General features: G+C 44.9%; 5 protein-coding genes across 8 annotated transcripts; 2 read left to right on the top strand and 3 right to left on the bottom strand.

The window, feature by feature from the left end:
* The first annotated feature begins 17,118 nt into the window (after window positions 1–17,118).
* LOC119294921 (transcription factor bHLH49-like) lies at window positions 17,119–20,880 on the top strand. Of its 4 annotated transcripts, none has more exons than XM_037573216.1 (10): window positions 17,119–17,140; window positions 18,752–18,952; window positions 19,062–19,171; window positions 19,255–19,446; window positions 19,540–19,605; window positions 19,685–19,753; window positions 19,877–19,948; window positions 20,027–20,197; window positions 20,283–20,370; window positions 20,464–20,880. In XM_037573216.1, exons 2-10 carry the CDS (start codon window positions 18,793–18,795, stop codon window positions 20,484–20,486), a joined length of 951 nt encoding a protein of 316 aa, XP_037429113.1. In that variant the 5' UTR covers window positions 17,119–17,140; window positions 18,752–18,792; the 3' UTR covers window positions 20,487–20,880. The 4 variants fall into 4 exon arrangements, with proteins under 4 accessions (XP_037429113.1, XP_037429110.1, XP_037429111.1 ...); XM_037573213.1 differs by lacking the exon at window positions 17,119–17,140 and adding an exon at window positions 17,254–17,629; XM_037573214.1 differs by lacking the exon at window positions 17,119–17,140 and adding an exon at window positions 17,740–17,945.
* A 437-nt stretch (window positions 20,881–21,317) lies between these two features.
* Window positions 21,318–29,746, bottom strand: LOC119294920 (DEAD-box ATP-dependent RNA helicase 16-like). Its single transcript, XM_037573212.1, has 15 exons — window positions 29,369–29,746; window positions 28,831–28,995; window positions 28,427–28,516; window positions 28,183–28,311; window positions 27,539–27,639; window positions 26,631–26,745; window positions 26,181–26,312; window positions 25,622–25,687; window positions 24,597–24,776; window positions 23,915–24,010; window positions 23,653–23,790; window positions 22,652–22,734; window positions 22,158–22,195; window positions 21,838–22,058; window positions 21,318–21,586 (listed from the first exon to the last, which is right to left on the bottom strand). The coding sequence occupies exons 1-15, from the start codon at window positions 29,711–29,713 to the stop codon at window positions 21,509–21,511; spliced, it is 1,977 nt and encodes a 658-aa protein (XP_037429109.1). The 5' UTR covers window positions 29,714–29,746; the 3' UTR covers window positions 21,318–21,508.
* A 218-nt stretch (window positions 29,747–29,964) lies between these two features.
* On the top strand, window positions 29,965–32,467 carry LOC119294919. Its single transcript, XM_037573211.1, has 4 exons — window positions 29,965–30,277; window positions 30,860–31,055; window positions 31,154–31,240; window positions 32,118–32,467. Exons 1-4 carry the CDS (start codon window positions 30,048–30,050, stop codon window positions 32,232–32,234), a joined length of 630 nt encoding a protein of 209 aa, XP_037429108.1. The 5' UTR covers window positions 29,965–30,047; the 3' UTR covers window positions 32,235–32,467.
* A 1,762-nt stretch (window positions 32,468–34,229) lies between these two features.
* Window positions 34,230–38,364, bottom strand: LOC119294918 (pentatricopeptide repeat-containing protein At3g49730-like). Its single transcript, XM_037573210.1, has 3 exons — window positions 36,125–38,364; window positions 34,519–34,715; window positions 34,230–34,345 (listed from the first exon to the last, which is right to left on the bottom strand). The coding sequence occupies exon 1, from the start codon at window positions 38,362–38,364 to the stop codon at window positions 36,568–36,570; it is 1,797 nt and encodes a 598-aa protein (XP_037429107.1). The 3' UTR covers window positions 34,230–34,345; window positions 34,519–34,715; window positions 36,125–36,567.
* Window positions 38,365–38,827: 463 nt separating this feature from the next.
* LOC119294917 lies at window positions 38,828–43,196 on the bottom strand. The gene is made up of 7 exons (XM_037573209.1): window positions 42,811–43,196; window positions 42,150–42,191; window positions 41,450–41,584; window positions 40,955–41,190; window positions 40,153–40,189; window positions 39,393–39,450; window positions 38,828–39,289 (listed from the first exon to the last, which is right to left on the bottom strand). The coding sequence occupies exons 1-7, from the start codon at window positions 42,928–42,930 to the stop codon at window positions 39,210–39,212; spliced, it is 708 nt and encodes a 235-aa protein (XP_037429106.1). The 5' UTR covers window positions 42,931–43,196; the 3' UTR covers window positions 38,828–39,209.
* Window positions 43,197–70,706: the final 27,510 nt, after the last annotated feature.

Raw genomic sequence — 70,706 nt, 5'->3', positions numbered from 1 at the left:
TTGACTGCTGGGACCCACTAGCTACATCTTCGCACGCAAGGAAGTGTGTCCATATTACAGGCAAAAAAAACGATTTGCTCCCTGACTGCTGGGACCCACCAACTACATATTCACACGCAAGGAAGTGCCTGACAGTCGGGAGCCACCTGGTCGAAGCATACATAGCATTGTCATTCTGGTCGCGAACGTGTACGTACATACTGGTCGATGTAGAGGCACACACGTGTCGTAGTAGAGGCGCGCACGTAGCATGTACACATACGTACAACGGCCAGGGTGCAAGAAAGTAAATACGGCCACGTACATACATACGGGCAGGGTCTTGAACGCCTACTCGTGCATACGTACGGTCAGGGCTCGTGTACATGGCTGGGTCGGAACGGAGAAACTGTGTCGTCGTCGTGTTCATGGGGAGGCAACGGAATGTGTCGTGTTCATGGGGAGGCAACGGAATACGTCGTGTTCATCGGGAGCCAACCGGCTTGGACGGAACAGCCAATGGAAACGATGCATGGCGTACCGCAGAATGGACGAAACGGCCTTGTGTTCGACCGGCCATGGTCGAAATGGGATCATGTTCATCGGGAGGGGTCTGGTGTACTGCAAAACGGAGGAAACGGGCTTCTGTTGGACCCCCTACGGTCGAAATGGGGTCCTATTGATTGGGAGGGGTGTGGCGTACCGCAAAACAGAGGAAACGGACTTGTGTTGGAGTGCTACGATTGAAACATTCATCGGGAGGGGTGTGGCATACCGCAAAATGGGACTCCATGGGATACTGTTCATATCCACCGTCGACCTCCTCCAGCCTTCATGGGCTACTATTCATCCACCGTCGACCTCCTCCGGCCTCCATCTGCGACTGTTCATCCACGGGCTCCTGTTCATCCAGCCTCCACCGCTCCTCCATCGGCTACTGTTCAACCAGCCCTCTCCACGGGGTCCTGTTCAACCACCCCTCCATGGGCTCCTGTTCATCCAGCCCTCCACCAACTACTGTTCAACCAGCCCTCCACCGGCTACTGTTCTACCTTCCCTCCATGGGTCCTGTTCATCCAGCCCTCCACGGGGTCCTGTTCATCCACGCCCAACCGGCTCGATCGATCGGGGTCTTGTTCATCCAGCGGCAACACCACGGGGTCCTATTCATCCAACCCCCCACCGGGAACTGTTCATCCAAACCCCCCCAACAACGCTCACTATTCATCAAGGGAAGGAGGCAGCAGGTTTGCTCGGCTTCAGTTAGCAGCAGTAGCGAACGAAGGAATCGCTCGATCGGGTTCAATTAACATCCATCGATCGATTGCTCGGGTTCAGTAACGCATAGCCTGCAGTGCAATTGCTCGGGTTCAATTAGGCGAATGCCTCGCTCGGGTTCAGTTAGAGCCCAACGCCTCGCACCCACACGCGTACGTCTATGAGAGAAACGCGCATCGCTCGGCCCTGGACCACCCACTGTAACCGGGAATTCCCCAAAATTTTCCTCGCCCTCGCTTCTACCACAGTTTTTTTCCGTCATGGACGGCCCAAAGAATGTCATGCAGCTACATCTCCGGCCCGCCCAGGACGAAAAGCCCATTTTATGTCATGATTTTTTGTCATAGAAGTAGGAGCCCACCACATCTATGATGATATCGGGCTTTGTCACAATTATCATCATAGAATTGTCATAAGTATGACAGGAAAAAAATCATTCGGCCCAAAATGTCACAGATGTGTCTTTTTTTGTAGTGTCGAATGTGAATCATATAGTAGATATGATCAACATAGAGATGTTCACCATTGAAAACTACTCCATCTCACGTGATGATCGGACATGGTTTAGTTGATATGGATCACGTGATCATTTAGATGACTAGAGGGATGTCTATCTAAGTGGGAGTTCTTTACTAATATGATTAATTGAACTTTAATTTATCATGAACTTAGTCCTGATAGTATTTGCAAATTATGTTGTAGATCAATAGCTCGAGTTGTAGCTCCCCTATGTTTTTTTTGATATGTTCCTAGAGAAAAAACTAAGTTGAAAGATGATAGTAGCAATGATGTGGACTGGATCCATGATCTGAGGTTTGTCCTCATTGCTGCACAAAAGAATTATGTCCTTGATGCACCGCTAGGTGACAGACCTATTGCGGGAGCAGATGCAGACATTATGAACATTTGGCTAGCTCAATATGATAACTACTTGATAGTTTAGTGCACCATGCTTTACTTCTTAGAACCGGGATTTCAAAATGTTTTCAATGCCACGGAGCATATGAGATGTTCCAAGAGCTGAACATGGTATTTTAAACTCATGCCCACGTCGAGAGGTATGAGACCTATGACAAGTACTTCGCCTAAAAGATGGAGGAGAATAGCTCAGCTAGTGAGCATGTGCTCAGAATGTCTGGGTACTACAATCGCTTGAATCAAGTGGAAGTTAATATTCCATATAAGATAGTGATTGACAGAGTTCTCTAGTCACCATCACCAAGTTACTGGAACTTTTTGATGAACTATAGTATGCAAGGGATGACAAAAAAGATTCCCAAGCTCTTCGTGATGCTGAAATTGACGAAGGTAGAAATCAAGAAAGAGCATCAAGTGTTGATGATTGACAAGACCACTAGTTTCAAGAAAAGGGCAAAGGGAAAGAAAAGGAACTTCAAGTAGAATGGCAAGCAAGTTGTCACTCCTGCGAAAAAGCTCAAAGCTAGACCCAAGCCTGAAACTGAGTGCTTCTACAACAAAGGAAATGGTCACTAGAAGCGGAACTGCCCCAAACATTTGGCGGATAAGAAGGATGGCAAAGTGAACAAAGGTATATTTGATATACATGTTATTGATGTGTACTAGTGCTCGTAGTAGCCCCTGGGTATTTGATACTTGTTCGGTTTCTAAGATTAGTAACTCGAAACAGGAGTTGCAGAATGAATAGAGACTAGTTGAGGGTGAAGTGACGATGTGTGTTGGAAGTGGTTCCAAGATTGATATGATCATCATCGCACACTCCTTTTGGGATTAGTATTGAACCTAAATAAATGTTATTTGGTGTTTGTGTTGAGCATGAATATGATTAGATCATGTTTATTGAAATACGTTTATTCATTTAAGATAGAGAATAATTGTTATTCTATTTACATGAATAAAACCTTCTATGGTCATACACCCAATGTTAATGGTTTGTTGAATCTCGATCGTAGTGATACACATATTCATAATATTGATGCCAAAAGATGCAAAGTTGATAATGATAGTGCAACATACTTCTGGTACTGTCGTTTAGGTCATATTGGTGTAAAGTGCATGAAGAAACTCCATGTTGATGGGCTTTTGGAATCACTTGATTATGAATCAGTTGATACTTGCGAACCATGCCTTATGGGCAAGATGAGTAACTCTGTTCTTCGGAACAATGGAACAAGCTAATGACTTATTGGAAATAATACATACCGATGGATGCGGTCCGATGAGTGCTGAGGCTCGTGGCGGGTGTCATTATTTTCTGACCTTCACAGATGATTTAAGCAGATATGGGTATATCTACTTAATGAAACACAAGTCTGAAACATTTGAAAAGTTCAAAGAATTTCAGAGTGAAGTCGAGAATCATTGTAACAAGAAAATAAAGTTTCTACGATCTGATCGTGGAGGTGAATATTTGAGTTACAAGTTTGGCCTTCATTTAAAACAATGTGGGATAGTTTCACAGCTCACGCCACCTGGAACACCACAACATAATGGTGTGTCCGAACGTCGTAACCGCACTTTATTAGATATGGTGCGATATATGATGTCTCTTACCGATTTACCCCTGTCATTTTGGGGTTATGCATTAGAGACAGCTGCATTTGCATTACACAGGGCACCATCAAAATCCTTGGAGACGACACCGTATGAACTGTGGTTTGGCAATAAACCTACATTGTCGTTTCTTAAAGTTTGGGGATGCGATGCTTATGTCAAAAGGCTTCAGCCTGATAAGCTCGAACCCAAATCGGAGAAGTGCGTCTTCATAGGATACCCTAAAGAAACAATTGGGTACACCTTCTACCACAGATCCGAAGGCAAGATCTTTGTTGCCAAGAACGGAATTTTTCTAGAGAAGGAGTTTCTCTCGAAAGAAGTGAGTGCGAGGAAAGTAGAACTTTATGAGGTAATTGTACCTTCTCTCAATATGGAAAGTAGATCATCCAAGAAATCCGTTCCCGTGATGCCTACACCAAATAGAGAGGAAGCTAATGATAATGATCATGAAACTTTAGATGAAGTTGCTATAGAACCTCATAGGTCATCCAGAGCACGATGCGCGCCAGAGTGGTACAGTAATCCTGTTCTGGAATTCATGTTACTAGACCATGACGAACCTACGAACTATGAAGAAGCTATGAGGAGCCCAGATTCTGATAAATGGCTTGAGGTTGTGAAATCTGAGATAGGATCCATGTATAAAGAACAAAGTATGGACTTTGGTTGATTTGCCCGATGATCGGAAATGCATAGAGAATAAGTGGATCTTCAAGAAGAAGACTGACGCTGATGGTAATGTTACTGTCTACAAACCTCGACTTGTCGCGAAAAGGTTTTCGACAAGTTCATGGGGTTGACTACGATGAGACTTGCTCGACCGTAGCGATGCTTAAGTCTGTTCGAATCATGTTAGCAATTGTCGCATTTTATGGAATCTGGCAAATGGATATCAAAACTGCATTCCTTAATGGATTTATTAAAGAAGAGTTGTATATGATACAACCATAAGGTTTTTTCAATCCTAAAGGTGCTAACAAAATGTGCAAGCTCTAGTGATCCATCTATGGACTGGTGCAAGCATCTCGGAGTTGGAATATACACTTTGATGAATTAATCAAAGCATATAGTTTTATACAGACTTGCGGTGAAGCATGTATTTACAAGAAAGTGAGTGGGAGCACTACAACCTTTCTGATAAGTATATGTGAATGACATATTGTTGATCAGAAATGATGTAAAATTTTCTGGAAAGCATAAAGGAGTGTTTGAAAGGAGTTTTTCAAAGAAAGACCTCGATGAAGCTGCTTACATATTGGGCATCAACATCTATAGAGATAGATCAAGACGCTTGATAAGATTTTCAACAAGTACAACCTTGACAAGATTTTGAAGTAGTTCAAAATGTAACAGTCCAAGAAGGAGTTCTTGCGTGTGTTGCAAGATGTAAAGTTGAGTAAGTCTCAAAACCCGACCACAACAGAAAATAGAAAGAGAATGAAAGTCATTCCCTATGCCTCAGCCTTAGGTTCTATAAAGTATGCTATGTTGTGTACTAGACCTATTGTGTACCTTATCATGAGTTTGGCAAGGGTGTACGATGGTGATTCAGGAGTGGATCACTGGACAGCGGTCAAAGTTATCCTTAGTTACCTAAGAGGACTAAGGAAATATTTCTCGGTTATGGAGGTGATAACCAGTTCATCGTAAAGAGTTACGTCGATGCAAGCTTTTACACCGATCCGGATGACTCTGGGTCTCAATCTGGATACATATTGAAAGCGGGAGCAATTAGCTAGAGTAGCTCCATGGAGAGCATTGTAGACATAGAAAACTTGCAAAATATACGGCTCTGAATGTGGCAGATCCGTTGACTAAACTTCTGACACAAGCAAAACATGATCACACCTTAGTACTCTTTGGGTGTTAATCACATAGCGATGTGAACTAGATTATTGACTCTAGTAAACCCTTTGGGTGTTGGTTGCATGGCGATGTGAACTAGGGATGTTAATCACATACATATGTGAACTATTGGTGTTAAATCACATGGAGATGTGAACTAGATTATTGACTCTAGTGCAAGTGGAAGACTGAAGAAAATATGCCCTAGAGGCAATAATAAAGTTGTTATTTTATATTTCCTTATATCATGATAAATTTTTATTATTCATGCTAGAATTGTATTAACCAGAAACTTAGTACATGTGTGAATACATAGACAAAACAAAGTGTCCCTAGTATGCCTCTACTTAACTAGCTCGTTAATCAAAGATGGTTATGTTTCCTGATAGACGTGTGTTGTCATTTGATGAATGGGATCACATCATTAGAGAATGATGTGATGGAAAAGACCCATCCATTAGCTTAGCATAATGATCGTTAAGTTTTATTGCTATTGCTTTCTTCATGACTTATACATGTTCCTCTGACTATGAGATTATGCAACTCCCGTATACCGGAGGAACACCTTGTGTGTTATCAAATGTCACAGCTTAATTGGGTGAATATAAATATGCTCTACAGGTGTCTCCGAAGGTGTTTGTTGGGTTGGCATAGATCGAGATTAGGATTTGTCACTCCGTTATCTAAGAGGTATCTTTGGGCCCTCTCGGTAATGCTCATCACTATAAGCCTTGCAAGCAATGTGACTAATGAGTTAGTTATGGGATGATGCATTACAAAACGAGTAAAGAGACTTGTCGGTAACAAGATTGAACTAGGTATGAAGATACCAACGATCGAATCTCTGGCAAGTAACATACCAATGACAAAGGGAACAATGTATGTTGTTATGCGGTTTCACCAATAAAGATCTTCGTAGAATATGTAGGAACCAATATGAGCATCCAGGTTCCGCTATTGGTTATTGATCGTAGATGTGTCTCGATCATTTCTACATAGTTCTCGGACCCGTAGGGTCCGCACGCTTAACATTCGATGATGATTTGTATTATGAGTTATGTATTATGGTGACCAAGTTTTGTTCGAAGTCCCGGATGAGATCACGGACATGACGAGGAGTCTCGAAATGGTCGAGAGGTAAATATTGATATATTGGAAGGTTATATTCGGACACCAAAATGGTTTCAGGAAGTTTCGGAGTACCGGGAGGTTACCGGAACCCCCCCCCCCTCCCGGGAAAGTAATGGGCCAACATGGGCCTTAGTGGAGAAGAGAGGGCCGACCATAGGAGGTGGCACGCCCCCCCCCCTTGCCAGTCCGAATTGGACAAGGGGTGGGGGCAGCGCCCCCCCCCCTTTCCCTCTCCTACTCCATGTCTCTTCCCCCCTTTGCTACTCCATGAAAAGGGAAAAAGGTGGGGGGCCGAATCCTACAAGGAGTGGAGTCCTAGTAGGACTCCCCCCATGGCGCGTCCCTCCTGGCCGCTGGCCTCCTCCTCTCCTCCTTTATATACGAGGGCGGGGGGCACCCCAAAGGCACATCAATTATTCTCTTAGCCATGTGCGGTGCCCCCCTCCACAGTTTACACCTACGGTCAGAGCGTCGTAGTGCTTAGGCGAAGCCCTGCGCGAATCATATCACCATCACCGTCATCACGCTGTCATGCTGACAAAACTCTCCCTCGACCCTCTGCTGGATCAAGAGTTCGAGGGACATCATCGAGCTGAACATGTGCTGAACTCGGAGGTACCGTATGTTCGATACTTGATCGGTTGAATCGAGAAGACGTTCGACTACATCAACCGCGTTGCTAACACTTCTGCTTTTGGTCTACGAGGGTACGTGGACACACTCTACCCCTCTCGTTGTTATGCATCTCCTAGATAGATCTTGCGTGAGCATAGGAATTGTTTTGAAATTGCATGTTACATTCCCCAACAAAGTAGTATCATCAATTACTTGCGACATATCAGAATGAATAACAAGTGGTGGTGTCGCAAGACTACTTAAAATAGATGGTGAATCAAGTGCGAAGCTAGATGGCAGTTCCTTACCTCCCCTCGTCTTAGAGGGTATGATCTTGGTTCTAGTATCTTCCAGATTCTTTCATAGTGTAAAATCCCAAATGAACTCAATAAATAGAGCTATGCTCCCCAGAACAGTGCCAGAAAAAGGTCGTGATAACCCACAAGTATAGGGGATTGCGACAGTCTTCGAGGGTAGTATTTCACCCACATTTGTTGATTCGACGCAAGGGGAGACAAAGAGTATTTATGAGCCTTAACAGTTGAGTTGTTAATTGAACCACACCTGGAAAATTATCACTCTGCAGCAAAGTGTTTAGTAGCATGGTAGTTCGATAGTTTTGATAGTAGTAGTAATAGTAGCAACAGTAACATGAACAATAACAGTACTAGATTGTGATGATTGTAACATCAGTAGCCGTAGTAAATTAGCAAAGATCAATATGAGAAAAGCATAGGCATTGGATAAGTGATGGATTTCCATGTTGGATGGCATTCATCATAGAACAGTCACAACCTAGAGCGATACACACTAGCTCCAATTCATCAATATAACGTAGGCATGTATTCTGTATATAGTCATACATGCTTATAATAAGAACTTGCATGACATCTTTTGTCCTACCCTCCCATGGCCGCAGGGTCCATAATGAAACTAAGGGATATAAGGCCTCCTTAATAGAGATCTGGAACAAAGCATTAACATATGGTGAATACATGAACTCCTCAAATTACAGTCATCCCCGAGAGTATCCCAATTATTTTCACTTTGGGTCTGCGGGTCAGAACAATAACAAGTGCATATAACTAGCAGATAGCATCAAGAACTCAAATATATTCATAAAAACATAGAGGGTTCAGATCTGAAATCATGGCACTCAGGCCCTAGTGACAAGCATTAAGCATAGCAACGTCAATCTCAGAACATAGTGGATACTAGGGATCAATCCCTAACAAATTGACTCGATTATATGACAAATATCATCCAACTCCATCACCGTCTAGCAAGCCTACGGAGGAATTACTCACTCCCGGTAGTGAGCATCATGGAATTTTTGATGGAGGATGGTTGATGATGATGACAACGTTGAATCCCCCTCTCCGGAGCCCCGAACAGATTCCAGATCAGCCCTTCCGATGAAGAACAGGAGGTGGTGGTGGCTCCCTATCGTAAAACGCAATGAAAATTTCTCTCCATTTTTTTTCTCCATGGGACGGTACTTATAGCATTGGAATTAGGGCAAACGAAGGCTCGAGGGAGCCACAAGCTCACAGGGCGTGCCCCCTGAGCTTGTGGCTCCTGGGTGCCCCCCTCTAGTAGTTCTTGCTACCTCTTGAGCTTGCATTTGTTTTTCTCTTGAAGAGGAAAGGGTGATGCAGCAAAGTAGAGTAAGTATTTCCCTCAGTTTGAGAACCAAGGTATCAATCTAGTAGGAGACAATGCACAAGTCACCGAATACCTGCACAAACAATCAAACAAACTTGCACCCAACGCAATAAAGGGGTTGTCAATCCCTTCACGGTTACTTGCAAAAGTGAGATCTGCTAGAGATAGATAAACGGTAAAGTAAATATTTTTGGTATTTTTGGTTTATAGATCGGAAAGTAAAAGATTGCAAAATAGTAGATTGAAAACTTGTATGATGGAGAAGAGAACTTATATGATGGAAAAAGAGACCCGGGGGCCATAGGTATCACTAGTGGCTTCTCTCAAGATTGCAAAAAATATAGTGGATGAACAAATTACTATCGAGCAATTGATAGAAGAGCGCATAATTATGACGATATCTAAGGCAATGATCATGAACATAGGCATCACGTCTGTGTCAAGTACACCGACTACTGCTTGCATCTACTACTATTACTCCACACATTGACTGCTATCCAGCATGCATCTAGAGTATTAAGTTCATAAAGAACGGAGTAATGCATTAAGTAAGATGACATGATGTAGAGGAATTAACTCAAGCAATATGATGAAAACCCCATCTTTTTATCCTCGATGGCAACAATACAATACGTGCCTTGCTGCCCCTACTGTCACTAGGAAAGGACACCGCAAGATTGAACCCAAAGCTAAGCACTTCTCCCATTGCAAGAAAAACCAATCTAGATGGCCAAACTAAACCGATAATTCGAAGACTTGCAAAGATATCAAATCATGCATAAAAGAATTTAGAGAAGATTCAAATAATATTCATAGATAATCTGATCATAAATCCACAATTCATCGGATCTCGGCAAACACGCCGCAAAAGAGTATTACATCGAATAGATCTCCAAGAACATCAAGGAGAACATGGTATTGAGAATCGAAAAGAGAGAAGAAGCCATCTAGCTACTAGCTATGGACCCGTAGTCTGTGGTAAACTACGCATGCTTCATTGGAAGGGTAATTGTGTTGATGTAGAAGCCCTCCATGATCGAATCTCCCTCCAACAGGACACCGGAAAAGGTCCCTAGATGGGATCTCATGGGTACAGAAGGTTGCGGCGGTGGAAAAGTGTTGTCGTGGCTCCCCCTGATGGTTTTGGGGTATAAGAGTATGTATGGGCGAAAGAATTAGGTCAGGAGACCCACGAGTGGCCCACAAGACAGGGGGGCGTGCTCTACACCCCTGGGCGTGCCCTTCACCCTTGTGGCCGCCTCGTGGCTCCTTCGACTTCATCTCCAAGTCTCCTGGTTTGCTTCTGGTCCAAGAAAGATCATCGCGAAAGTTTTATTCCATTTGGACTCCATTTGGTATTCCTTTCCCGCAAAACTTAAAAACAGGCAAAAAAACAGAAACTGGCACTGGGCTCTAGGTTAATAGGCTAGTCCCAAAAATAATATAAAATAGCATATTAATGCATATAAGACATCTAAAAAGGTAATATAATAGCATGGAACAATAAAAAAATTATAGATACGTTGGAGACGTATCAGTTCTCTTCGCCAATATTTTTCATATATTTTGGAAATATTCTCCGTAAATTTTCAGTTGAATCTGAGAACTTTGATTCTATGTAAAAATAACACCATGACAATTCTGCTAAAAACAGCGTCAGTCGTTCCATTCAAATCATGCAAAATAACATCTAAAACAAGAGCAAAAGTGTCTGGAAAAGTAGATACATTTGGGATGTATCAGGATACCATCAGTTGGCGGCTCGCATGGCAGGCAGAAGGCTCAATGTGAAGCCCGATCTAGCTGGTGCGTTGACACTCCAATCAACCGCCTGCCGCCTGACTTCGATGACGACCAGGTCTTCCCCGAGGTCCTGCACCGGTCGCCGACCTCTGCGGAGACAGAAGCCCGTCGACACCGTTGTAAGAACGTGAAGGCATCGAGCCTTTCCCACTCCGGGGAAGACTTTGAGGCATTTGAGTGGGCAATGGCTAAGAAAACGGTGGTCGTTGCAAAAGCACTCTGCCTTGCTTCGTAGCAAGCCAATGCCGGTAGATGTCTTGTTGGGATCCCCTTCTTCTCGTCCTGCTCCAACAACAACAACACCAACTTCAACGACCCCTACATGGTCTTTGCCATGCACTATCGCTGACGTGGAGATGACAAGGGAAAGGGCAAAGCAAACCGATGAATCCTGTCCTCTTTCGTCATTAAATTTGTAATATATCTAGTAGTAGAATCCGGTGACGAACCAGCCGTCTCTTTTGCCGTTTGGCAATGAACTAACCGTCTCTTTTGGTTGTTTGATGCCATGTATGTTAAACTCCTCTAGTTATATGTATGATTTTTTTGCGAGAAAACTTTCGATCTATTCATCTTCAATCATGGTAGTACAACGAACACTATAAATAATAAAAATTACATCCAGATCCGTATATCACCTAGCGACGAAAACACTGAAGCGAACCGAAGGTGTGCCCTCCCTCACTGGAGCCAGGCAAAACTTGTTGTAGTAGACAGTCGGAAAATCTTCGTGCTAAGGCTCCATAGGACCAAAGCAACAAAATAGCAACTGCCATCGATGAAGAGTAGCATAGATCAAAAGGATCCAATCTGAAGACACTTGAACGTAGACGAATGACGACCAGATCCTAGCAAATCCACCAAAGACAGATCCACAGGCGACACATCTCTACACACCCACTGACGATGCTAGACGCACCACCGGAACGGGGGCTAGGCAGGGAGAACCTTATTCCATCTTCTAGGGAGCTGTCGTCGTCTCGCCTTCCTTAGCAGGACACAAACCCTAACAAAAGTTGAAGAAAGATGTAAAAACGGAGCCCTCCCACCGGCAAGGGCTGGGATCTGCTCCACTCCCATGGCCCTAAGGCCACCAGAGGCGAGGCGTACCAGCGCGACACCGACGGGAGGCAGAGAAACCGTAGCTTTGGGAAGGCGGCGGCTGTAGGGAACCACGTGGTGTTACAAAAATACAATTATATATTTGATTTTCGGTTGTACGTGATCAATGTTGCATAAATTTGTATGGATGGGGGAGGGGTGAGAAATGAGAAAGACGGCTACATACAGGGACACAAGAGCATCTTCAGCCACGTACCTCTAATTCGAGTCGTCAAACACCCGGGGACGCGCCCAGTCAGTGATCGGGCATGTCCGTTTTGGGCCCCTATTTGTCCGTCCGCACAATCACACTCCTCATTTTCTTCCTGATATGTCCGATCACGTGCATGTGATTGGTAGAGATGAAGAGAGAGAGATAGATAGATAGAGAGAGAGAGAGAGAGAGAGAAAGAATGAATAAAGAAAGAGAAAATGTGGTTTGGGGTGGGCTGCATCCAACATGGCGGACTGATCGGGCGCGCCTGGGTGCATCCACGAGCCCTCATATCCTTCCCATACTTGAGATGGATATGAGGGTTCGCGGACAACCCGGACGTATAGGGATGATATGAGGGTCCAGTTGGGTGACAATTTTTCTGCTCTCTCCTGTTCAGTCATTAATCGGGCACATCCGTGGGCATATGAGAGATCCTTTGAGGCGCCCAGCTGTAGATGCTCTAAGATGGGCGACCATGTTGTCCAACCAAATTTGCCTAATATCCACGGATTATCGAGGCTAAATTAGGGCATGTACAATATATAGCCCCAGGGTGATGCCTCACATGCCATGTAGGATCGGAAATCAGGTAAAGTAGGTTCAGATAGGGAATTAAGATCCTCTGCAGGAGGTGGGTGCTTGGAGAGAAAAAGTGTGGTCCGGTGTCAAAAGCTGAAAAGGTTGGAGTGAAAAGTAGAGATGCATGTGTACTAGTCTTAATGAGCCCCACTAGTGGTAGCTTGCATTGGGGAGAAAAAATAAACATAGATGCCTCAAACTAGTTTTTGTCATGGGGCATCTGTGTCCATATGCCACCATTGTACATGCCCTTAGAGCAACTCCAACACGGCGACCAATTTCGTCCGCGTACATCCGTCTCGGCCGCGGCGGACAGAAAAGTCGGCCAAACACGCCGACCCAAACGGACGAGCGTCCATTTTTCGTCCACCTGCCGACCCATTCTCGACCCATTTTTTAGCCTCATTTGCGTCGGTGCGGACACGAGACGGACGCATGCCAACTACTCCCCCTGGCTCACCAGTCGGTGGCAGCCTCCACCACTTTCCCCAAAAACCCTCCCGCCTACACGCGCTCCCGCTGCTCGCCATGGACGACGACCTCGATGTCGTTGCTGGCTCGCCTCCCTTGCCTCGTCCGGCATCACGACCGCCCCTCTAGCAAAGGCAAGCCTCGCGCCCCCCGCAAGGCCGCCACCGCTCCCAAGCCGAAGAAGAAGTTGACGCCCGAGCAGCGGGCAGGGAGTCGTTGAAGAGAAAGGGTCGGAGGCACGCGGTGGACGCAAAGGGATGAAGTAGTGGCCGCGGCCGCCATCGTCGCCGCCGCGCAGCAGGAGGACACCAACGCTCGCGTCGCGACGACAACAAGGGAGGCGCTGTTGTACCTAGGGTTAAACCCTGGCCAGCACGGGCTCATCAACGCCGCCGTAGCCGCGGCCAGCAGCGGCTCGTCTGCGTTTCCTCGGATGGTGCTGCCAGAGTCGCCCTACGCATCGACAACTCACCCGATTACCGGCTTCCACGTCTACCCGCAAGCCTCCCGCCTCTCCGGGAAATGCTCACCAGAGGTGAGCATGGTGGCGCCTTCCACGTCCGCGCCTGCGCCCATCAACCTCAACGCCACACCGGTAGCCGGTGGCTCGTCATCCGGTGGGGCGAGGAAACGCCCGCGGGAGATGCCAGCCGACATGCTCCCCTGCGCTCACAACCTGTTCGACAGAATGCCGGCGGCTGGCGACGATTATTTCATGCAGAACATCATCTTCGAGGGTGGTACGGCGGCCGCTAGAGGTGCCACCGCGGCTGGCTACGATCCCGATGAGACACAAAGCCAGGACGGCCGAGGGCCGTTCACGCCATCGACCTTCGAACAAGCTGGCATGCAAGCCGCCTTCATGCAAGATCAGGTCGGCCTGGACCTGGACGGCTTCCCGCTCGACCACGAGTTTCCGTAGGACTACGACCTCAAGGAAGAGGATGAGTTGGACATCGACGAGGAGCCTTTGTTCGAGGACGAGCTCGCCAACCAAACCGCCGGGGTGAAGCCGAAGCGCAAGAGCTGGCGGACGAAGGCATACACGGCGGTCGAGGACAAGCTCCTTTGTGAGTGTTGGAGGGACATTGGGCAAGACCCCAAGACAGGCGCAGAACAAAAGGCATCAACCTTTTGGACTTGTGTCCATCGCGAGTTCCATGAACGCAAGAAGTTTCCGCAGTACCAAATGCAAAGCGCACGCGGGTGGGTGTCCACTTCGAAGCGATGGAAGCTAATCCAACAAGAGTGCAACAAGTTTTTTGCCACTCTTGTGAGCATCAAGGCACGCCCCCATGAGTGGCATCGGCAAGACATGGTATGCAAGCAAGCGCCCCTCTTTGTGTCATTCCGTTTATGCTTGCATGCCCATTTCCATATCCATTTGGCAATATGCTTGCATGCAATTCATTTGCAGGCATTCCAATCTTTGAAGGCATTCAAGGTGCAACACGAAGGCAAGTCCTTCAACCTCTCCCATTGTTGGAGGGTCATCAAAGACGAGGAGAAGTTCAAGCCGCAATTTGCCGCCCTCATGGTGCGTGGGGGGAAGAAAGCCGAGAAGGAGGTTGAGGAGGGAGAGAAGGCACGACCGCAGGGGAAGATCCAACTCCAAGAAGGAGGACAAGCGGGATGCGGCGTCGATCGCCTTGATCGCAACCGTGGATGGCATGAAGACCAAGAAGGACTCAAAGGAGGAGAAGCGCCGGCAAGACAAGGAAAAGCAAATGAATGCATTCATGGAGATCCAAAGGAGAAGGCTTGAGATGGAGACGTAGAAGCAAACGAGGATGCTTGAGATGGAGACGGAGAAGCAAACGAGGATGCTTGACATGGAGGCAGAGAAGCAAGCCAAGATGCTAGAGATCGAGGCCGCCAATGCAAAGTCCAAGACAAAAGAGGTGGCTCTCGCTAGCATGATGACGGGGGGAGGAGATCGTGAAGGTGGATCTCAACATCGTGTCGCAAAGGAAGAGCCAGTGGTTCGAGAAGATGCAGGCCGACATGCTCAAGTTCGACGACGAGTGATCTATGGCGGCGAGCGTCATCCTTTTTTGTATGTCGGCAAGTGTGCTGGCATGGCCACAGCCGTGATGGCGTGGTCGTACTCAACTCCCACCTCTTTTTTGTGCTGGCATGTGTGCCGGCCGCTGGCAAGTACACCAACATGAACTTTGTGGTGTTTCTTAAAGCTAGCATGGCGACGGCATGTCCGCTGACATGATCTATGGCCACAGGCCTTTTTCAAATTTGTGCGCGGACGTGAAATGGGCCGCGGCCGTTGGGCGCACTGTTGACTCAAAAGAAAAACAGGGCGGACGACGAGCGGAAGGCTGACCCAAACGGATAAAAACGTCGTCCGTTTGAGTCTGCGCGTTGGATTTGCTCTTAGACAAGTGTGATACTATTGTAGATGACAAAATGTGTGGTACTATCAAGTAGTAGCATTGTCCACCATGGACATAAAATGGTTTAAGAACAGACGGCGTCGGGTCCACCTAGTACACGAGCGTGATGTCACTAGACCTAGCACAGTAGCACACTTGGTGCGCGTGAAGTAGACTATGACTACTCCTCCTGCTCCCAGATCTTCATCATAAGAAAAGGTTGGATTAGACACACTATTTCAGTTGAATGATCACTTCCTGGGGTCACGTCAAGGACACACTCCCACTCAAAATCCAACGAACACTACACACACATCTCTCTCTCTCTCTGTGCAAGAGCAGCCGAGGAACAGGAACAGCTAATGTTCCTATATTAAAACAGGCAACAACTGGGGCCGAACCATTATCATTAACAGCATGTAACCAACCAACCAACCACACCGACATGTGATACAAGCCCCAGCCGGATTCTCTTATTGGGACGTGCAAATTTGGTAGGCGTCTAGGTTAGGATAATATACTCCAAGAACAAGTCAGTAATTTTTTGTTTGTTTTCTGCTGGTTCTATGAATGAAGAAAGGAAAAAGAAAGATATGGGATATGACACCTAAGCAAGCGGTGGCAGGATGATGGCTCACAGTGCTGGCTTTGACCATATCCCCACAAACCCAGCTGGTAGTACTGCATGCATTTCAGACTGTAGAGAGGACAAGAAGGTGAAAAGATTACAAGATTCCTTGTGTTTTTGCTTACATATTCCACACTTCTTATTTTTCTTTGTAGAGAGAGAGAGAGAGAGAGAGTAGTAGTAGGAGTACAGTGGTGGTGGGGTGGCTGTGGGTGGGCTGGCAGGGGAGAAAAAAGGCCAAGTGTGCAAATAGGTGGCAGTACTGCGTGTCAGTTGGAAAGAGATCTCCCTGCCCTCATTCAAAGCTTGGTGTGCAAGAGAAGTACCTTCCCCTCCCCTCCCTCCCCCACACTTGTAACCAAAGCATTCATAATTTACTACTCTACCAAGTACAAATGCTGCTTGCTTCACCCAACAAATTACTCCCCGAGCCATTTTTAAAAACATATTAATCACCAAGTGTGTAAGAACAAAACCAACTCATGTCTAAACAGAAAATATCACTGCTGCATATGTAAAAATATTTTCTAATAGGCATTTTACCCTTGCTGAGTTGCCGTTTGGTCAAAGAGGAACCTTGTTCCATTTCAAACCTGCAGTTCAGCGCAGCTGGCTCAGCAGCGTCACATAAACCATCAATGAGGAATAACTGTACAGTAGCCAGTAGGTGCACCCCTTGTTCTTTCCTCCTCTCAAAACTTACCCCCACAGTAGTAGTTAGGAGCTGGGGCCCACATGGCATTGAGGGGCGCCCAAGGCCGGGCAGGTGAGATTAGAAGAACAGCGTCCCATTTTTTTACTCCCCTCCCAGCTTTATTTTCTCCTTCCCTCGCTACAGCTGCAGCTAGCTAGCTAATCTTCCTGCACACCAAAGCAGCAGAGGCCAGCAGTAAACTACTCCTCCTGGTACGACCCCCAGTCTCTCTGCGGTTACTTTTCATTAGCTGTTTGCATACGCCAAGGTTTCAGAAACGTTGGAAGGAGGGAGGAGGGAAGGGGGAGGGGGGCAGTTGAAGTGGTTAACAACCCAGCAGCCCTTTGCCAGAGAGAGAACAGAGCAGAGCGAGAAGGAATCATTTCACCTCGGCGGCAGGCAGGCGGGGGTAACAAACACCGCCTATTATTATTAAGCAGCGCAGCCCCCTCTTCTTCCTCCCCTGCCCTTCAAATCTTTCACCCCTCTTACCCCGCGGTCAAATTGCGATCCATCCATAGCTCCGGCGCGGCGCCAAGGAGAAGAAACCGCGAATTTTTTCAAGAAGAGAGAGAGATCATGAGGCCGCTCTCGCGTTCTTGAATCGTTCCAGCAGCATTTCCCTCCCGCTCTCCCGTTCGCAGGCAGGGGGGATTGATTGATGGCCTCCAGGAGGGCTGGTGTGGTGGCGCCGGGTCCAGGTAATTTCCAGCCAGTTTTTTTACCGGCCCGGACATCTTAGTATGTGTTCCTTTCAAGATCTTTACGCCGCCCCATACATGGCATGGCGGAGCGGTCAAAGCTTGTTGCTTTCCTTCCTCCCCGTCTCGGAGGGCTTCAACGCTGCCCTAGTTATTTCCCCGCAGATCCTACTCCAGCTATCCATCTATCTATCTATTGCATTCAAATAGCCTCGCCTCTTCCGTTCGGTTTTTCGACTTGGGAGTTGGGACTCCTTCCTACTTGCGCTTTCCTAGATGATGAAAACTTTGTGGGACGATCAAATCCTCTGAGAAGGTGGGTTCGTCTTGTGGTGTCCTCCTCCTGGGAATGCTGTGATTTTTTACTTTTTGTTCATCGAAGTAGGTAGTTTTAATTAGATGCAAGGTGCTGCTATTTTGATCTTCCTGGATGCTAGTGCCAAGCCACACCCAGCCAAAAAGTACTGTTGGTCAGTTCCTAACTTGTGTGGGAAGTTCTTCATCATGAAACATCTTCTTTTTATCTTTCCAAACTAGTATCTGTTCTTTTAAAGCTTCATATGCTTGGTAATGTTCTCCATGCCTAGTTCTTGAAGATTGGTTAGGCTTTTGCTGTTTCCAATTAGCTTTGGTGTTTTCGAGTCTTTTAGGAGGAGCAGACACCCACATCCTCATGACTTTGCTCCAAAGGGCCCAAGTTAGTGAATGTTGTTTTGCTAATGATGGGGTTATATCCTCTGTGTCTCCTCCTCCTCTCCCTTTGTGCTCTGCTCTGGGTTTAAAGCCCCACTTTCTGGAACCTGGGCTGCGTGCAGCAGATTTGGTTTGTTCCCCAAGGTTGTTCTGCAGCAGGCCTTTGCATGGACGGTGGATCCCTTCTTCCGGCTTTCTTTTGTCCGTTGATTGATAGGGATAGTGCCGGTGGTTCTTCAAGGGACCGGTTGCTTTTCACCTCTGTGTTGAGGATTACCAGTTGAGTTGTTCATTTGATGCAAAAGGGTTTTGCAGACTTTATGAAATTTCACTCTCTGTTCAAGCTGCATTTGTCTTTCTGTGCTCTGTTGGGACACTCTAGTGGTAGTGCTAATGTGCCTTCTCCCCCTTGTCTTCTATCCTCAACAGGGAACTAAGGAGGAGCTCTTGTTGTTTTTAGACTGTTGGACATGTATTCAGGCCAGCAATCTGATCAAGGTCCTGCTGCAAACAGTGGCAAAGAATTCTTGGAGGGGAATTGGGGCTCTGTAGCAATGCATCAAAAGATGGGGTACGACAGCGCGGCGTATGGGTTTCAAGCTTACGGCATGGAGTTAGAAGAAAGACCAGGTATGTACAGATCTTCTGCTGGTTAGTACTAGTTCTTATCATGCAGTTGTCGCGATACTTTTGAAGGTGACAATTCTGTAGTTGATGGAAACGTCGATAATTCTTGCAGGTACATTCTCCCAAAACATCCAGATGAGTGATGAGCATAGTGGTGGCATGAAGAAAAGGAAGGGAACAGATGAGTGCATTGCGTTGCTAAACCCATCAGCCAGTAGCAAGGTGCAAATGAGCTTTCGTTATGCTCTCATCTTCTTGTTCTAATCTAGATGTGGTGACTAACTGTATTGTATTTGTGGGTTTAGAATGTGGGTGATCAACAAACAAAGGTTTCGTCTCAGCCAGAAAGGAATTCGGCGGAGAGGGACAACAGGAAGATCTCGCCCAAAACGCAAAGCAAGGAAGATTCTTCGGATGGTGATGGCACTAGAGAAAATTATGTTCATTTCCGGGCAAAGCGAGGCCAAGCCACTAACAGCCACAGCCTTGCGGAAAGAGTAAGCTTCTGATTAGCACCATCAAGATCCCATTTCAGTTTACTTTATGTTCTTCCTGTTCTCATGCTTGAAGTTGGATGAAACTCTTTGCAGCTGAGGAGGAAAAAGATAAGTGAGAGAATGAAGCTTCTTCAGGATCTTGTTCCAGGGTGTAATAAGGTAACTTTTTTCTTTGTGGAGCAAGAACTTCTCTGCGACCAACTTGTACTCCGCGCCTTACCAATGTTCCTTCTCACAGATTACTGGCAAAGCCGTCATGCTTGATGAGATAATCAATTACGTGCAGTCATTACAACGACAAGTTGAGGTACATCCTGGAATATCATGCTGCTGCTTGTCTATTAGTCCAGATGTTATTGGGTTATTTCCGAGTATTTATGCCGTTTGTTGGAATATCATCATGTGCTCTAATGCCACTTCAAACTTGCAGTTCTTGTCAATGAAACTTGCAACTGTGAACCCTGAGCTTGGCTTTGATATTGAGCAGATTCTATCCAAACAAGTAAATTCACCGTACAACCATCCTAAATATTTTCAAAGATTTCTAGACCCGCCCGCTCAACGCAATTCTTGTTTGTAGGTGATGCTTTCTCAGGACAGGCGCCTTGGTTTCTATGGAGCTGACCCAGGATCAAGCGCCCTCATTGCTCATTTCAACCAAGGAATGATGCATCCAGACATGATGTGCAATGCTTCCAATCCAGCGGGTGCTCTGCACGGAACAATTCACGACATCTCCATGATGAACCAGGTAAATTCAGTCCATTTTTGATACATGCCAATCACATATAGCATCTGAAGCCATAGCAATGGACTTACCTGAACCCCGAATCCAGATGCCTGAGATGTGGGAGACTCTTCAGAACATTCCTCATATGAACTTCAACCCCGCTGTGGCTGCGGACAGCAGCACCAACAATGCTGGTATATGCAATGCCCTCTTTTCAAAATGCCATGCTTCCTAATCATAGTGATTGTATATCAAACTTACAGAAATGTTCCTCTTGTACTCTGCAGGTCCCATGAAGATTGAACAGTGAGTTGCTGGTATGACTCTGGAGTTGTTCTGTGAACCGTAAAGCGCTTGCAGAATCAAGTTTTGTATAGCTGGATGCCTAACCATTAGTTACCGGTTTCCTCCCCTTGCTGCCCGACCCCGTAGCGTATGGTTTATGGTATGGCATCGAAGGATCTCGTGTACAGCTGGGCTCAAGAACTGCTGATTCCACCGTAAATTTCTATTGCGTTAGCTTGTCGAAAGCAGGAACCCTGTGTTATTCATTAAGTACAAGCTTTTGGGATCAATTGTGGATGCCCTAAGCGTACTAAGTAGACTGGCTTATTAGTAGTATTGCCGTAAGTAGTGAAGTGACTTTTGTCAAGAGTTTCAGAGTTTCATGAAATCATGCATTACCAACGAGATATTCAAGAGCAGACTTTTCTGTACATTTTATGGTTCCTCCACTTTAAACTCATTATGCCGTAAGTGAAAGTTTGAGGAACAAAAAGTGCCATCAGTCAAGAGCATTTGTATAATCTCTTGAGCAAGAGCAAGAGATTGATGTTGTTTTCAATGTGTCTACAATATGTTGAAGATTAAAAAAAATATTAAGGGTGAAATCCTTGTGACCTTGTGAGTACCTTTTGAACTTGTGGTGCCTGCGCATGAAGCGTCCATCAGAAAATCACCATACACCTATATGCTACTGACTGATCTCCCACTGGAAAGTGATCTCCTACCTGTTCAGAACTGGTTGCGAAACTAGTGTGGCTTAGCTGTGAGCTGAATTGATGGAGAGAATGATTGATTATAACTCCTTGTTCGGTTTTGTTCTTGAAATACTCCAGGTAATGGTTCATACGTACGAGGATTGAAGAGGAAGTGTGTGATACTAGCAACATCCAAAGAAAATATACCTAGACAAAAGAACATAAACTCCCAAAAAATATTTGACGTACAATGTTGCACATTAAGCTTTGTCTTCGTTCTAGAGATGCTACAAAGTTACAAGGCAATGAGTCTATAAAACCGAGCAAAATTGATAGTGAACTGTTTGCAGCATTAGATTTCTGCCTTCTTCCTCCTCTTTCTTCTATCATCTCCTTCTCTTTCCTTTCCCCTTCGTTTTCGTGATTTGCCCTGCAAGTAACCAAGAAAAATCAGAATACATCAAAGCATAGTGCAGGAGCATATCAATATTAAAGATAGGATCTGGTAAACTATGCAGTTGAGATATCTCGTTATCAATCAACAAATGTAGCAACTGAAAATGAGACTAGTTCAGCAGTAAGGAATGCATGTATGATCGGAACCGTAATGTATCAAGGACATTGCAAGTTGCAGTGGTCTTTCAATCTAAAATGTTTTGGCCATTGAACGGATAAATGTACCTCGGCAGAGAACGTTCTGAGGGGATCGCTACTTTTGCCTGACCCACTCCTGAATCCCATTCTTTTCTTCCTTCGGGGATTATCAAGACCCATAGCAGCCCTCGAAAGTTTGACTGCATTGCTGGCTTCTTTCGTTGTGGGGTCAATTAGGTATTCAGGGACATCCCGAAGGTGAGCAGGAATTGATTTGTTGGTAAGCAACTTATCATGTTTGAGCAAATCTGAAAAGAGTAGAAAGATTAAGCATATCATTCACTTGTAAGATTTAAATACCAACACAGCTCTTCTGAACAAGATTGGGGAAGATTGATATATCTAACCGAGGTCTGTTGGATTCTCTTCAAAATGAGCTTTCAACCTACAAGGAAGCAAAGGCATTGCTGTTTAGAAGGGAATACAGGCAGAATGACTACGGGGATGAAGGTGTTTCTCTTCATGAAATATTAAGAATTGTGAATACTATATATTGATGCCTTATAGTATCATGAACATAGCTGGTGCATGATACTCCCTCCATTCCTAAATATAAGGTGTATTAGTTTTTCCAAAAAGTCAAACCTTGTCTAGGTTTGACTAGTTTATAACAAAATATGTCAAGAACTACAATACTAAAAAGTAAAATATAAAATATATCCATGTCGACTCTAGTGATAATGATATGGAGCAACTAATAATATATTAGGATGTCGTTTTCAGAAAATCTGGAAGGAAGACTGCACTTCTGCATTTCCCTTTCCCTATGTGATTTCATTATCATGTAATGTGCATTTTGCTAATACTTGGCTATTTCCTTGACGGACAAGGACTTTCTTACTTCTCAGAATTGAGGATTTCATTCTTTACGTCTTGACGACGCGCTTCCTGTATATCACGGCTTGTCACACTCCTAGCAACATCCTGCAAAAGGAATATCAATTGACATTAGCTACCAAAATCAGTGTTATTGCACATAGAACACATTTCAGTAACATTATCTGTTGAAAGCGAGTGGCTAAAAGAAGTTAACAGAATGGGACACATGTAAAATTAGCACCAAGAGCAGTTCAGAACAGATAAAACCAAAATGGTTTTAATAATAGCCACACTGTTGTTGCCAAACAGCTTGGCTAACAAAACATATCTAACAGGTAAGAGCCACAGAAGGCATTGCATTACTAAACAAACAGACTTCCTTACCAGGATATGGCCAAGACAGGTAAACTAGAGGTACCTGGGTTATCTTTCATATTTAATGGGATATCAGTACCCTACAAGCCCAGTATCTTTATAGGGCAAGAGAGATTTGTATCTAAATCCAACTAGTTGCAATATAAGGGAAATAAATTGCAACAAATCCATGGCGGCCAGCAGCTGAATAGGAGGATGGGTGATTACCAAATTAACTTTCAGCCTTTCATCACAGTTAATAAATAAATCGAGTAGAGACCAAAGGTCCATGCAACCATGCATAACGAGCGTTTAGCAAACCCTCAGATCGTTGGTTTGCGATTCTCAGCTTCGAGCTTTCCAAATTTCAATGTTCATAATACAAGTAATGATAATACTACATCTTCACAGCAAGAACGTATTACTAAAGAGGTACATTTATGGCTATGAGCTAATGAGCCTGCCAAGGATAAAAAGGGAATTTACACTGTTCCGGTCAATCAGCTGGTTAATTGGTTGTTTTGGCAAACCTTGTGAGAGACTAACTTACCCTAGTCACATACTATTAGCACCACTACTTACATTACTCTAGCACTACAAGGTATAGCAATTAAGAATATATTTGGGAGAAATCAAGTACAGATCATTCAAGATAAATACACTCCGTACCTGAGCCCTATATCGTAGGGACTCGACAGCATTTTTTGTGAGTAATGGGAAAGGTAAAATGCAGTTGGTATCCTTTTTTTCAACATCTTGCAACATGTGTTCAATCTCTTCGAAAACATAATCCTCCTCTGGTGAAACCTGCAAATAGAGTATGAAAAGAAGAGGAAATAAATAACCAAACACACAGGGTCTACTAAGCATGTTAGCAATTTCTGACAATAATATATGTGACTGAACTGAACCATGTAAAAACGGAACTTACAAGTGATATAGATGCACCGGTTTTATTTGCCCTCCCTGTTCGTCCTATTCTGTGAATATACCCAGCAGGATACGGGGGCATGTCAAAATTAACTACCTAAAGAAGGGTTAGAGCAAAAGATCAGTCCTGCAACCTATTACAGAAATTACAAGATTGAACTATATAACAGGAACGACTTTACCGCGAACTTGTAAGAACATACAGAAGATGTCAACTATACTCAACTTCCTCACGTAATCGAATGCATATTGGGAAATTGATTTCTTAAAACATATTCTATTTTTGTTTAGCAGATAAGCCAGAGAAAGGTGAAATATAGCTTCGCAAAGAGAATCATTGGTGAAGCTGACCACAAAAAGCTGAATAAATCCTTATTTCTTTTATTTTAAAGAGAGAACATTTGTTGGTTGTCCCTCGTTACATCAAACTGGGCACTAGTTCCCCCAAAGAAAAAAAATGAGCACTAGTTGCTGGGTGAATTCAAAGTTTACACTGATGCTGCCACCAGGTCCAAAGTAAATATTGGTGCACTTAAAACAAAGCAGATAGTCTGCCCACCAGTTATTTACATATATGTTCAACTAGTCTTACTTGTATTTACAGCATATAAAAACCAATTAGGTAGCGCTAATCATCATGGTTGAATTCGGCAATATGCTTGAGTAGACCAAGATATACTTACTGTGAAAACGTTTTTGAAGTCAATTCCTCTGACGACTCCGAATTCAGCATCTAAAGTTTGTTGCAAATGTTTGCGTGACCCCTTTGAATCTTTTTTGCTTTCCTTGTTGGTTTGCTTCGCCTCCTTTGTTTTATTGTCATCTGTTGCTATCAGGTAATCGAATAGCCTAGCATTGAAAGCCTAAAAGAAAGAAAAAGTTACTTAAATGAGTTCCCATATTTCAGAACCACCTTCTAACTGAAAGCTAGCAATCTAAGCTTATCAGGGAAATCACACGAGTCACGTATCAAAGTTTTACTGACAGCCTTCTGTATCATTTTACTTCGGACAGCATAAAGGCTTAGCAATACATAGAAACAGATATAAACAGCAATGATCTAATTGCACGCCATGTGCCAGCACCTAAAGGTATAATCAGGTTACATCACCCTCATCATGGACAAACACCAACACTAGAGTTTTAAGGGGTGCATATCTAGTTTTCTAGTTGCAGATGCTAAGTAGACACAATACCAAATTCAAAGGGTATATATATATTTTTTTTTTATATAAAACATTTACAAGGCAGTAAGCGAGGGCAGGCCTGGCGCAGTGGTGAAGTCCTCCCACTTGTGCCAAGAGGTCCTGGGTTCGAACCAGCCTCTCTGCATTGCACTTTGCAGGGGCAAGACTAGGTTCCTATAATCCCTCCCCAGACCCCACCTTGTGTGGGAGCTTCTATGCACTGGGTCTGTCCTTTTCCTATTTACAAGGCAGTAAGCACCCTTTATAATTTTCGACACTGTTAGAAATCCTCTGACACGTATGGATAAAATGAAGCCTGCCTCCTCGTAAAAAATGTTGATTAGCAATCTACTGAAACCCAAGAAAGTTAATTAGCTTAACTGGTAAACAATTGGAGGGAAGAAAACTAATATCATTCATTACAAGATAAAACATGGGAACACAAGATAATACAATTTAAGATCAATTATCTACACACACACACACACACACACAAAAGGCAGGCTCTAGAGAAGCACTACCTCAATAATATGTAGGCGAGAATTTTGTGGCAACTCAGCATTCAACACTGCAGATCTTATCGCAAACTGTAAAAGTACAGCATATTCCTCAAATGTTAGTTAATTTATAAACAACCATATATATCTAAAAATAGAAACAGGAATAGAGAAACTAGCAAGGACCAAAGTATTCTATTACGAAAGGAATGAAGTGGGGAGCATGCTCCTGGAAGGAACAGTTGTTAAGAAGAATGCCATAACATCTCTCAAATGGCAATAAAAAAGATTTGACAGAACTTCATACTGCAGATTTGACAGAACTTCTCCTTAGTGATAGATTCATATTCATCTGTTGGTGCTCACATACTCAATGTCCAAACGGTAGCAGTTCAATTACTGTCCCATTAAATATTTTTGGACTAGAATTGATCTAAATTTTCAAGTTTCATTTATGTCCAAATGCCAGATGATAATCCATAACTCTTATCAAATGAAACTATGCAAGAAAAGAGCAGCGCGGATAACAAGTTACAGATCCAAATCATATCACTACTAGAAGCAAATAGCAGTACCAATTTACCTTTTCCAGGAACAATCTTAATCTGAATGCATTGTCAATTGAGTTCACAAATATTAGAACTTTCTTTTGAATAAGCTCTAACTTCAGAAGGGAAAGGATATAAAGCATCTTATCCTTAGCACTGCATGAAATCTGTGGGCAAAAGATTGGGAGTAACTTAATCTATGGTATTGAAACAAAAACATTAAAGCTACAGAAAATCAGCACAAGAACTGTAAATAGACAAAGTCATTATTTAAGAATGGTCCCAAAAAAGGGCTATGGACAGGGAACCATACTAACTTGTACTCTAGTACAAAATTGTACTTAAGTTAGTACAAAGTTGAGACACTTATTTTGGGACAGAGGGAGTATACAATATCCGCTGGAGTCTACTAAAGTGATATTGTACAAACAATGAGATCAACAAGCGTATGGATGTAATGTGAAAGGAAAGCAGAAGATACTTACCCAAAATTGTTGCACATTTCTAGGGACCACGTCATCCTTTGCATGACCAACCTCGGTAAGAGTTAAAACAAAAGGGTTGTGCAGAAGTAGCTTTGTTAGTTTGTCGATATCAGGGCTGCAACAAATAAATTTTGATATTAGACAAATCATACAAACCCCAAACAGAAGTAAAGGTTAACTATATTGAAACTACTTTAGTTTGCAATGTTCTATGTCGCCCACAGGGGACCACCAACTTGGCTGTTGCATGGTTGGCGGTTAAAAAGAGGAGCAAAAATATAACGAAAGATCGTGCTGCAGTTGTTAGAGAATCTTAAGCATTCATAGTAGGTCCTTTTTAAGATTAAAATGAGACGACATTTCCAATTTTGAAACACAAGAGAATGGGAATGGAAGAATTGGTTCAGAATAGAAACTAAAACAAAGAGCATGATTTTGAGGTACATTTGTTGTGTGTTTTACAAGAATGTTGTGCTCACAAGTGTGTTTGTTTATTTGCATTGGATCTGACATGTGAGTAAAAGTATATTTGTTTATTTATACCCCTTGGAAGGTTGCTAGCCCCACATGTGAGTAGAAATGTACTTGTTTATTTGTCATGTCGGTCCCACATGTGAACTCACCACCAACTCCAACCTTTATAAGTAGCAAAGGAAAGATATATTAAGCTACTAGCAAAATCACATCAAGAAATGGAACACCGAAAACCATGTTAAGCAGCAACCATCCAGTAAGAGAATCAGCAAGGTAACTCAGGGAACAGCTAAATATCCAGAAACTGAAGTGCCAGCTCCATTCACTTGATTCAAATGCTAGCGAGATGCTTAGAGCTGTTACTAGTGCAGACTGCGGAATTAAGATGTTTTGAGTAACTGCAGAAAAAAGAAGCAAGAAGAACCAAATTTCACCTTGAAGTTGCAGACATCAGGATGGATTGGCAACTTCTTGGGATATGTGGGACAAGTGCCTTCAAGTCATCTTCGCAGCGATAGGACAGAAGGAGGTCAGCCTGGGAGCTAACCATTAAGAGATTAGTAACTTCTTCAAAAGGACATTTCCCAGGCATTCTGATACATCACGACAGGTGTATGAAATTTGATACACAACACTTTAATGTAACATATATTTGCCAATATAAGCATGTTAAAAGTCATGACAGTAGATATTTGAAACACGCCACTCTAAAACATGGTATAGTTTAAACAGCAACACTGGGTACTGGCATAGAAAATGTTCTCAATTCCGCATTACCATAAATCAAATCCCCATATTTGCAGTGGCACATGACAGTATCATTCAGGCAGCATAGGCACTAATACTGTAAACGACTCAATTAAACAATTTTTAACTTGAAGCTGAAAATTCAACACCACTGAATACCATTTTGCAAAATAATATAGATCCACAACTTCGACAGCTATGTTATGCTTTTGTATATGGGAAGAGAACATAATTTGATATTTCAAACCCATAAGAAACTTGTTCATTCCTTGTTGGGATAAAATCTTTCCAAGACTATACATAAATACTGAAACAGGCAAACAAATTGCACCTCATCAAGAATCATCATTGAAAGTGACTCTTTAATAGATGATCCCTGGACAATGCCCTTTGATATACATGCTGCAACACAAGCTGGGGTTGTCACAAGAATATTAGGGGGCCCAGACAATGCAAGTTTCTGCAGGTAACAAGAAGCACAAGCAAGTTAGCTGTGCCAATAAATATAACCCTACAAAATTGATACTACTTGGAGAAAATAACGGTCGAACTCAAACAAGACAAAAATGTCTCACAATATCCTTATCTGACATGCTCGCGGTCACTTGAACAATCTTCAACTTGGATGTACACAACTCAAGGAGAGATGATGCCTCATTATAAACCTACAGCAAGAAGAAGAAAAAAGCAACAGTGAGATATTTGGCAATGACTAGTCATATCATAATATTTAACATGAGTAGAAGTTTATTTGCGCAATACACTAGTAGGTTGTAATATGAATCATTGAAGTACTAATTAGCAGGTCTAACATTCAAAGAATTGGCAAAAAAATGTCACTACATCCAGCATCAAATAGAAGAACAATATCGTGCATGAATCAGGACGTAATATTAACTAGAGATAAATCAATAAGCGACTCTACAGCAGCTGCCTATACACATACACAATATCTTGCGAAGAAACAGAAGTCGGGTACCTGCTGGCATAACTCGCGAGTTGGCACCAGGATTAAGGCATTTGGTGCAGATTTCCGGATACGCCCTTCTTTGCACAACTTCAACAGCTCTTGCAGCAGCGGGAGAAGGTAGGCAAAGGTCTTTCCAGAACCGGTCTTGGCCTTAGCGACCACATCCTTCCCTTCCTGGAATCACAACATTAGGCCGCCGTTCAGTACCAGGCAAATCAAACAGTTGCATTTTGAACAAAATGACTACCGCAATCATGAGTAGAGCTTCACTAAACCCAACTCTAATTCAGTCCAGTCTGCATTGACAAGTGTCAGAAGGCCGCTGCGCCTAACCCACAAGATTCACCAGAGAAAGCAAGCAGGCTGGCTATCCTAATAGTACTGTAATTGGCTAATTTATCAGGCTAAAACTTGTTCCAATGAGAGCTTACTAAATTTCTGGCTCCTGAGCTTACTAACTTTTAACCAGTTGTTGACTAAACTCCACCAAAACGAGCGACAATGAAAGCTACTGTACTAGTAAAGATGGAAGGCAGAAATCGCGCACCAGGATGAGCGGGATGGCCTCTCGCTGGATCGGGGTGGTCTTGGTCAAGCCCTTCTTCCTCAGGGCCCTCTTGAGCTGCTCGTCCAGCCCCAGCTCATCAAACGTCACCTCCCTCTCCTCCTCCTCCTCTGCGGCCGCCGCCGCCTCCTCCTCCTTCCCCTCCTCCACGCCGCCACTCGCAGCGTCCGCGCTCCGCCCCTCCGCCACCTCGCTTCCAGCGACCCCTGCTTCCTGCGCAGCCGCCTCCTCCTCCGCGTTCTCGGCCGGCGCGTCCTCGTGCACCGCCGCCGCCGCTACATGCTCCTCCCCCCGGAGCGAGCCGCGCTGCTTCTGCTTCTTCGCCATGGGTTTCTTCCTGGGGAACGAACGAACGGCTGCCGCTAGGGTTTAAGGGAGGTTCCTTTTCATTGGAAGTTATGAGGAAAATGGATGGCCCGCGAAAATACTGGGCCACATGGGCCGCCGGCAACGAATGTGACCCGCGGATCGTGGCCCTCAAGTTCGCGAACTGGCGCTATCTAAGCCGTCCGAGGTAGATCGACGGCCGAAATTGCTGCTCGCAAAAGAGAAAGATGGACCCAAGTGTGAGTCCTCTCGTGAGAGAGACCGTTGACCGTCGTGCAGTTGCAGGCAGCTCCACTCCCCTCTCCCCTTGCAGCCGCCGCCGCTCGCCGTCGCGATGGCCGAGACGGTGGACTTCGCGAGCGGCGACGGGGAGGCCTGGCGTGCGGCGCTGGGCGCGTACGACCGCCGGCTCGCGGCGCTGGACAAGCCCGACCTCCTGGACGCCGACTCCTTCTACCGCCACGACCTCCCCCTCCTGCTGCACCGCCGCGACCCGGACCCCTACCTCGCCAAGCCGGAGCTGGTGCAGCTCATGCAGTGGAAGCTCTCGCGCGGCAAGTGGAGGTCAGGCTCTCTTCCTGCTCCTAGTTTGTTTTTTCCCTGTTGGTTGCATAGCATTAGCGCAGCTGCATTCCAAGTTTTCCCCTTGCTAGGGCGTGGTGCCTCCTGCTGAAAGTCTCTCAGATGACAATACTGAATATCGGTTTAGTGTTAGTACTGACACGAAAGGCTGTTAGCATCCAGAATGAAATGTGTGCGTAGTAATGTAAACAGTTCAGGTTTAAAGAAATATGCGCTCAACTGATAAGAAAGCACAGTTCATTCGGCTCTTCCTGGGTTCCAGCTAAGCCCCACAAACAACCAGAGCTAGTAATATCTTAATTGCTTGGTTTATTGCTTTGATCCATTTAGGCAGTGTGCTAGTATGTACTCCCTCCGTTCCTAAATATTTGTCTTTCTAGAGATTTCAACAAGTGATTACATACGGGGCAAAATGAGTGAATCTACACTCTAAAATAACTTTACATACATCTGTATGTTGTGTCCATTTGAAATGCCTAGAAAAACAAATATTTTGGAACGGAGGGAGTAGTATCGTGCTTGCTGGCCAACAGTATCCAACCTTCACTCTGCACTTGTTGCTAGGCCGAGGCTGATGGATTTCGTCAAAAGCTTGGATGACAAAGTTGTAGAGTCAGCGTCACGCAAGGCATTTGCAGCGCTGCCTGACCTCAGCAAGGCCATCACCGAGCTCACCGTGCTCAAGGGTGTTGGCCCTGCCACTGCATCTGCGGTGCTCGCTGCCTATGCACCCGATGTTGCACCCTTCATGTCAGACGAAGTGAGCTTGTTCAAATGTTCTTTTTTCCTCAATGTATCTGCCTTTCTAGGCGATATGGTTACACCTTTTGTGTTGAAGCTTTAGTGAAATGTGTTCAGGCTATGGTCGCAGCCTTGGGCAATGTAAAGGAATACACTCTGAAGCAGTACCTTGCGTTTGCGGAGAAGTTGCAGGCTAAAGCGAAGGTATAAATGTCGCCCTACATTTGATACATCTGTTAAAATGTTGCAACGATAGCATGATTTGCTTGATTGTGTTGGTTGGACTGTTCTGCAAAATGTGGCCTTGAGTTGAATCAGGTAGCTGCAAGCGTATGATGTATTATTGTTGTGTGTTGTAAGGTGATCATCAATTGATTTCGGCCATAGGTTAAAAGTTCTAATTCACCAGTCCAGACTGAAAACTTTCAGCAAATGCAGTTAATCTATGCTCCCGAATATATTTGATCTTTCTCTCCATCTAGACAAGCTAAAATTACATTAAAAATAGCTGATTGTCACAATGTGCTCTGTTATGAGTTAATCTTAGCTAGCAGTTTGGAGTTGAACATACAAATGTATATTTGTGTATTATACTGCTTTATGAGAAGTTCCAGTTTGGAGTTGAACATTCTAGCAGTTTGCAATTCGGCGACCCAAATAGTAACACAAAATATATTAATAAATATTGGACTTATTATTTCTTTTCCATGAGATGCATATCCAGATCACATCTCAAGTTTTTAGTTGCATATATATCTGTCCAAGACTTACAGGCTCCATATGACACAATAGGGCAATAGACTAATTAATACTCCCACCGTAACAAAATATAAGACCTTTTTTATGCCATATGCAAAACCAAGAAACGTCTTGCATTTTGGTACAAAGGGAGTAATTACTAAGATGATAAGAAGCATGTTATACTTGCAGGTCATAGATTTGTTACACTTTGCCAATGTCCATCGATATAGTTCCCAATTTGTTACCTTTGTGCTAATTTCCACGTTATACCTCGTGATTTCAAAATATTACTTGTAGAACTTGAAAATTGTTTGGCTGACAACTTGTGTTCCTCTTCAAGGAGTTGAGCGTAGGAGGAGAAAGCTTCACGCCTTTGGATGTTGAGAGAGCTTTGTGGAGCTCGGCAATCGCCTCCAAGCCACCGAAGGCACCAGCAGGTGGGAAGAGAAAACGATGACTTGTGTCGCCGCACTGTTGCGCTAGAGCTAGAATGGTCTGCTGGTGGTAGATCGATCTTTGTAGAATGTATGTCATGTACTTCTTGCCTTTGGATCCCAAACATATTTGTGAATGGGGAATGGCGCACCTCCTGAGCTTGGTATTTGGCTATCGGATGATGACCTGGTGTATTCCGTCAAAGGACTAACCGCCTGTAAAATTGTCATGAAATCCATAGACCAATTCCAGTAAGCCCTCTACTTTTTTTTTGATAATTAGAACTTTATTCCTCAAATAATAGTCATATCATTTACAAGTAGGTGAGAAATAAAGTCCGGGACTACAGCATCCCAAGAACCAGAAGATTTGGAACTCAAACATTGTTTTGCTAATTCATCTGCTACCTGATTCGCCTATCTAAAACAATGCTTAAAAGATAGCTTTGTAAAATCGATGGATAGCTGCTTGCACTCTGCAACGATAGCACTATCGGCCCCCATGTAATCATCCATTAGCTGAATTGATTCCACCGCAAACGAACAGTCTGATTCAACCTCTGCACTAGTGCATCCAATACTTGCCAGGAGACAAATACCAGTAAGCCCTCTACTACTTGGAACTTCGAACTGAAATGTAAAAAACCTCCGTCTATGATGTAAAATATGCGGCTCTCGTATGGCTAGCCTTTTTCTTTTCTTTTCTACACTGAGGGCACACGTCGGGTTCTACAACCCCTGTCCTTGGAAACTGGAGTAAAACGAAGCGTCGTGATCATTCCCCATGAACTCGAGTCAGTGGCGCCCGTTCAGGTCCCAAAGCATTTCAGTTCTGACGCTACCATCGCAAGCGACGCATAGATAAATGCACCAAGCGTGCACTCATCTAGCCATCCTCCAGGTAACCAAAGCAGCTCTAAAACCTCAATCCTCCCAACCTGAACTACTCCAGGTTCATCCTGGAGTCTTGGCCATGGCAGCCGTGGACTGGTCCTCGCTCCCGTGCGACCTCGTCCGACTGCTTCCTCGCCGCCAACGACGTGGACTGCTACATGGACCTCCGCGCCGTCTGCGGCAGCTGGCGCTCCGCCACCGACGACCCCAAGGACGGCCCGGACGACCCTCGCTTCCGCCCCCGGCAGTGGGTCGTGCTCGACGACGACGTCTTCCGGAGAGAGGACACGCGCCTCCTGGTGAACACCCACACCGGCCGCTTCCTCCGCAAGGGGCTCCCTCTGCTGGGCGGCTACCGCTACCGCTACCGGCACGTCGCCACCGCTCTCGGTGGATTCTTCGTGCTGGCGGACTACGACGACTACAACGCCGCTCGCGTCCTCAACCCTTTCACAGGCCACATGATCCATTTCATGGCGAAGGCGCCCTCCGACATGGTGGATGCTGCTGCTGTCATCGGGTCACCCCCCACCCTCATCTTGCTCTGCGACTCGGATCATGCGCTATACATGGCTGACCCTGGCAGTACAAGTTTTGCTTTGTACCAAGATGAACACGCTTACCAGCTGATCCGGCTGGCTGTCGCCGGCGGAATGTATGCTGACGGCGAGCAGAGACCGGTGCCCCCGCTGCCGGCTACTGTGGCCGATAAGATCTTTGACCTGATGAGGCTGTTCTCTGTTGATCCGTCCGAGATGTTCTGGTCTGATGTTATTGAGCGTGTTGCCGATGATGCTCCTGAGATTGGGCATGCAAACAGCCGCTGCTTCCTAGTACAATCTCTGGGAGAAGTGTTAGTTGTCTTCAAGCTGCGGCATCGCATGGAGGTTTTCAGGATGGACTCTGACAGGGGTGTGCTCGAGCCCGTGAAGAGCATCGGACGTTGCGCCATCTTCGTCGACTGCTACAGGTGCCTGGCTGTTGATGCCGACAAGTTCCCATCTGTTGAGGCCAACTGCATCTACCACCTAATAGGTATGAATCCACACGGTGATGATGTCTACTTCTTTGACGTCTACAAGTATGACCTCAAGGATGGGACAGAAGAGATGGTCTCTGAAGCCATAAGTTGGTCAGATCCCCTCGTACGGTGGGATGCTGACCCTCCTTTCACCGCCGTTCAGCTCCTCTCCAGCTACAACATTGAAGTCTGGGATTCTGAACTTGTGACTCAGGAAATCTGTCGAGTAAATGTTGATCAGTTAGTTGAGGAGGAGTTCCCAATTTGAGGATAAGGAATTCTTCGCAATGTTTCCTCTGCAGTTAGTTTAATTTCGCTATCCCATGTTCAGGGCAAGAAGCAAGTTAAATCTAGTAACAGAATGTCTAAATGCTTGTAATGCTTTCTGGTACCTGTGTCCGTGTGTTCTTCTCTAACTCCCACTTAGCAATGAAATGTTGGTTCAAATCTGCTTCCGCTTCTTGATTTGGCATTGCAATTCAATCACCCAGCATAATATATTGAGATATCAGTGTCCTCGGCAATGGCTTCGTGCCCACCAACGGCGACTCTTAATCAGCTGAAATGCCCTATCTTTTTGCACTCCATTCTGCAGAAATAAGATTTCAAGTGTATGTGTAATTTTTGCATATTGGAAATAATAGTTCAAATTTGCAATCCATTCAGGACTCTGAACATCAGTTCTGTAATCGTAGTGGTGAAAGGGTAGCTCTAGCTTGATACAACCAACACAAAATGTTGGCAATCTATAGAGTCTGAGTATGTTCAAGTGTTTTCATAGCTTTTTAAGGAGGCCAGAAAAATTCACCACAACCGGTAGGAAGATAGGCGCCAATGGAGAAAGCAAGTGCCAAGGACATAATCACTTTTGATCGTGATTGACTGCTGGCAGTGACGAAAATTACCTGGTATTGGCAGTTGACAGTGAAGGTCACACTCCAAAAAAGTTAAGGGACGGAACCTACACTAGGGGAATAGTTGAGGGGCGTACTGTACACTTATCTTGCTCCGAATTGCTATGACTACGGAGTAGTATTTAATCCGTGATGTTGCCATTAAATCCCAGGCATTATGAGATGATTCCGGATACTATTAGTTTTTATATTTAGTTTAGTTTAGATACAAGGACCGAGCTCTGCTTTAGAAGCATAAGATTGATTCAGAAATTAAAACCTGGAACACGCAAGTGTTTAATTTTGGTGAGATATCTCTATATGTATCGGTAGTACTTCAGCCTTAGCAACTATGTTCAATTTTAAGCATATCAAGAAACAACCCGTTTATACTTCTATTAAGCATCATATTTCTCAATTTTAAGTTATTATATGCTTACTAGAATGGAGAATAATTTTGCAAAAACACTAAATATTCTTGCACTCCAGGTTCCATCCATCTCCAATTCTCCATGCATGCGAGTTGCGACCATAAAGGATAAAGCACAAGCACCAGTTGATGAAAAGTGCACATAAGCATAGCTGCTGCATATTGCAGAGCATTGCATGCATTTAAGTAGATAAGCTCAAAAGATTTAGTGTGCAACTGGTTAAAGATCAATACAGCACATGCAAATTGAAATGTTATAGAACTGAGGGGGTTCAACTTGATTAAATGTTAATAGCAGCACCAGCATGTAATAGACAAATTAGAACTAAATATATTTACTTCCACATAAGCAACTGCTGAGTAAAAAAATTGTGAATTTACATAGTTTACATATTTCAATAATAAATTTAAAAGCATATCACAACTAATACATGATCAGATATAGTTAGGATACAGGAAGGTATCAACTCTTCAATCACAGTGAACATAACCATTCTGTACCAATTACCAAGATCAGACTTTAAAGTGGGTTTAGGTATATTCGTACAATAAGTCGGTAAGTAACTCCTCTTAGTATATCAGAGATAAGCATGAAGAGTGAAAAAAAAAAGTTCAACATTTGATGTTACACTACTAACTCTACTTCATAACTGATGGAGTGATGAGTTTTGTTACTTGTGTAGTTGGCATGGCAACTGTTGCATTTATCCCCGGCATCTTCAATCTCAGCTCAAGCTTGTTTGGATAAATCTTCCAGTTGCAACAAGCTAGTTCAGGCATAACCAAGCTTAGACAGGCTGGACTCACTTCCAGCCATAGTAGTGTTGTATATTGGTGTTATCTTCTTTTGCACTGGCACTGAAAGGACCCAATATTATTAGCCCCTGAAAGGTTTTGAAAACTGAAGTACACACTGGCAAATGGACTTCAGATAGGACCAGAGTGCCACTTGGCTCAAGTATCAATATCAGTTGCCAATAGAAATACTGCAAACCTGCTCCATTTTCAGCAAGATCAATGTTTCCTTATTGGTTGCTTCATAACCCAATCACTCCCACAAACAATGTAATCAAGTGAAGGTGCACTAGTTCATTGCCCACTTATGATCCTAGTTTAATTCAACTCGGGTATTCTTCATCATCGACAGAATCCGAAAGGTCAGCATGTTCTCTAGGCTGATCTTGAACGGTCTGCCTCCCCCGACTCCGCTTTTGCCCTTTCCTTCTCTTTGACTTAGGCTTCTCTTCGAGATCCTTCACCCCACGCCTCTTATACATTTTAAAGCTTACATGTCTCTCCTCCGCCATCAGCCTCACCTTCTCAGTGATTTCAGCAGCAATCTGTCTGTTGTACAGTTTCTTCAGTCCCTTCATTAGCTTTGCAAATGTGTCTGGCTGCGGCATCAGCCCTGCCTCGAGCATGTCCAAGCAATAGGAGCAGGCCTCCTTCACATGTTTCTTCGCATACAGTGCATGGATCCAGATTGTCCATGCACTCACATTTAGTTCACAGCCTCTGCTGGCAATGCAACCCCAAACATCCCTTGCAAGCTCAAGTTTCTCATCCCTGACTAGCGCATTGAGAAGGTCCTTCAACACTCCGTACTGTGGTGCAACAAATAGCCCTCTCCCGACCATGTCCTTGAAATAACTGCACGCGTCGACCAGCGAGCCCTGACCAACAAGCCCAGTCACCATGATTGCGAAGGTGTCGACCCCAGGACTAAGCCCGCTATTCTCCATCTCGTTCCACAATGTCGTGGCTTGTTTCGTCTCTCCGAGCTTACAGGACAGCCGAATCACCACATTGTAGATATTGAGGTCTGGGGGGCACCTGCACTCCCTCATCCTCTCCATCAACTCCAAGCACTCCTCCAGCTGCTCCTTCTTCTCATGCGCCACAAAGAACCCAAGGTACACTGCAGGATCCACCCGCAGCCCGTCCCTCGACATGGAGTCCAAGAACTCGTAACCCTGAGATAACCTGCCTGCCTTGCAAAATGCAGTGACCAGAGTACCGTAGGTGACAGAATCCGGCGTGCATCCCTTCCTCCGCATTTCAACAAACACCCGCATTACCTCATCAACCCTCCCCTTGGACCCAAGCCCCTGCATGAGGGTGGTGTAGGACACCGCGTTGGGAGGGCAATCCCGCCGCTCCATCTCCCTTGTGAGCTCGAACGCGTCCTCGAACCTGCCGTCGGCGACGAACCCCGCGAGCAGGGTGTTGAAGACGACGACGTCCGGGGCGACCCCGGCGGCCTTCATGCGGGCGAGCACGTGCTTGGCCTCGTCGAGCTTGCCCAGGCGGCACCAGCCGTAGAGCAAGGCGGTGTAGTGGCGGAGCTCGAGCGGGAGCCGGGGCTGGAGCTCCTCGACGAGCCGCTCGGCGGCGGCGACGTGGCCGGTCTTGGAGAGCGACTCGAGGAGAGAGAGGAAGAGGGAGGGGTGGTCGTGGTCGGGGCGGGAGGCGAGGAGCGAGAGCGCGAAGGGGAGGGCGCGCGGCGGCGGGAGGCGGCGGAGGACGGGCGAGAGGATGGAGGCGGAGAGGAGGTGGGAGGGGAGCGGCGCGAGGAGGGAGGGGCAGGGCGCGGCGGAGGCGCGGGAGAAGCACTTGGCGAGGAGTGCGAGGGAGGAGGGGAGCGGCGCCGTGGGCAGCGACGGGGAGCACCAGTGGAAGTAGCCGAGCGCGAGGGAGGAGGCGGCGCCGCAGCGGCGGAGCACGGCGTCGAGGAGGCGCGGGGAGGCCGGGTCCAGCCCCGACGCGGAGAGCGCGGAGGCCAGCCTCTGCGGGTCGGCGCCGTGGCGGCGGAGCAGGCGGTGCGCGAGCTCCGCGGAGGAGGCGAGGCCGTGGTCCGGGGCGGCGTCGGTGGAGAGGCGGCGCCGGCGGAGGGTGGCGGGGAGGAGGCGCTGCATCCTCACGGTGGTGGGACGGCTAGCGGGGGTTCTGCTGATCTGTTCTGTGTGCCTTTGAAAACGAACAGCTGCATGTCAGTCAAGATGCTTGTGACGGACACCACAACGATTGCATTTCGTGATGAGCTGATGATCAGTGGGCCGCCTTCAAGACTGAACCAATAGTGCATCAGCTGAACCTCGCAGCATTTTCTGCATTACAAGTTCTCTAAATGATGTGTCGTTGCTGCATAGCAACTCAGTTGCATATACAAACTCCCCTTCTACAAAACCTCAGTATATACTCCTTCCGTTCACAAATACTACAAGATGTTCTATAACTTTATTCTGAATCAGATGTATATGGGCATATTTAGTGTGTTTGTTCACTCATTTCAGTTTGTATGTAGTCCATATTGAAATATCCAAAACATCTCATATTTATGAACGTAGGGAGTACAATTTTACTACAAACACACTGTTATGTACCAATAACTTTTATTTTCAATCAGTTGTTCAGTTTCCACCCAATTAGACACCAACCATCAGGTGTACAGCACTGGGATGCATATTCCTCAGGTGGCAACAAAAATGTTGGCTCCTTAACCAGTTTATGGTCAAGTCACTAGCTATAGAAACACATCTTTTGTATCTTTGTCGACAATATCCTACTTCTACTACATCAGGGACGTGTGCTCCCACCAACAAACTCATGTATAAAATTGCGCTACAGAACCGCAAGGCCGCAACAGCCAGAGAAATTTTTTGTTCGTCATCCACCTGATGGCATGGCCTGCTAATTGCGTACACCGGGGCTGTAACAAACTGGCGCAAGTCTTCACTGGGAGCTCCAATAGACAAACGCATCAACTTGCATTATTTTTCCTCTCCAGCTTTATCGCCTCATAAGATTTGACAACCTCCTTGAACTCTTCTTCAGCAGTCTCTGCACATAATAAAATGTTAATGGTATTGGTAACTACAACGACAAACAATTGTGTACCAAGAAACATGGTGTCTGTGAAGAAAGCAAGGAAGGCGGTAACTACCTCTATTATCTTGATTTTGATCAGGGTGGACCTCCATTGCTTTTGTTCTAAAAGCACTCTGCATATGATGCCCCAAAGTCAGAAAACAAAACCACATTGGTCAGGCCTGACACACGCACCAAAAAATACTAACATTTCACACTAACAACAATCCTAACATTTTGGTGTGTGGAGGTCTAGGGCAACGGATGTGTCCTTCTGATTTTTCCAGACTACTAACTAGTGATACAAGATGCTTTCAATTCTTGATTTTGTGAAAGAATCATTTTTTTATCTAAACATTCGCCAATGTAGCCACCAATATTTCCAAATACTTCTCAACCCAACAAAATACTTAAGGATATACCACTTCTTAAGAATTTCCAGTAGAAGAGATACAAGGAAATGTGACTGGAAAGCATTTAAAAATTAACTGATTGCTTGCTTCACCCAGAGTAGCAAACGAAAAATTGGAGAGATAATTTGGGTTTTCATTGAAGGTTGCTTATCTCGAGTTCTTGATAAAACACTTGAAAACAAGTGTTTGAACAAACATCAAAGTTCTTAAAGTGAATCCCATGGAAACCCCTTGTGTTGTCTAAAGAAAATTAATTTGGCATGACAACTTCCTTAAGGATCTTGATATTTAATCAGCGAGACATGATCAACATAAAAAGATCAACCCCGACTTAATATAGAGGGCGATCATGTTAGGTGGGACAAGTTCAAAGTAAACTGAACAGAGGGCTGGAGGGACAATAGGATGACAGGATTGCAATACCTTTACTTCTGCATCTGTGTATGGAGTCCCTCGTGATCTATAAAGAAATAACATGGCTTGTCACAAAAAGAAGTATAACTCTGGATAACATCATCATGTTCATAATTATAATCAATAAAGAACAAGTTTGGTGCTATAGATGCTGTTCAAAGTACTTCAATTAATATTTTCTTAAGAAAGTAACAAACTAGGAACCTCTTTGTTTGAGCAACAAAACAAATATTTTACACAGCACAGCACATCAATGCAATAATGATCCTGACACCTGATGTCGGACGGCTGCAAGTTGCTTCGTGATGTACCCTGTCAACTTGCTACTACCAAAGGTCCATTAAGGTATGTAGTCCGTGAATCGTAAAAATTGGCATTACTGAAGCAAAGTATGGCAGCTTATTTTCTTAAAACAAGTGATCATAGGAGTCAATTCCAAAAAGATCATATTGGTGAAACAAAAAAATGATCATCTGACTGGCGTATAAGCCAGAACATATAGCACACGCAATTAAGGATGTTCATATGAAATGCTCTATAGAGCTTGCAAATCTACCAAATGCATCATCTCCCTTCTTTTGGATTTGCAACATACAATCTGAGGCTCTCATTCAAATATGAGGCTCCCATTCAAGTGCACAACGAGTCAACTGATCACTCATAAACACGCATTCCACTTTTAATCCTGTGTAAGGCTACAAAATAAGTCTCTCGCAAAGGTATGACCATGAAGAACCAACAACCATGCCATAAGCAGATTGAAAGATGAAGAGAAATATACAGCTAGAGGTTTAAATAGGCATGGAAATACCTATCAAGACCAAGAACGGTATAATGATGCGACATAGGATAACCCCTAGGTCCTGCCGGAGTATATGTCCGCCTATTTTTATTTTCTGAGTTAGGCGTATCTGTCTGCCAATACCAGTCATCCCGCGGGATGTAATTATATCCACCTGGGGGCCCATTCTCCTTCCAACTTTCATAACTCTTCCTGAATTTGTTCCTCTCTCGGTTGAAAACACTTTGCATGTGCCTTATTCTTTGCTGGCCAAAATAACAAAAAATCAGCATACTGGAGGAGTAAACAGAGTCAGTAACTCTTAGGGCAATGTTTGAGAAACTAAAGTTGGGGTTAGGACTTAGGACAAGAAGTTACTAATTTAGCACAATGCAATTTGTCATGGATTCACATTACATTTACCGCAGGCAATGTTCTGAGGCAACAACATATATATAGCGAGCATAATTTCAAAAATTCTAAGTTCTAAAAGGGTAAATAGTGTGAACAGTTCAATGAACTCACAACTCTTTCCTGTTCATCCTCAAATTCCTGCTGCATACGTTGATAATATCTTCTCCTAGCATCGTCACTAAAAGTTCCACCGGTGGAGCTTTTACTTGTCTTCCTCCAAGATGATGTTGTCTGCACCTTATTCAGCTTTTGACGGAAGAGCAGCAGGAAAAAGGAGCATATAAATAAACACTTAGAAGTCAAAAGGCAACGAAAACTGAGCGTATAACTGAGTACAGGATGATAAATTCGTCATCCCCTATTGGTTCTCCCTATGTCTTCAAAGTAGAGTTCACATTGGACTAATAACTGAACCAATGTAATTCTGGCAATACAAAAGTGAGCTTTAGAGAAAGCACGGCAGTTTTCTTCCTGTGGAAATCGCTAGATGGTCTATCTTAGTACTAGTATAGGCCAAAGACAATGACGAGAGGCTAGCCTTGGCAAGATCTTAAACACCAAACAGTACTAAATTTTAGAGAGCAAGATGATGATTCTCATCAGACCATTACATCCACCTAAGGATCCTTCTGCTATTTCCCATAAAAAACAACGAACTACAAAACATAGTATTGCTGAAGACTCTAGACATAAACACAAATTTGGGGTAAACAAGCTCACAACCGCCAATCATGATGATCTAAAATGCCGTTTCCGACAGTTTAGAAGGGGCAAATCGAAGAAGAAAATAACATTGACTTAAGTAAGGTACCTGAGTGTAGAACCAATCAACACTTTTACGAACGTGGCCAACCTGTCACAGAGGAAAATACAAATAAAAATGTCGATCAAATGAAATGTAGCAGAAGATACTAAGACACCTTTTATCTTCGAGCAAGTTGAATATCACAAAGATAACAAAGAGGCCAAGCAATTGGCAGTAACCTCATATAACTGACAGGTCGTAGCAACACACCTCGCACGCAAGGGAGGAAGTGTGGTAGTACAGTCCTAAGCATAACATTTACCCATTTGCAGTGCTCGTGTAATCTCGAGAGGAGGGCCTCGCTTTGGATCAACAGAGCGAGCAGTGTGGGGTGGTTCAAGAGCATTACTAACAGGATTCAAGTCAAGTGCCATGTACGTATTTCAAACCACAGGAGGTTGTAAACAGCATAAGAAACACAAAATCCTTCAGAAGAGCAACGCTGCTTTCCGTAACAGACGGGTTGATGCGGAATTGTGAATGGTACAGCAGATTGCAATTAGGCCAGAACTAAATGGAGCAAATCGTCATGGAAGCCATGATACTAAACGAGCAAGCGAGGCTCATGATCACGCACACCGCGATTATTACAAGCAAGAACTAAATGTACAAAGCTGGTTGAACAACGTAACAGGGGAAGCGAGAGGAAGGTGGGTGGGTTGCTCACCGCGAGGGTCGCGGTGGCGGCGCCGACGAGGCCGAAGACGAGCAGCCCCCAGGCCTTGGAAGGCCGCTCCTCCTGCCCCCTCCCAGCGCCCTCGGATTTCCCCTCCTGCGGGGAGGACATCTCCTCCTCCGCGAATTCCTATCTCCCGATTCGAGCTCGCCGCCGGGGGTCGCGGGAGGCCAGGCTCATGCTTTCCCGGATCAAACCCCTCTGCCGCTTCGGTTAGCTTCTCCGCCGGCTTCTGCCGCGCTGCGGCGACCGGCGAGACCTCCGGGTGGGGTGGGGGGAGGACGATTCGGAGTTGGATTGGTGGGCGGTGCGGGGAGACGGCCGGTGAGGGGGAGGAGGAGACGGGTCGCGGAGCCGCAGCCGAGTGATGGCGTGGCGACGCGTTGGATGAGTGGAATCTCGCTTTCGGCACACGGGTTCGGTCGGTCGGTCGATGCTGTGTTCCGCACGGAAAGCGGGATTTCCGCGTCCGTTGGATTCTTTCGTGGAGCACTTCTCGTCCGTCCGTTATTTTGCGCGCGGCTTTGGATTGATAGATAGACAGGGGCTGGGTTCCTGAAACTATGCGTGGATTAACATGGATTTCGATCTGGATATTTGACCCCGATCGTCGGGGAAATGGTTGTAGGTTCATAGCCACGTTGATCCAATTCGACCCACTTATCCAATCAACTTTATCCAGATCAAACAAACACTCGTTCACAATGCACGGCTGTACTTCTTATGAAACTTTATATATGGATTTTTTTATATAAAAAGATACTCCCTCTGTTCCTAAAAATAAAATGTTTTAGATTTTCTCTACTGTATTTTCTAAGATTTGTATGTATCCAGACGTGTTTTAGTGTGTATATTCACTCATCTTTATCCATGTGCATCTAAAACGTCTTATAATTACAAATGGAGGGAGTACATACCATATTTGATATAGGGAAAACTCTAGGGTGGCCCGATCTTCACGAACTAGATGATCCGTTGCCCTGGCACAAAGATCAATTGAAACATGTTTTATTTTATTTTTTGAAATGTGTGTGTGTGTGTGGGGGGGGTCCCACCTGAATATATTTCAGAAGTCAACAAATGTTCAGACTTCACAATTGTTGTGGGGAGAGGAACTCATGCGACATACCGGCGTGGCCCTTTAGATTTTCAGACTTAAGTCGATGAGACCAAATAATCAAATCGTCGATGGTAACTCTAATAGAAACAGAAGCATTAATGTCGTGCCTTTGTAAAACTTTCTTGTTTCTTGCGTCCCAATTTTTCGAAGGATGAGAAGTATCATGAAAGGGTGAACCAAAGTGGGCAGTTGTGCGGGGTAGAGTTGTGTTGATTCCCTCTGCCTGTTTCTAACGTCTTCATTCTAAAAACAAGGTGGCTGTTTTTATTCACTTTTATTGCTAGTGGTCTCGCTGCCATGTTGAAGAACCGACAAGAAAAATAAATTACATCCCTCAAGGTGTGTCTGCGAGCCCTAGCATATTCCATTTACGTACACCGCTTTTTTTTAAGGCGGGCGCACAACAACAATGATACGTCCATTTTGCAACATGTTTTCTACTGTTATTTATAATGTTTTTATGCATAATAATGCTTATAGAGTAATTCTAATGTATTTTCTCTCATAATATGCAAGGTTTACACAAAGAGGGAGAGTACCGACAGCTGAAATTCTGGACCAGAAAAAGCTACATCAGAGATACCCATTCTGCACATCTCCAGATGAGCTGAAATTTCACGGAGAATTATTTTGAAATATTTAATAAATATTGAAGAAAATAACTACTGGAGGGGCGCCACTGGGTGCCCACGAGACACCAGGGCGCGTCCTGGTGGGTGGTGGGCAGCCCAGCCCACCTCTGGTGCCCATCTTCTAGTATATAGTCTTTTTTGACATAGAAAAAAAGGAGATGACTTTCAGGACGGAGCGCCGTCGTCTAGGCGGAACTTGGGCAAGAGCACTTTTGCCCTCCGGCGGAGCAATTCGCCGGAGGAACTTCCCTCCCGGAGGGAGAAATCGAAGTCACCGTCATCACCAACAACTCTCTCATCTTTGGGAGGCCAATCTCCATCAACATCTTCAACAACACCATCTCATCTCAAACTCTAGTTCATCTTCTATGTTCAATCTTTGTACCGGAACCTCAGATTGGTACATGTGGGTGACTAGAGTGTTGATTACATCTTGTAGTTGATTACTATATGGTTTATTTGGTGGAAAATTATATGTTCAGATCCATTATGATATTTAATACCCCCTGGTCTTGAGCAAGAATATCATTTGTGAGTAGTTACCTTTGCTCTTGAGTCCACGGGATAAGTCATGTTGCAAGTAATCATGTAAATTTGATATGTGTTTGATATTTTGATGATATGTATGTTGAGATTCCTTTAGTGGTGTCATGTGAACATCGACTACATGGCACTTCACCATCTTTGGGCCTAAGGAAATGCATCATGGAGTAGTTATTAGATGATGGTTGCTAGAGTGATAGAAGTTTAAACCCTAGTTTATGCGCTACTTCGTAAGGGACTGATTTGGATCCATATGTTTAATGTTATGGTTAAATTTTATATTAATACTTTTCTCGTACTTGCGGGTTCTTGCGAGGGGGTTAATCATAAGTGGAAGGTTTGTTCGAGTAAGAACAACATTCAAGCAGCGGCCCATCCACATATCAAATTATCAAAGTAGCAAACGCAAACCAAACCAACATGATGAAAGTGGCTAGACGAAATTTCCGTGTGCCCTCAAGAACACTTTGCTTATCATAAGGGACTGTTTTGGCTTGTCCTTTGCCACAAAAGGATTGGGCTACCTTGCTGCACTTTATTTACCGTTACCGTTACTTGCTCATTACAAATTATCTTGCTATCAAACTACCTGTTACCGACAATTTCAGTGCTTGCAGAAATTACCTCGTTGAAAACCGCTTGTCATTTCCTTATGCTTCTTGTTGAGTTCGACACTCTTACTTATCGAAAGGACTACGATTGATCCCCTATACTTGTAGGTCATCAAACAACAAGTTAATTAGATATGAAATATTATTATGTTCTCAATGGTCCACGTAGTCAGAATGTTGGGACCACGGTGGTCCAAACAATATTTTTTGTTGCCAAAAACGCAACATGCCAACATACTAATATATAAAATTAATAAGGTCTTGTCAACTTATTAAATTTACAGTTAAAACTAGAATTTGCATAAAAGAACATAGCACAACTAATTTATCAAGATAATCCTCACGGCCATGGAAGTCTTGATTATATCATAATTATTCATTTTGGGGAAAAATATATCTCACACGATGTTAACCCTTGTTCAAGCCTGTTAGGCAGAAGCATATTTTTAATCAAAGGAGATGAAAAGCAAACTTTCCCAGATTTATATGCTCTAGACGCGTTTTAGTGTGTGTATTCACTCATTTTAATCCATATGCATCTAAGACGTCTTATAATTAGAAATGAAGGGAGCACGTAACATATTTGATATAGGAAAATGAAGGAAATATGCCCTAAAGGCAGTAATAAAGTTGTTATTTTATATTTCCTATTCATGATAAAGGTTTATTATTCATATCAGAATTGTATTGATCGGAAACTTAAATACATGTGTGAATACATAAACAAATACCATGTCCCTAATAAGCCTCTACTAGACTAGCTCGTTGATCAAAGATGGTTAAGATTTTCTAACCATAGACATGTGTTGTTATTTGATAACAGGGTCACATCATTAGGAGAATGATGTGATGGACAAGACCCATCCGTTAGCTTAGCATAATGATCGTTCAGTTTTATTGCTACTGCCTTCTTCATGTCAAATACATATTCCTTCGACTATGAGATTATGCAGCTCCCGGATACCGGAGGAATACCTTGTGTAAGGGCATATTTATCCCTTAGTAGTTTTGGTGATTGATGACAATGATTTTATGGACTAATCGTATGCATTGAGCATTTCAGATATATCATGTCTAAACACAAGACGATTTAGTGCCCCTCGAAGACTATTGAAGATGATGTTTCTTTTCCGTGGATTTGAGTCGTAGGAAAGCCGTACTATTAAGAGGGGGGTCGCGTTGGAAAGGTTTTGGTGGAATCAACACGTACACGTCTGCCCCTTTTGCCCCCCTTTCCTTTGGCACTTTGGAGCATCCTCCATCTCGCCGTGTCTCTGCAAAATGAAGGACTCCTAATGTTGCTGAACTGAGGCAGGCGGTAGTACTGCTCTCCAGAGCGGTACTACCGCAGGTCCTTGTGGTAGTACCGGGCTCCAGCACGGTACTACCGTGGCCTCAGGCCAGGCGCAGTTGCTCGAGTGGTAGTAGGAGCAGATGTAATTTTTTACATCCGCGCCCTACGCGGTAGTACCGCGCCTTGGGCGCGGTAGTACCGTGAGCTCTGGCTAGACACATCAGCATGAGCAGAAGTAGGGGTAGATGTAATTTTTTCATCCGCGCCCTACACGATAGTACCGCTCCAGGCTTGCGGTAGTACCGTGTCAGATTTTTGCATAGATCTAAACTCAGCGGAAGTAGTCACAGATGTAATTTTTTATGTTTGTGTCTTCTCAACCTAGACTATTCCTGCCTTGCGGTAGTACCGCAATGGTGCGCGGTAGTACCACGCCAGCGGTTCTACCGCTCCCTGTCTTAGCACATCACACTACAAAAAAATACACTTCCGTGATGATACGTGTACATGTTGGTCACGTTTTCTGTCATGCATGTACATGTTGGAAATATGCCCTAGAGGCAATAATAAAAGGATTATTATTATATTTCCTTATTCATGATAATTTTCTTTTATTCATGCTACAATTGTATTATCCGGAAATCGTAATACACGTGTGAATACATAGACCACAATACGCCCCTAGTAAGCCTCTAGTTGACTAGCTCATTGGTCAACAGATAGTCATGGTTTCCTGACTATGGACATTAGATGTCATTGACAATGGGATCACGTCATTAGGAGAATGACGTGATGGACAAGACCCAATCCTAAGCATAGCACAAGATCGTGTAGTTCGTTTTGCTAGAGCTTTTCCAATGTCAAGTATCTCTTCCTTAGACCATGAGATCGTGTAACTCCCGGATACCGTAGGAGTGCTTTGGGTGTACCAAACGTCACAACGTAACTGGGTGACTATAAAGGTGCACTACAGGTATCTCCGAAAGTGTCTGTTGGGTTGACACGGATCGAGACTGGGATTTGTCACTTCGTATGACGGAGAGGTATCTCTGGGCCCACTCGGTAATGCATCATCATAATGAGCTCAAAGTGACCAAGTGTCTGGTCACGGGATCATGCATTACGGTACGAGTAAAGTGACTTGCCAGTACGAGACTGAACGAGGTATTGGGATACCGATGATCGAGTCTCGGGCAAGTAACATACCGTCTGACAAAGGGAATAGTATACGGGGTTGCATGAACCCTCGACATCGTGGTTCATCCGATGAGATCATCGAGGAGTATGTGGGAACCAACATGGGTATCTAGATCCCGCTGTTGGTTATTGACCGGAGAGTCGTCTCGGTCATGTCTGCATGTCTCCCGAACCCGTAGGGTCTACACACTTAAGGTTCGGTGACGCTAGGGTTGTATGAATATGAGTATGCAGCATATCGAATGTTGTTCGGAGTCCCGGATGAGATCCCGGACGTCAGGAGGAGTTCCGGAATGGTCCGGAGGTAAAGAAAACTATATAGGAAGTGATGTTTCGGCCATCGGGAAAGTTTCGGGGTCACCCGGTATTGTACCGGGACCACCGGAAGGGTCCCGGGGGTCCACCGGGTGGGGCCACCCATCCCGGAGGGCCCCAAGGGCCGAAGTGGGGAGGGGAACCAGCCCATAGTGGGCTGGTGCGCCCCCCTTGGCCCACCCCCTGCGCCTAGGGTTGAAACCCTAGGGTGGGGGGGCGCCCCACTTGGCTTGGGGGGTACTCCACCCCCCTTGGCCGCCGCCCCCTTGGGAGATTGGATCTCCCAGGGCCGGCGCACCCCCCCTGGGGGCCTATATAAAGGGAGGGGGGAGGGGGCAGCCGCACCCTGAAGTTCTGGCGCCTCCCTCCCCCTGCTACACCTCTTCCTCCTCCGTCACGTGCTTGGCAAAGCCCTGCCGGAGTGCTGCTGTTCCACCATCACCACGCTGTTGTGCTGCTGCTGGAGCTTTCATCATCAACCTCTCCTTCCCCCTTGCTGGATCAAGACGGAGGAGACGTCACGCTGACCGTACGTGTGTTGAACGCGGAGGTGCCGTCCGTTCGGCGCTAGGATCTCCGGTGATAGGATCACGACGAGAACGACTACTTCAACCCCGTTCTTTTGAACGCTTCCGCGCAATCTACAAAGTGGTATGTAGATGCAATCTCTCTCCCATGACTCGTTGCTTAGATGAACTCATAGATGGATCTTGGTGAAACCGTAGGAAAAATTTTAATTTTCTACAACGTTCCCCAATAGTGGCATCATGAGCTAGGTCTATGCGTAGTTCTCTATTGCACGAGTAGAACACAATTTTGTTGTGGGCGTAGATCTTGTCAACTTGCTTGCCGCTACTAGTCTTATCTTGCTTCAGCGGTATTGTGGGATGAAGCGGCCCGGACCAACCTTACACGTACACTTACGTGAGACCGGTTCCACCGACTGACATGCACTAGTTGCATAAGGTGGCTGGCGGGTGTCTGTCTCTCCCACTTTAGTTGGAGCGGATTCGACGAAAAGGGTCCTTATGAAGGGTAAATAGAAGTTGACAAGATCACGTTGTGGTTATTCGTAGGTAAGAAAACGTTCTTTCTAGAACCCAATTGCAGCCACGTAAAAGATGCAACAACAATTAGAGGACGTCTAACTTGTTTTTGCAGCAATTGTCATGTGATGTGATATGGCCAGAAGTTGTGATGAATGATGAATGACATATTGTGCTGTATGAGATCATGTTCTTGTAATAGGAATCATGACTTGAATGTCGATGAGTATGACAACCGGCGGGATCCATAGGAGTTGTCTTTATTTTTTGTATGACCTGCGTGTCATTGAAGAACGCCATGTAAATTACTTTACTTTATTGCTAAACGCGTTAGCCATAGAAGTAGAAGTAGTCGTTGGCGTGACAACTTTATGAAGACACAATGATGGAGATCATGATGATGGAGATCATGATGATGGAGATCATGGTGTCATGCCGGTGACGAAGATGATCATGGAGCCCCGAAGATGGAGATCGAAGGAGCTATATGATATTGGCCATATCATGTCACTACTATATAATTGCATGTGATGTTTATTATGTTTTATGCATCTTGTTTACTTAGAACGACGGTAGTAAATAAGATGATCCCTTATAAGAATTTCAAGAAAGTGTTCCCCCTAACTGTGCACCGTTGCTAAAGTTCGTCGTTTCGAAGCACCACGTGATGATCGGGTGTGATAGATCCTTACGTTTACATACAACGGGTGTAAGACAGATTTACACACGCAGAAACACTTAGGGTTAACTTGACGAGCCTAGCATGTACAGACATGGCCTCGGAACACAAGAGACCGAAAGGTCGAACATGAGTCGTATGGAAGATACGATCAACATGGAGATGTTCACCGATGATGACTAGTCCGTCTCACGTGATGATCGGACACGGCCTAGTCGACTTAGATGACTAGAGGGATGTCTAATCTGAGTGGGAGTTCATTAAATAATTTGATTAGATGAACTTAATTATCATGAACTTAGTCTAAAACTTTTGCAAAATATGTCTTGTAGATCAAATGGCCAACGCTCATGTCAACATGAACTTCAACGCATTCCTAGAGAAAACCAAGCTGAAAGATGATGGCAGCAACTATTCGGACTGGGTCCGAAACCTGAGGATCATCCTCATAGCAGCCAAGAAAGATTATGTCCTAGATGCACTGCTAGGTGAAGCACCCATCCCAGAGAACCAAGACGTTATGAACACTTGGCAATCACGTGCTGATGATTACTCCCTCGTTCAGTGCGGCATGCTTTACAGCTTAGAACCGGGGCTCCAAAAGCATTTTGAGAAGCACGGAGCATATGAGATGTTCGAGGAGCTGAAAATGGTTTTCCAAGCTCATGCCCAGGTCGAGAGATATGAAGTCTCCGACAAGTTCTATAGTTGTAAGATGGAGGAAAACAGTTCTGTCAGTGAGCACATACTCAAAATGTCTGGGTTGCACAACCGCCTGTCCCAGTTGGAGATCAACCTCCCGGACGAGGCGGTCATTGACAGAATCCTTCAGTCGCTCCCACCAAGCTACAAGAGCTTTGTGCTGAACTACAATATGCAGGGGATGGTGAAGACCATTCCTGAAGTATTCTCAATGCTGAAGTCAGCAGAGGTTGAAATCAATAAAGAACATCAAGTGTTGATGGTCAATAAGACCACTAAGTTCAAGAAGGGCAAGGGTAAGAAGAACTTCAAGAAGGACGGCAAAGATGTTGCCGCGCCCGGTAAGCCAGCTGCCGGGAAGAAGTCAAAGAATGGACCCAAGCCTGAGACTGAGTGCTTTTATTGCAAGGCGAAGGGTCACTGGAAGCGGAACTGCCCCAAATACTTAGCGGACAAGAAGGCCGGCAACACTAAAGGTATATTTGATATACATGTAATTGATGTGTACCTTACCAGTACTCATAGTAACTCCTGGGTATTTGATACCGGTGCCGTTGCTCACATTTGTAACTCACAGCAAGAGCTGCGGAATAAGCGGAGACTGGCGAAGGACGAGGTGACGATGCGCGTCGGGAATGGTTCCAAGGTCGATGTGATCGCCGTCGGCACGCTACCTCTACATTTACCTATGGGATTAGTTTTAAACCTCAATAATTGTTATTTAGTGCCAAGTTTGAGCATGAACATTGTATCTGGATCTCATTTGATACGAGATGGCTACTCATTTAAATCCGAGAATAATGGTTGTTCTATTTATATGAGAGATATGTTTTATGGTCATGCCCCGATGGTCAATGGTTTATTCTTAATGAATCTAGAGCGTAATGTTACACATATTCATAGTGTGAATACCAAAAGATGTAAAGTTGATAATGATAGTCCCACATACTTGTGGCACTGCCGCCTTGGTCACATAGGTGTCAAGCGCATGAAGAAGATCCATACTGATGGACTTTTAGAGTCTCTCGATTATGAATCATTTGACACGTGCGAACCATGCCTCATGGGTAAAATGACTAAGACTCCATTCTCCGGAACAATGGAGCGAGCAACCAACTTATTGGAAATCATACATACGGATGTGTGCGGTCCAATGAGCGTTGAGGCTCGCGAAGGATATCGTTATGTTCTCACTCTCACTGATGACTTGAGTAGATATGGGTATGTCTACTTGATGAAACACAAGTGTGAGACCTTTGAAAAGTTCAAGGAATTTCAGAATGAAGTAGAGAATCAACGTGACCGAAAGATAAAGTTCTTACGATCGGATCGTGGAGGAGAATATTTAAGTCACGAATTTGGTACACACTTACGAAAATGTGGAATCGTTTCACAACTCACGCCGCCTGGAACACCTCAGCGTAACGGTGTGTCTGAACGTCGTAATCGCACTCTATTGGATATGGTGCGATCTATGATGTCTCTTACCGATTTACCGCTATCATTTTGGGGATACGCTCTAGAGACAGCTACATTCACTTTAAATAGGGCACCGTCTAAATCCGTTGAGACGACACCGTATGAATTATGGTTTGGGAAGAAACCTAAGCTGTCATTTCTAAAAGTTTGGGGATGTGATGCTTATGTCAAGAAACTTCAACCTGAAAAGCTCGAACCCAAGTCGGAAAAATGCATCTTCATAGGATACCCTAAGGAAACCATTGGGTATACCTTCTACTTAAGATCCGAAGGCAAGATCTTTTTTGCCAAGAACGGATCCTTTCTAGAAAAAGAGTTTCTCTCGGAAGGAGTAAGTGGGAGGAAAGTAGAACTCGATGAAGTACTACCTCTTGAACCGGAAAGTAGTGCAGCTCAGGAAAACGTTCCTGTGGTGCCTACACCGAATGGAGAAGAAATTAATGATGATGATCAAGGTACTTCTGATCAGGTTGCTACTGAACTTCGTAGGTCCACAAGGACACGTTCCACACCAGAGTGGTATGGCAACCCTGTCCTGGAAATCATGTTGTTAGACAACGGTGAACCTTCGAACTATGAAGAAGCAGTGGCGGGCCCAGATTCCAACAAATGGCTTGAAGCCATGCAATCCGAGATAGAGTCCATGTATGAAAACAAAGTATGGACTTTGACTGACTTGCCCGATGATCGGCGAGCGATAGAAAACAAATGGATCTTTAAGAAGAAGATGGACGCGGATGGTAATGTCACCATCTATAAAGCTCAACTTGTCGCTAAGGGTTATCGGCAAGTTCAAGGGATTGACTATGATGAGACTTTCTCTCCCGTAGCGAAGCTTAAGTCCGTCCGAATCATGTTAGCAATTGCCACATACTATGATTATGAGATATGGCAGATGGACGTCAAAACGGCATTCCTTAACGGGCATCTTAAGGAAGAACTGTATATGATGCAGCCGGAGGGTTTTGTCGATCCTAAGAATGCTAACAAAGTATGCAAGCTCCAGCGATCCATTTATGGGCTGGTGCAAGCATCTCGGAGTTGGAACATTCGCTTTGATGAGATGATCAAAGTGTTTGGGTTTACGTAGACTTATGGAGAAGCCTGCGTTTACAAGAAAGTGAGTGGGAGCTCTGTAGCATTTCTCATATTATATGTAGATGACATACTTTTGATGGGAAATGATATAGAATTCTTGGACAGCATTAAGGCCTACTTGAATAAGTGTTTTTCAATGAAGGACCTTGGAGAAGCTGCTTATATATTAGGCATCAAGATCTATAGGGATAGATCGAGACGCCTCATAGGTCTTTCACAAAGCACATACGTTGAAAAGATTTTGAAGAAGTTCAAAATGGATCAGTCCAAGAAAGGGTTCTTGCCTGTACTGCAAGGTGTGAGATTGAGCTCAGCTCAATGCCCGACCACGGAAAAAGATAAAGAAGATATGAGCGCCATCCCCTATGCCTCAGCCATAGGATCTATTATGTATGCCATGCTGTGTACCAGACCTGATGTAAACCTTGCCGTGAGTTTGATAGGAAGGTACCAAAGTAATCCCGGCAAGGAACACTGGACAGCGGTCAAGAATATCCTGAAGTACCTGAAAAGGACAAAGGACATGTTTCTCGTTTATGGAGGTGACGAAGATCTAGTCGTAAAGGGTTACGTCGACGCTAGCTTCGACACAGATCTGGATGACTCTAAGTCACAAACCGGATACATGTATATGTTGAATGGTGGAGCAGTAAGCTGGTGCAGCTGCAAGCAGAGCGTCGTGGCGGGATCTACATGTGAAGCGGAGTACATGGCAGCCTCGGAGGCAGCGCATGAAGCAATATGGGTGAAGGAGTTCATCACCGACCTAGGAGTCATACCCAATGCGTCGGGGCCGATCGAACTCTTCTGTGACAACACTGGAGCTATTGCCCTTGCCAAGGAGCCCAGGTTTCACAAGAAGACCAGGCACATCAAGCGTCGTTTCAACTCCATCCGTGAAAATGTTCAAGATGGAGACATAGATATTTGCAAAGTACATACGGATCTGAATGTCGCAGATCCGTTGACTAAACCTCTCTCGCGAGCAAAACATGATCAGCACCAGAACTCTATGGGTGTTTGATTCATCACAATGTAACTAGATTATTGACTCTAGTGCAAGTGGGAGACTGTTGGAAATATGCCCTAGAGGCAATAATAAAAGGATTATTATTATATTTCCTTGTTCATGATAATTGTCTTTTATTCATGCTACAATTGTATTATCCGGAAATCGTAATACACGTGTGAATACATAGACCACAATACGTCCCTAGTAAGCCTCTAGTTGACTAGCTCATTGGTCAACAGATAGTCATGGTTTCCTGACTATGGACATTAGATGTCATTGACAATGGGATCACGTCATTAGGAGAATGACGTGATGGACAAGACCCAATCCTAAGCATAGCACAAGATCGTGTAGTTCGTTTTGCTAGAGCTTTTCCAATGTCAAGTATCTCTTCCTTAGACCATGAGATCGTGTAACTCCCGGATACCGTAGGAGTGCTTTGGGTGTACCAAACGTCACAACGTAACTGGGTGACTATAAAGGTGCACTACAGGTATCTCCAAAAGTGTCTGTTGGGTTGACACGGATCGAGACTGGGATTTGTCACTTCGTATGACGGAGAGGTATCTCTGGGCCCACTCGGTAATGCATCATCATAATGAGCTCAAAGTGACCAAGTGTCTGGTCACGGGATCATGCATTACGGTACGAGTAAAGTGACTTGCCAGTAACAAGACTGAACGAGGTATTGGGATACTGACGATCGAGTCTCGGGCAAGTAACATACCGTCTGACAAAGGGAATAGTATATGGGGTTGCATGAACCCTCGACATCGTGGTTCATCCGATGAGATCATCGAGGAGTATGTGGGAACCAACATGGGTATCCAGATCCCGCTGTTGGTTATTGACCGGAGAGCCGTCTCGGTCATGTCTGCATGTCTCCCGAACCCGTAGGGTCTACAAACTTAAGGTTAAGTGACGCTAGGGTTGTATGAATATGAGTATGCAGCATACAAAATGTTGTTCGGAGTCCCGGATGAGATCCCGGACATCACGAGGAGTTCCAGAATGGTCCGGAGGTAAAGAAAACTATATAGGAAGTGATGTTTCGGCCATCGGGAAAGTTTCGGGGTCACCCGGTATTGTACCGGGACCACCGGAAGGGTCCCGGGGGTCCACCGGGTGGGGCCACCCATCCCGGAGGGCCCCAAGGGCCAAAGTGGGGAGGGGAACCAGCCCATAGTGGGCTTGTGCGCCCCCCTTGGCCCACCCCCTGCGCCTAGGGTTGAAACCCTAGGGTGGGGGGGCGCCCCACTTGGCTTGGGGGGGGGGGTACTCCACCCCCCTTGGCCGCCGCCCCCTTGGGAGATTGGATCTCCCAGGGCCGGCGCCCCCCCTGGGGGCCTATATAAAGGGAGGGGGGAGGGGGCAGCCACACCCTGAAGTTCTGGCGCCTCCCGCCCCCTGCTACACCTCTTCCTCCTCCGTCACGTGCTTGGCGAAGCCCTGCCGGAGTGCTGCTGTTCCACCATCACCATGCCGTTGTGCTGCTGCTGGAGCTTTCATCATCAACCTCTCCTTCCCCCTTGCTGGATCAAGACGGAGGAGACGTCACGCTGACCGTACGTGTGTTGAACGCGGAGGTGCCGTCCGTTCGGCGCTAGGATCTCCGGTGATAGGATCACGACGAGAACGACTACTTCAACCCCGTTCTTTTGAATGCTTCCGCGCGATCTACAAAGTGGTATGTAGATGCAATCTCTCTCCCTTGACTCGTTGCTTAGATGAACTCATAGATGGATCTTGGTGAAACCGTAGGAAAAATTTTAATTTTCTGCAACGTTCCCCAACAGTACATCCATGACGATTTTATGACAGAATCAAGATAGTCATACTTGTGCTGTCGTAGAAGTGTTCCATGACATTACCAAAATTATCATCATGGAAGTGTCCACTTCCATGACAATAAATCGCGCATCATAGAAGTGCTTTCATCAAGGGTGACCGACACATGGCATCCACCGTAACGGAACGCCGTTAAGCTATCGGATCGGGTTTTGATCCGATAACCCGTTAACAGCCCCGACCAATGGGGATTTTCCCCGTGTAAAATCATCATTGGCTGGAGGAAACACGTGTCGGCTCATTGTTGGGACAGATGTCATCCACTCATTGGACAGAATGCGCCTATGATAGGTCGACACGTGACACGGCCCAACAGAGGCCCATTCCTGTGAAAAGGACGGCCCGTTAGACTTGGTCAAAAGGTTGCGGGCAGGCCCATGGAAAGCCTGTTAATGGCTTGTTCGCATATAGCCCATTTACAGCCCGCTAAACCAAGGCCCGTTACGCCCTATCCAAATTAGGCCTAGTAGCGTCATCTGGGCCATCCAATATGATTCCAGCCCATTTTCACTTCTGGCCCATGTATGGCCCATGACGTCTTTCAGCCCATATGATGCCCTTTGTAACTCTTGGCCCATTAATGGCCCGTGGTGAAACTGGCCTGTAATGAACAGTGTATCACTTTACACCCATTAACGGCCCGTGGTGAAACTGGCCCATAATGAGAATGGTCCGTGGTGAAACTGGCCTGTAATGAACAGTGTATCACTTTATACCCATTAACGGCCCATGGTGAAACTGGCCCGTAATGAACAGTGTATCACTTTATACCCATTAACGGCCCGCTATTCCATTGGGCCATTTCCAGCCCATATTATCTTTCGGCCTTCTCAGAGCCCATTTATTCTTGTGCTCATTTCCAGCATTCATTTACTTACGACCCGTTACTGTCATTTTCTGTCTGTGGGCCAAATTCAGCCCTTGGTTACAGTCGGCCCGTTTGTGGTCCGTTAATACGTTGGGCCGTTTCCATAGCGTCATCAAATACGACCTATTAATGATTGCCCATTTTGGTCGGCCCATGAACGGACGATTCCAACTCTAGCCCGTTTACGACCATAATGCGGTCTATTATTGGCCCATGTTTGGCCAATCGATCATACGACCCGTATAAGGCCAATTGATGATACGACCCGTAGAAGGCCCATTGTTTCTACAGCCCGTAGAAGGCCCATTGTTTCTATGGCCCATTGTTTCTACGGCCCATAGAAGGCCCATTGTTTCTACGGCCCGTAGAAGGCCCACTGTTTCTACGGCCCGTAGGAGGCCCAGTGTGACTACAGTTAATATTAGCACATGGTTATTGTGGCCTAGTTTTAAAAAATAGGTTATTGCAGCCACTAGCAAACCGCGGAAAAAGAACTGCAATGACTACAAGCAAACAAATAAACAAGACGACAAGGAAATAAATAAGCAAGCAACTTACGCTAGGCTATCACGGCTATCACACATATTACATCCACTGGGCATCAAAGTTCTTCCACCAGTGCTAATAAACGCGCCGACAAAATAATATACAAAACTGAGAGCACTTCAGAAGGCACTAGGCTTGGCCAGGTCGGCCCCCCCAAATAGACGAAGAAGTTGAGTAGACCTGAGTTGTGTCAATGATAGGTGCATCAACAGTAGATTTAAGGCATGATGGTGCGCACGGCAGTCCTCTGACATCTTCATTGCATCTTTGACTTCAAGTCAGAGGTGAGCTGAAGCAAGCCTTTCCGCTTTAAGTTGAGACTGAAGAAGTCGAACTGATTGAGGCAGCGACTGCACAGAGGTTGTCTCACACCTGCTGGTGAGTAGCTTCAACTCACTGTCTTCATCAAGACAGGACCTTGGGGTCATCTCGCTGTCCTCAAGATGGTTTGGCTCACTATCTTCCCTAAAGTTCTGTCTGGCGTAAGAGATACGACTCTGAAAGAGAAACAAGGAGACACATAACAGGTTTCACAATTATATAAGCAAATAAATGGATCTATTCTATATAAGGAACATGTTTTTACAACTACAATTTGAAACTGGTAGTTGTTGCAAACATCCAATCAGATGTAAACAGCAAAGCAAACAGCAGTGGAGGAAATGATGCCTATCCAAATCTATACTAGAACAAACTTTGAAGGCTTGAGAAGGATGAACTTACATTACATGTTAACACAGGCTGGACAAAGCCCTTCTCCATGTTGATGGAAGGATAATTCAATAAATTTCCCAAAGAAAATTCTTTATAAGCGTTGCCATTATTCTACATTTTGCAAAGAGTAAATATAGCTCAAATAATATTGGAAGAAACAGAGGATAATGAAGCTCAGGTGCAGACTGATGATACATAATCAAATAGCAATTAATTAAGTACAACGTTACAAGGCAAAAGGGAGAGAGGTACTGACAAGAGCAATGCAGAGCCCAGTATTGTTGTGAGATCGTATGATCCTTTGAGCAAGGAGATTCATCTGAAATTAGTTTTCATACAAGAGAGAAGGTAAGGCACATGCAGAAATTTAGGAGTTCAAATTTTGAATTGATATCATAGACAGTACCTGAGTTGGGCTCTCAGCAGTTCTAATAGGGGTTTGGCCACTGGAGTAGGGGGAAAGGGTGGTATAGTTGGGCCTGTGTTTTCTATGGCTGCTGATCTATCTGATTTAACAAGTATCACTACCTTTTCCAAATACCTAGTTTGTACTCCTTGAGGATCTGCACTCACCCTCTTCCTTTTGGACATCTATTACGAAATAACAACATTTGACTGGAAAAACATAGTGTGACGACACATGGAATAGGTACAGAAAATGGATAGGTATGGCATATACTCATATATGATGCCTAAACTAAGCAGATGGTGTAACAAAGTAGAAGTTGCAAGAGGTCAGATGCAAAATATGTGCGACCAATACAACTTTGCAAAGTTAGAGCAAGCACCTTGATGGGTGAATAAGATAGGCCATCCTCCACCATGCCAAGTTTGTTAGCCAGTGGATTGTTCCGCCATATTCCACTCGTGCGCCCATTCTCATATTCATTTTGATAATGTTCAATATCTGACATGCATGAAAACATAAAAACAAGTGAGATTTTCTTTGTAATGCAGAAGTGATTCTAATCCAATACTGCCTCCGTGTAAACCCCTTTGTGCTATCTATGCAATTCTTTTAAGAGATGCCATGCATGCTGTAATTTGGTGTGTGCATTAATATAATGTGGCCTACTACTCAAAATATGAGAGCTCCAGAAGTGATGACACTTCGCAGATGACAGCTTCAACATATAGTAAAGAAGAACAAGTCGACCTGACCTAACAGATTCAAAATATACTAAGGGAGAACAACTCAACCTGACCAGTCGACCGCAAGAGAAGAGGATCATCTTAAAGAAGCACAGAAGAGCAAGCAGATTGAAGATATTACAAGTCTTTCAATACAATGTCGGTTGGCCACCCATGATGAACCAGAGCGCATAGAGAAATACTATTCTTTCCGGTCTCTCCATATGTGGCTCACATGCATTTCGAAACTAAAGTAGGAACATTTAGCTAACCAATTAAACATCTCTCAGTTTTACTAATATCAGCAATAATATCAGATATGAATTTGTACAACTAAGCTTGTTTAGCTCGATGGGTGGAGCAGTGCTATTACGACACGAATCACGTAGGCTGATTGTGGTCATCATAAAATGGGGAAACCATAAGCATGATGAGTACAGTGTTGACCGTGGCAGTGGGATGGCAGATCTGAAGCTGCAAACCGCGCAAAGGGTAGTTAGCAACCGATGTTTGCTTTGAAATAACAACTAAGATTTGGTATGGACAAGAAAGTACGGTCAACAAGTGACAAAGAAATGCAATTATGCTGTCTCTCTATATGTCGTGACATGCATTTGGAAACTCAAGTGAGACCTTTAGCTAACCAATTAAATGTGTCGGTTAACTAACATCAGTATCATATCACAATCATATTTGAACAACTAAGCTTTTGAATTCTGAGTGTTGTGTTGTTTAGCTTGAAGGGTGGAGTAATGCTAGTACGACAGAAAGCACCTACGCAGATCATAGTAGAGTAGATAAAAGGGGAAAACCCTAAGCATCAAGAGAAAAATCGGGAAAGTGGAACTAGCTGAACCAGTGGGTGGCGCACATGCTTTTCGAAACGAATATAGGAACATTAGGTGACCAATTAAACATTCTTTGTTTTAGTGATATGAGCATCATATCAGATTCGTATTTCAACACGTAAGCTTTGGGTTTGAGGTCTCGAGGAGCAGTGCTAGCACGGCACGAATTACCTACGATGATGGTAATGAATATAAAGGGGGGAAACCATAAGCTTTACGAGTATAGTGCCCGTGCCATGGCGGATCTGAAGGTGCAAACCGGACAAAGCTACTTCGCAACCAATGTTTGCTTTCAACTAGCCACTACAATTTGGTACGGACAAGAAAAAAGTACAGTAAACAAATTACGATCTATTTTCTGGGTGAGATCAATAACTTAAGCACATATGGAAGAGTACCACCTCCCTTGCAACGCTGTGTAGGCCTATGCTGATACGTTGAGGGTGCTGCGGGTGCGATGGCTATCGGCGGCGGAGAAGAAGACTTTAGACGGCAGACGACTGGGTCGGGGGATAAATCCTGTTGCCATGGACGAGGCGTTTGTAGGAGCGTCAATGACAAGGTGGACGATGGCGCCGATGAAGTGAGAGGAGGCGATGAAAGGATCCTGGTCCAGCGCCGTGGATGAGAGACGTCCATCTCTTGCAGTGGACGACGGGGTAGGGCTAGTGGCTTCGGCAAGGTGGAGGATGGGGTGGCGGACGAAGGAGGCTGGCCGCAGTGTGGAGGTTGTCATACCGCCGAGGGTGTATGAATGGGGAAATGGAGGGGAGGGGGGATCTCAAACTTTGGGACGCGCTTCTCTGAAATGTGGGAAAGTTACAAACTTATCCCCCGTTTAAAATTTCGGACATCGCATCGGTTGGGGATAGGACGGTAATCTCGCATCTCCCAAATATTTGCCGGTAACTATTTCAGGCGAGGAGAGGGTGTTTTGCCGCCCACGGTTGGCGCCCACGGTCTATGAACGGGGCTGACAGGTAGGGCGGTTGTGTCATGTCTGAGGGAAGTTACACATCTGCCCCTATTTAAAATATTAGCCTACATCGATTTCGGACGAGGAGAGTTTGTTTTGCCACCCACCGTGTATGAATGGGGAAATGGAGGAAGAGACACATGTCTTTCGGATGAGCTTGAATCAAATGTGTTTTGCCGCCCATGTTTGGCGTCCACCGTGTCTGAATGGGCTCAGAGGCCATCGTGTCACATCTGATTGAAGTTACTAGTCTACCCCTATCGACAGCAGTGTAAATCCGGTCGATAAGGATGTCAAGTGGCAGGGGTAGACAGTAAGTTCCATCTTGCAAACACTTGCTTCGGGAAGCCCACAAATTATAGTGGGTGTTTAGACGCTCCGTTCAAAACTTGGGAGAATTAGCATTCACGTTTGCCCTGGGCCCTGGCAAACTAAATTCAAATCCAATTTGTATTTGATTACAAATATCCACAGATAATTCTACGTTTTGTTATTTATTTCTTCAAAACCATAACAAAGATTTATTCCACCTTTATATATGATTATGATTTAGAAATGTCGTGATCTTCGAATTCAGTAGGTTGGATATACTCTGAGTCAAACAGTTATTTCATCCAATACAATATGCTCACATGAAAAACAGTTCACCTTATGTCAATCATACAAGTACTGAGGATTACCTCGCCTAAAAAATTCTGATCATTGCAACACATGGACAACATAGGGGGTCTTGCAACATAATCCATCCAGAGACATGACACAACATGCAAGTACAATAATCTAATGACAATTTCAACTGTTATCTAAAGAAGAATCGGGATTACCCTGGGCTTCAGATAGCAGAAACAGTAGGACCTCCTCCGTCTTCAAATGCAACATTCTTACTTCCTCCAATTCTTGGGTTGCTTGCATAATGCGTGCCGCTAATTCCGTAATTTCCAGCCTCAAGATAAAGATTACCTCATTCATGGCAGCCACGCCATCTCTTTCTGCCTCGAGTAGAGCCTCAAGCACTATAATATCTGTGCTAAGACTGCTCTCTGGCGGTGTTGCCTCTGAACTGCTACCATCTGGTAACATGGATGGTGCACTGCTTCCACAAATAGATTCTGGGGTTGTACATTGTGTCCTAGTGTGAACGGCATCCTGAAAGGTTTCCGCTGGACATAAGTAAGAGATAGTTATCGTATGATCCAGGCAGTAAGCTTACATGGTAAACGACAGACGAATTATTGCCGAGCATGGCAAGCTATATTTAAATGGTTCGAAGCAGCATCAGCCAAAAAGAAATTAAAATGGTAAGACGAAACAAGGGATGTAAGAGGAAAATAAATGACATCTGCCAGTCCCATCTAGTTAGTTTTTGCTAGCTCCCTAGTTCATTTTCCTCAAAAAACAAAAACTCTTTTGAATTATCATACCACTAGTGGACTTTAATCGGGATTAAACGGGACCCAGTTGACATCCCTAGTTGAAAGGGAGTGTACCACCGCTATATTTAAGTTGCCAAGGCATCTAAGCAGTTGAAATAATCTGAGAGAGCACTTAACAGTGTGGCCTCATATAAACTACGAAGACAGTCTTGTGATGAAGTTGAGAGGAAAAGTTAAGGACTCAAATGAAATAGGCATGCATTTCTTTACGATAGTACAACAGGCATTGCTGACATATTGACCAACTCAGGTATAGTGTAACAACAAACAAGCATCCGAATCAAGCAATACAACAAAGCATACAAATGAACTATTTGTAATTCGGTAGGATTACAGGTTGAGGGCATGCACAAGCCAAGAAAGCAGCCCACTCGCATTACATTTCACATGTACTAAAACACACTAGCTTACCATATGTTGCTGTGAAGCCTCGCTGCTGTTGCAATGTTCTTTGAAGATATCGTCAGCATCCCGTGGATGCAAATCTAGTTGTTGTAGTTTATTTTGCACCCTCTATTTAGGTAAAATTAATTTTAATCGCATGTACTAGTCCGAATTGATCATCGATGGTTCATCTAAACTAATGAAAGAAGGGTGTGTGCATACATGACAATATATCTGCTTCCCTCTATTTTTATGCTTGTTCGAGGTGCCAGCCCCAAAAGAACAAATATTTTGCTTGATGGGGTTGGCAGCTCCATAATTAATAGAAGCATCAAATTAGTCATGCAACTTGGGAAGATCAAGAACACACAAACAAGTAATGAACAGAGGCTCGGAGAAGTGATGTAATAGCTAGCATCGGAAAATGTAGGGTAAAACGAACAAAAAGCAGCGGAACCACATGCTAGTTTGCTGATGTGTAATTAAGCATAGAGAACATTAAGCAGACTAATGGAACCAACAGGTGCCATCAGAACAACACCATTATCATAAATATAGCATTCAAGAAGTAAAATAGTAGGCAGTGATATCTAGGAAGAACAGTAATATGGTACTTAGGACAAAACTAAAGCATATTAACTATATGTGCATTGGTATGTAATTTAGCACAAGTAACATGTTCACTGCCAGAAGTATGGCCCTACAGGTGCAAGTAGAATAATGTGTCTCATGAAAAACTGAATTATGCCCTGAAGAAATTCAAAGGTGCGGTGCTTATGCTAGGAAAGTGAACGTAGGCGCTGGCCGTTGGATAATAGTACCTGATTCTCAGCGGCGTATGGGTATCGTTGTCATACTTGATAGCTAAGGATCATCGATGGTGCTCGTGTTGCGGTTGATTTTGGGCCGGATGTCGCCTTCGCTGAAGCGGCTCCGGTGCTACAGTTGCGGCGCCTGTCGACATACAAGAAAGCTCATATGTGGTAAGTGAACAGTTGCACGATAAAGAGAAAAACCGAAGGAGTACAAATCGAAATAACTTGATGAGGCTGCAGTGTCGGTAAAGCAGGGCCGGTGGAGTTGAATATGGCGTCCGTGGAGCGGGTCCGGTGCAGTGGACGAAGGCTTTGGCGGGCACGTTGTACAGTGCTTTCGGTGAGGCGGATCTGTTGCGGCGGACGAGGGCTTGTATGAAGGGCCAGCGAAGGGGCGGACGAGGGAGTCAGTGAAGGGCCTACACTGTGGTGGACAAGGGCGCCGGTTAAGCAGATCCGGTGCGGTGGACCATGATGGCGGTCAAGGAGATCTGGAGCGGTGGACAAGCCAGTCGCTGAAGCGGCTCCGATGAAGTGGTGAGTTGGCAGTTGGGGGTTCCAAGGTGCGGAAGGTAGATCCGGCGGGGTGTGAGGTCCACCGCTGCAACGAAGGACTAGATTCGGTGGCTTGCCGTGGTTGGGGGTGTCGGGGAGGGGAAGGGGAGGGGCTCTGGGGAAGAATGTTGGGGGCAAAGAGGGGAAAACAATGGAGTTACCAAAGCAGCCCTTTTCCGTTCATGTGGCAGGGGTAAAATAGGAATATCGCAGGGCTAAACTTTCGGGCGCGTGATATTTCGATGTGAGCGGGAAGTTTGAAAGCTTTTGGCGCCTAAAATTATAAGTGTTCTGCTCTTGTACGGCCGACTATGATATCATGGCCGACAATTTGTTTGTTTTGCACGCAAAAAAGTGCAAGTTTTGAAAATCAATGTCTCCAACTCGAAACTTAGATTGTCCATTCAATTCAAATATGGATCATTGAGCTACTACAAGCAAATACCATCATACGGTCCAATTCAAATGAAATTCCAAATGTGTTTATCCTAAATATGATGACAAAAGCAAAAATGTGTATGTGTATGAATAAAGTGGATGATTATAAAGTTTGAACATGCCCGTATGTGTATATCTCTAGGTTTGATATATGAATTTGAAATCACAAAATCCTGGCTTAAAAAATGTACCTCCGTTTAAATGAATTACAAAAGCTAATGATGGAGTCAAATTCCAAAATTCCAATCTTAGGTTTGTAATTCTGGTACATCAAGGTATATCACGCATGTTCAAAAGTATCGTTATCTTATAGTCCAAACTGTGAAACAAATTGATCAACCATGAGTGCACAATATCTCAATTACACTAAAGTCCCTCAAATATAGACACCTCACTCTTTATCTGAAGCCACCCCCCACACACACATAGAGAAGTCGTTCTCTCCCCCAAACACCAACACACGAGCACATTAACACCCCTCTCTCTTCTAAAGTCTGGACCCCAATATAGGTCTCTATCACTTTGTCTCTCGGGCATGCACACATCTCTTCCCTCACTCTCTAGGTCTCCGCTATCTCTCTTTCCCAAGCACACGCACTATGTAGAGTGTATATTTCCCATACACACAAAACGTCGCCCCCAAACGTCTATCTCCCTAGTTATGTGGTTCTCGCGCACTCACCTCACACACCACCCCCACTACAAACAAGCACACTTTTGTCTCCTTGTGCACCACTCTCCTCTTCCTATCTCTCCCACATGCGGACCCGCCCCAGCTCCTTCCATGTACTCCCTCCGTCCGAAAATACTTGTCATCAAAATGGATAAAAAGAGATGTATCTAGAACTAAAATACATCTAGATACATCCCCTTTTATCTAGTTTGATGACAAGTATTTCCGGACGGAGGGAGTATACATATATGTCGTGACTCTTTCCATAGCTCCCTAATGTATCATCATTCTCGATTTCGCACATTGTTCTCTACACCATCTATTCTAGATCTCTCATGAAGTCCCTATCACACACACACGATGACTCGCTTCCCTTGCGTCTCCGTACATAGGCCATTTCGAACAACATCAACAGTGTCTCCCTATCTATACGCCATTTATGGACACAAATGACCCCTCTCGCCCCCTCTCTATCTCTCTCTCCATCGCTAGCTCTCTCTCTCTCTCGCTCTCACGCCCCTCTCCCACACACACACTCGATGTCTCTTCCAAATAGTCTGCTCCCCTTGCCCGCACCCATGCTATCCTGCTACTACACATGTCACACCATTCCCCCTTCCCTTATACTAGGTTTACATCATTAGTGGTCTCTCTACTCCACATACACACACTCCCTCTCACACACAAACTCGTGCACAAACACACACGCACACGCACAAACACCCATTTATTTGGATCCTCATCTCTCCCCATGTCCGCATGTGTATCTCACACACTCACTCTCTAATTATGTATATGTGTCTCCATGTTACACAACACAAAGCCCCATGTACATGTCTCTCTCTATCCTCCACACACATAGACACAAAGAATCTGTTATCATTGCCTCAGTCTCTAACATATGACACATGCACACTGTCTCTCTCTCTTACAAACACGCCCAACAAGGGTTTCCCCATGAATAACTTACCGTCTATTCATCAACAGTTGTGGTAGTACGGCGAACATGAGACGTGAAAAAGAATAAATCTACACGTGCTTAGACCACCTAGTATGACTACTAGGACTAGAGCAAGCCAAAAAGTGCGCCGCCGTCACCCCCTCCTTATCGGCGACGGGAAATTCTTTGTTTTACATAGTCGAGAAGTCATTGTGCTAAGGCCCCACACGCCGAGGCGTTGAATAGAATGTAGATGCTAGTTTACGGAAGCAAGTATCGGTAATACGTTTGTATCTCCATACTTATATTTCTTCTCTTATAAAAAAACCGAGTTGGTGATGATGGTACGTGTGCCATCTTGCAATATAGACCGTCGGATCTATATCTGACGGATGGAAATTAAACTAAAAGATACCCGCACCCCTCTCCACATTTGCAGACAAGGCCTTCCCTCATTCATCCTTATCTCCAACAAACCTCATTGTTGAGCAATTAAGAAAGGAAGCCTCTAGAACAAACTAGCCTGGTGGCCGCTGCCAGCATCGTCAATCCCCATGCCTCCGCTCAGTCCGACCACCAATCACCACCACACCCCACTCCTCTTCACCTTATCTCAAATTTCTCGAGATATCATTAGTTTTTACACATGGGATTACTCCTGCAAGGGTCAATCACAATAAGTGTTTTATAAAAAAAATGCATCTTGATGTTCCGTGCAATGCACGGATCTTGCTAGTACTCCTACAGAAGACTAAGGGGTTGTTTGGTTTGTGACTAACTTTGCCAAAGATTGCCACACCTAAGGTTAGGCAAGTTTGACCAGCTTAGGCAAGTGTTTGGTTCCAGCCACACCTTTGGCAAGCCATACTTGGGTCCCACATGGCATACACACAAAAAGTGTGGCAAGATTCCTTTAGGCTTGCCAACTTGTGGCTTTCATTTTGATGAACTAACCTTAGGCAAGCTTGGCAAAAATGTGTGGCAAAGTGTGGCAACGCTAGGCCTAGAACCAAACAGCCCCTAAGTTGGTGATGATGGTGTGTCTACCATCCGTCGTTTCTGACCATTAGATCTACATCTAACGACCATGAGGTAAGTTGTTGCCTTTTCTCACCAACATCCCACTTGTCTACCAATTTGCAGAAAACCCCATAATTAGTATCTTAAAACCAACCACATCTCTCCCTGACCTCACCAAAACAGCCCAAGGAATATATTCTAATTGAAACATAATATATCTCTAGTGACTTTTGTATATCAAAATTAGAGTGTTTTGTATCAAGTTTGTGAATAATTATTATTCTAATTATGATTCGTTGCAACGCACATGAACATTGCTAGTATTTCCAACCATGCATTTTTTCCTAGTATTCCATAGTTTCGAGTTTTCCAACAAGATATTAGTCACTCATGGTTGATATTTACTTTCAATCATGTACACATATGCACTATGTAACGAGCCTTGCTTATTGGCTTCCAAAGCTTAACTTCCACTCCTACTTACAATATGTAGAGTATTTAACAAAAAACTACCACTTTCAACCAGCCCTAGGAAGAATCTATTGTACAAAAAATAGCAAAAACATACCCAAAATTTCTTAATCCACGCCAAAAACTACTACCTAGTACTCCTACCGATTAGGTTCGTTTAAACCCATTTATGACAGGGTTGGCCCACACGTCCGTGCTGACGAGGCAGCTTAAACCAACACATTTTGTTTGAACGTTGACACGAGGGAGCCGCATCTGACCTTCTATCCTGTTATTCCCCCTCAAATCATTATTTTTCCTGAACATTACTTCAAACAGTACTGATGCGTGTTCGTCGGTGGCGCCGGTGATGAGCGAGTTGGCCGCCGCTCTGCCGGGCAGGCCGGACGCCGCACTGGCCTCCGCACGGGTTGGCAGGCTGGCCCGAGCGTGACTCACGAGCGAGCAAGCCGTCGCGCTGGCCTTAGCTCGAGCCAGATGGCTAGACTTAGCGTGGCGCGTGCGAGCAAGCCGCCGCGCTGCCGTGCCAATCTAGCTAGCAAACCTTGCAGACAAGCAGCTAGACGAAGCTATCTTGGCTAGCTAGCGGCCGCGAGCGCCGGACAGAGCTGGCATCCGGGCTGCCACAACATGGGCTCCGCACCGCCGACGGTTTTGACCTCGCCTTCTGCCGACGGCGGTAGCTGCGTCCCATGGCCGAGGATGACTAGGTGGACGGGCCGGAGGTAGGAGGTCACTCGGGGATTTTTGTGCAGACTGACATGTAGGTCCCACAAGTCATAACGCCCGGTCGAATAGAAGGCGTTTACTTAATGGGCGACATGGGCCCTCTCAGCGGTTAGAGTTAGATTCTAACCCTGAACTAACTCTAACCAAAGTGGTATTTGGATGGCAGGGTTAGATTGACAATAAATGTATCCAAACAGGGCCATGGGTTGAAACGTGCCTATAACGGCACTTTGTAGAGTAGTCGTTTCTTGGTAGGGCTAGTTGGTAAGAGCATGTAAAATGGTTGATAAGGTAGTCTTATCTTAAGTCTGCCACGTATGCAAGTGGTAGTAGTTTATTGGCATTTTAGTGGTTTCTTGCATTATTAGGGGTTTCTTGTAAGGAACAATGTACGTACTACTAGCAACAAAAGGTGATTCTAGGTTGCGTTGTACTCCAACAAGTACTATTAGTGGTCGCGGGAGTGTATACCTTGTTTTGTGGGTTCGATCCCGGTCGAATGCACGGCGGCCTTTTTTTTTAAATAGTAACTTCGCTGTGAGCCAATATTTTACACGGGTAGTTTGAGTTTTGAAGTCAAACGGATGTGCGGCACCATAATCTGGGTGCACTGGATAGCCTAGCCACGTGAACGGGTTTTCCTTCCCAGCATCACGTGGCTCGCGTGATCGCCCTAGCCGCACCTCGCTTGCAGCTTCCTCATCAGCTAGTAGCATATTTAAACTAGCGCCTCCCAATTAAGCCCGAGGAGCCGGAAAAGCCTGGCGGGGCATTGGGAACTGTGCAATATGGCTATGTACGTAAAGTGCTCTACTACTACTCTATAGCTTGTGGCGTTGCACGCATGGACTTCACTTCATTATCGGCTCTACTATAAAAGAAATTCCTCTTGACGTGTTTTTTTTGAAACGAAGGCAAAAGCTTTGCTTCATCTCATTCATAAAGAAGGAACTACTAACAAAGTTCGACGATATCCATTACACCTCCACAAATGGAAGCGAAAATCCTAGTCTCGCTGTATCAAATAACTCAAATGTTCTGCCCCCGAAGTAACCGTGGCTGATAAACAGGCTGCTAGTGTGTGCATGAGAGGAGCGGCTGAGTAGGCCAGCTACGTGAGAGGAGCGGCTGAATAGAGCACCGAGAGTACCCACTAGGCCACTACGCAGGTGTACTTTCCCTGCATTGATAGTACATCGATGGTTCTAGAGAACAGTAGTACCCTCCACTTCCAACTGTAGCTCCTTGGCCCTGAGATTCAAGAGTTCAAAACTGGTGCACTATACTAGACTAGACTAGAAGTACAGTACATCGCACTACTAGTTGAGAAAAAGTAGTACTAGTACTGCTACAGTACGAGTACGTACTCCTCCGTCACATAATGTAAGACATTTTTTGACACTAGTTGGCGTGTACAAAAAATAGCAAAAACATACCCAAAATTTCTTAATCCACGACAAAAACTACTACCTAGTGCCAAAAATTTCTTACTAGTGCTATTATTTACAGTATAATGCAATCCCATAACATTCCATAATGCTAGTACTAGTAGTAAATAGTAGCCTCACCCCTTCGCTAAGGAACGGTGTACAGTTGGAAGGGACGAGGCCCTGCGGTTACTACGCTCTCATCTCCTCCTCGCCAGTGCCCCTCCCCCTGAAGAGAAGGCAGTTCGTCGCTGCTCCCATGGATTCCCCAGGTGGTTCTCCTCCTCATCGTGGCTGGGAGACCTTGGACGACGATCCTCTAGGAGAAATCGCACGCCACTTC

This window comes from Triticum dicoccoides, chromosome 4B (assembly GCF_002162155.2).
Source record: "Triticum dicoccoides isolate Atlit2015 ecotype Zavitan chromosome 4B, WEW_v2.0, whole genome shotgun sequence".
Lineage (NCBI taxonomy): Eukaryota > Viridiplantae > Streptophyta > Magnoliopsida > Poales > Poaceae > Triticum > Triticum dicoccoides.
This window is presented reverse-complemented; position numbering and strand designations above follow the sequence as displayed.

Coding starts and splice junctions, on each gene's coding strand:
- LOC119294919 (XM_037573211.1), top strand. CDS start 30,048: ATGGCCGAGACGGTGGACTTCGCGAGCGGCGACGGGGAGGCCTGGCGT. Junction 30,278..30,859: donor CTCTCGCGCGGCAAGTGGAG/GTCAGGCTCTCT, acceptor ACTTGTTGCTAG/GCCGAGGCTGATGGATTTCG. Junction 31,056..31,153: donor CACCCTTCATGTCAGACGAA/GTGAGCTTGTTC, acceptor AAATGTGTTCAG/GCTATGGTCGCAGCCTTGGG.
- LOC119294921 (XM_037573216.1), top strand. CDS start 18,793: ATGTATTCAGGCCAGCAATCTGATCAAGGTCCTGCTGCAAACAGTGGC. Junction 19,172..19,254: donor ACCCATCAGCCAGTAGCAAG/GTGCAAATGAGC, acceptor TTGTGGGTTTAG/AATGTGGGTGATCAACAAAC. Junction 19,949..20,026: donor AGCAGATTCTATCCAAACAA/GTAAATTCACCG, acceptor TCTTGTTTGTAG/GTGATGCTTTCTCAGGACAG.
- LOC119294918 (XM_037573210.1), bottom strand. CDS start 38,364: ATGCAGCGCCTCCTCCCCGCCACCCTCCGCCGGCGCCGCCTCTCCACC.
- LOC119294920 (XM_037573212.1), bottom strand. CDS start 29,713: ATGGCGAAGAAGCAGAAGCAGCGCGGCTCGCTCCGGGGGGAGGAGCAT. Junction 27,640..28,182: donor CAATGATGATTCTTGATGAG/GTGCAATTTGTT, acceptor GTTAGCTCCCAG/GCTGACCTCCTTCTGTCCTA. Junction 23,791..23,914: donor CCGGTGCATCTATATCACTT/GTAAGTTCCGTT, acceptor CTCTATTTGCAG/GTTTCACCAGAGGAGGATTA.
- LOC119294917 (XM_037573209.1), bottom strand. CDS start 42,930: ATGTCCTCCCCGCAGGAGGGGAAATCCGAGGGCGCTGGGAGGGGGCAG. Junction 42,192..42,810: donor CCGCCACCGCGACCCTCGCG/GTGAGCAACCCA, acceptor CCTCTGTGACAG/GTTGGCCACGTTCGTAAAAG. Junction 39,290..39,392: donor TCAAAATCAAGATAATAGAG/GTAGTTACCGCC, acceptor TATTATGTGCAG/AGACTGCTGAAGAAGAGTTC.